The 72,089-nt window shown below is 46.8% G+C and overlaps 2 protein-coding genes across 3 annotated transcripts; both read left to right on the top strand.

Moving 5' to 3' along the window:
- The first annotated feature begins 20,940 nt into the window (after window positions 1-20,940).
- LOC309818299 (alpha-1-antitrypsin-like) lies at window positions 20,941-31,843 on the top strand. Of its 2 annotated transcripts, none has more exons than XM_082647933.1 (5): window positions 20,941-21,068; window positions 28,014-28,672; window positions 29,337-29,607; window positions 30,578-30,725; window positions 31,576-31,843. In XM_082647933.1, the coding sequence occupies exons 2-5, from the start codon at window positions 28,018-28,020 to the stop codon at window positions 31,765-31,767; spliced, it is 1,266 nt and encodes a 421-aa protein (XP_082504059.1). In that variant the 5' UTR covers window positions 20,941-21,068; window positions 28,014-28,017; the 3' UTR covers window positions 31,768-31,843. The 2 variants fall into 2 exon arrangements, with proteins under 2 accessions (XP_082504059.1, XP_082504058.1); XM_082647932.1 differs by lacking the exon at window positions 20,941-21,068 and adding an exon at window positions 22,963-23,063.
- A 9,852-nt stretch (window positions 31,844-41,695) lies between these two features.
- LOC309818526 (alpha-1-antiproteinase-like) lies at window positions 41,696-45,439 on the top strand (the record flags this gene model as incomplete). Its single annotated transcript, XM_082648261.1, is given in 4 exon segments — window positions 41,696-41,839; window positions 41,841-42,228; window positions 43,771-44,041; window positions 45,079-45,439. Coding segments are annotated over 4 exon segments (1,164 nt in total).
- Between the last annotated feature and the right edge of the window lie 26,650 nt (window positions 45,440-72,089).

A 72,089-nucleotide genomic window follows, 5' to 3' on the forward strand; every position in this document is an offset into this window, starting at 1 on the left:
CAGAGTCCATAGAACCAGTCAGAAAAATAGACAGCATGTAAAAGGAAATTGAAGGACTTATGAACTAGACTGGAACTACAGTGAACATTTCAAATGAGAGAGGAGATGCTGTGAATGTCATTTAATGAACATCAAATTAGGGTGATCACAAAATGAGACTAATGGCCGACTTCATTAGTACACAGAAACCCTCCTGGAAGGCTTAGCACTGTGTGATGGTGATAGTTGCTGTGATGGTAATGATAAGGAAGACAAGGATAAAATATGCCCAAATATGTCCTCTATACTGGACACTCATTTTGACAAACTCACAAGGTGTATAACAATAATGCTCAGTATGTAAAAAGTGCTTTATTATCCTTGAAATGCTGCCAGCTGTTCTATCATTATCTGCCTTGATCACCCAGAGCATCATTCTCCCTCAGTTATAGAAAAGGAAACAGGCTCAGAGTGGGGACGTGATATGCTTGAGGCCACTCAGGAAACCCACACTGTGATTCATGTCTTTTCATGTCATTCTATTTCTTTCTGTCACAGAAGGGACTGCATATATCATATCAGAAGACTCATCATTGTTACGATGTCAATTCCACCAAATTGATTTATAGAATCAATGCAATTGCAAAAAAAAAATGCTACCATGCTTTAATGAATAAATTGAAAAGCTTATTCTAAAATTCGTATGGAAAAGCATAGGAACTTGGATAGATAAAACAACTTTGAAAAAAAAAGAACAAAGTTGGAAAGCTTCTATTACCTGATTTCAAGACATTGTACAACTACAATGCGGTGTGAGCACAGAACACAAATATAAACAAATAGATCAAAGGAGCAGAATAGAAAGTATAGAAATAGACCCACAAATATAAACTCAATTGATTTTTGACAAAATTACAAATGGCAAGTCAATGGTCAAAAGGATTTTTTTTTCAAGTAATGGTGCTGAAACAATTTGAAAAAAATAAACCTTTGATCTATATCTACACTTTATAAAAAAATTAACTCAAATGTATTATAGAATTAAATCTAAAACTTTAAACCACTAACTTCCAAGAGAAAACATAGAAGAACTTTGTACCCTTGGATTAGGTAAAAATTTTTTTGATACGACCCCAAAAGCACAGTCCATAAGAGAATAAATGAATTCAATGGAAGTTCATCAAAATTAAGAACTTCTCTCCTTGAACAATACTGTTAACAGAATGAAAGACAAGATGCCATTTGGGGAAAATATTTATAAATCACATATCTATAAAGGACTTTTCTCCTGAACATATAAGAACTCTCAACACCGAAAAATGAGAAAACAAAGCAAAACAAAAATCTCAATTAAAAATATGGGCAAAAGAATTTGAACAGGCATTTCACCAAAGAAGATACACAGATGCTGAATGAAAGAAATCAGGCAAAATAGAGTATGTCATGTACAATTCCATTTATAAAAATCCTAGCAGATGCAAATTAATCTGTAGTGACGGAGAGCAAGTCAGTTACTACCTGGGCATGTAGAAGACAGGGATGGAGGTGGAGTTACACCAGGACCATTGCGGGGGGGGGGGGTTATGTTCATATTTATCGATTGTGGTTATGATTTCATGAGTGTATACATATGTCAAAACTTATCAAATTGTATACTTTCAAGAGGTACAGCTACTATATGTCCATTTTACCTCAATAAAGCTGTTTAAAAAGAAATGGAATATGACCAGAACTCCAGACACTCCCACCCCACCCCGTTGTGCTCCATTCAAATCATTAATTCTCCCTCAAAGCTAACAAGCATCCTGACTTCTAAGCACAGATTACTTAGACCAGCTTTGAACTTTACATAAATGGAATAACACAATACATAACACTTTGTGTCAAGCTTCTTTCACTCAATATTATATATGTGAGATTCACCTGTGGTATCATAGGTCTAACAAAGTTAACTGCCTACTAAAACAAAACCGCAACACTTCTCAGAGAAATATAACAAAATCCAATGTCTTCACACCATAACATTCATGATGTCTGGGATACAATCCAAAATTACTCAAAACACAAAGAGCCAATGACTTTAAAGCAGCTGGTATAATGATGCTCACTGAGCAAAATGACAATTGGAATCAAAAATGGGAAATTTCAGGAAAGAGAGAGGAAGTAAGAAGTAACAAAGTGAAAATTCTTGTACTGAAAAATGCACTATCTAAAATTAAAATTCACCAAATGACCTTAATAGCAGAATGGAAATGACAGAAGAATAATCTATATATAACTTGAAAATAAATACATCAGTAAAAATTATCCAATCTCATGAAGAGAAAGAAAACAGATTTTTAAAATGATCAGAGTCTTAAGAACCTTTGTTACAATATGAAAAGATTTAAGATATCAAAAATTAGAGTACCAGAAGCATGAGAAAGAGAGAGAAGAGAACAGAAAATATACAGTAGCCCAAATTTCCAAAATTTGGTGGAAGTCATGAATGTACAGAGTCAAGAATCTCAATGAAACTCAAATGGGATGAGTAAGAATTAAACTTAAATAAATCATGCCTAGGCACATAACAGTCCAACTGCTGAAGACCAAAATTAGAGAGAAAAGCTTGAAAGTGGCCAGAAACAAAATGATACATCATAACAATATGAATTTTCACAGACATCTCATCAGAACCAGGGAGGCAAGAAGACAGTGGAAAGGATTTTAAGACAACCTTTAAAAGAAAAGGATCGGTGACCCAGAATTGTAGAGAGAAAACATCCTTCAAGAATAAAGGCAAAATGATGAAATGTGCAGATAAAGAAAAACTAAAAGAGCTCATTGCCACCAGAAACGACAGGAAGTTCTTCAGGATGATACCCGAGGGGAACTATCTTCAGGAACAAATCTTCTAAATTTGTAAATAAATGGGTAACAAAAGAACTTACTTTTTCCTCTGAATTTCTTCAAAATAGCTATGCCTATTTAAAGCTAAAATTCTAGCATTTTCTTGTGGGGATTAGTGTAGGTAGACTATAATGGATGACATATAATGACTATATTACAATGACTATAACAGCGTGGCGTGTGTGAGGATGAGGTGGAATGGACCTATTCAAGGGCAAAGTTTCTGCATTTTCCCTTGAATTTGGACAATACTAACTCTGAACCAAAAGTCCCAGCCACCCTGGCAACCCTTAATCCAAATTTCTGTATTGTCCATGGAGTGAAACCATCACTCCTTGGGCTGTTTCCTGCATAATAATTTGGAAAATAGTTTTGGGGAGAAAACTGGAGTGAGTGTGGGCTCGTGTCGTTTGCTTCCCATCTCTTAGGGTTATAAAGATCGTAGTCCTGCAGTGATTAGTTGCTTCTTTTCCTACACAAATGTTTATCGTGCTTTTGTCATGAGGAAAAGGGTAAATGTAATGCCAGCTCTTCCACCACGGTCAGAACCAGAAGTCCTGCCAACAAGGCTGCTGACGCTGAGAATTTTGGACTTGATTCTTTTGACTGAATGAAATCATTGGAGATTTGAAGTGGTGGGGTGACAGTGGTAATGGTAAATGAGCAGTACTCGTTTTCGAAAGATCTCTGATCGCAGGGTGGGGGATGGATGGAAAGGAAGGTTAAGTGGGAGGCAGGGAGACCACAACCACCATAGTTACCATGCGTTAATAGTTGACAATTTGGGCTTCCCTTGTGGCGCAGTGGTCGAGAGTCCGCCTGCCCATGCAGGCGACAGGGGTTCGTGCCCCGGTCCGGGAGGATCCCACATGCCGCGGAGCGGCTGGGCCCGTGAGCCATGGCCGCTGAGCCTGCGTGTCCGGAGTCTGTGCTCCGCAACGGGAGAGGCCACAACAGTGAGAGGCCCGCGTACCGCAAAGGAGTTGACAATTTGCGCCCCGCTAGATTGTTTTACCTGCGTGATCTCCTGGCTAATCCTCACACAACCCTAAGAGGTAAGTATTATTGTCATCTCATTTTCCCAAGGAGAAAAATGAGGTCCAGGGAGGTTTCAAAACTCAACAAGATCTCCGAGTTTGTTAGTGTTTGGAGCTGAGACTTGAACTCAATTCTGCCTCAGAAGACTTCCTGAGTTGATCTCTATTGGAAAGCTTTTGTCACCATCCAAATGAAATGGGTGACCAAGGGTAGGTGCAGGCTGTGTCTCAGGCCCTTTCCTTGTCTTATCCAGATACCTTGGTCCCTGCCCAGCCTGCAAAATTCCTGCAATATTTCCTTCTGTTTCCCTCATCCCTCCAGCAGGGGATGCTCTTCCATGTAGGCAAAGTGGGAGCAAACACTAAAGACTCACCCAATTCTACCCTGAAGTCCAGTCTGGGGATGCACCCTGCTAAGGTTACCCATGGAACTAGTGCCACAGCTCAACTGGGATGCTTGTTTTCTGACTCCAGACCCAGTTCCTCCCCAGTATGGCCCGTGCAGAAGTCAAATGGATGTCGGAGAATGACTCTGGAGTATTGTAAACATAATCACCCTGATTTATAACATTGATGACACCATGCTGACTGCAACCAATGAGCAGGAAATAGCGAGTATTTTAGCTGCCTTAGTAATACATATGCCTACTACAGGCAGTCAGAGGCCTGCCACCACACAGGAGCCTCTGGGCACTCAGTGGTCCGGCCCATGTCAGGATACCCTCTCCAAGGCAAAAGACACGTTGCTGCTCCCTGAACCGCCTACCATGAAAAAGAAGGCCCAGCGCTTGTTAGGTTTTTTTTTGGTGAGTTTAAAGAAATCCATATTGGAGTATGGGGTTCACAATGTGTACTGCTATTCTCTGCCTTTCGTCTCTCCAACAAGTATCTCCCACCATATTCCCACTTGCAATTATGTCCCAGCCACACGAGTTTTCCTGTAAGTCCTGGAATAACCTCTGTCCTGCCTCAGGACCTTTACACTTGCTACTCTGTCCTTTGCTTATTTCACCTTCAGTCTTTAGCCCATAGGTATTGACTCGATTTCACTGCTTCATAAATGATTCCCTGAACACCTGACCGAAAGTGGATTCCCATACACACCCTTACTGTCCATTTTAGTCCCTTGTTAGTTTCCTTCATGACATAACATTTATCTTATCTGTTTATCTTTCTTGCAGATGTTTTAGCTACTGGTTCATTGTCACTCCAACACTGCTTTTTAAATTCTTGACAATTTCAATATCTGCATAATCGGAACTTTCCAGTCCCTGGACCTTCTCCTCCCCTACAATGATGCTTCCCTCCCTTCTGTCTAAGACACACACTCCCATGGCCACGCCCTTCATCTCGTATTTACCAATGACTGTGTGATCTTCATTATAATCCCTCAACTAACATGCTCCTTTCTCTCCTTGTCATTCTAGCAAAATCAAACCCTGATAGAATCCTGCCCTTCATCTACTCCTTGGGTGCAGCTGTACAGCTGAAGGAGATGGAAAAAAACACACATGGCCATAGGGACTGGTCGTTCCTCCACTTTACGCTCTATAAACACAAGGGACCCCTCACCACGCAGAAATTACACTATGTATCTCTAATCCATTCTTCCCGATTTCCTGTGACTATTTCATACTTTCACCTCTCTCCTAAGATTTCCAAAACAATCTCCCCATTGTGGTCCTAGGCTGATGACTTTATTTCTTGCTGCATTGAGAAAATTGAAACAATCAAAAGAGAACTTCTGCAAGGTTCCAGCTCAACATTCTTCTGCTTTCTTACAGATATGTCCTTAAACTCTTCCTTCCCCGTAGTATAACTAAGGATGAAGCATCTGTGCTCCCAGCCAAGGCCAACACCTCTACTTGTGTACAAGACCCACTCCTTCATCAACCCACGGACCACGCTCCAGCAATTCTCTCCTCTCACCCCCGCACCATCAAGGTTTCCCTCTCCACTTGATCATGCCCCTTGGCTAACAATCATGACATCTTCCTGCCAAACTCTGCGGCAGGTACCCTGGGATGCACAAAGGTGAATAAGCAGGTTCCTGCAGTCATCCTTTCCCTTATGTAATGATAATGTGGTTTTTGATATGAGACAAAGGGAATCTCTGTTCTCTCCGTGGGGTAATGGGAGGTGGAGTTGGGAGCTCAACGTGCGGAACGCAACACCGGAACACGCAAGACATACTGGAAAAGTTTCGAGTAATTTCACTCTGGTCTCTCCTGGCCATCATTCCCTCAGGAAACGGAGTCCCCTTGTAGGGAGAGTGAGTCTGCTCAGCTAAATAGGGAACCAATCTCATCCCATGGGGAAGGGGTTGGCATCCAGGGACCCAGGGTGTAAACACACAGAACAGAGACCCGAGGTCCCTGGAAGAGGTGGGGCTAACGTTGGTAATCTGCTAAGGGGTTGGTACCTCGTCTAGTCCCTGAACTCAGGTTACTCATAAAACAACTCAGAATGAAACTACTAAGATTTCAGAGACTGGTGTGATCTCTTCTAGATGAGGAAACACGAAAGAGGTAGCATTAGACCGGGGCATGACAGCATGCCAAAGAGGCATCACCATAAGTTAAAGAAGAGAGGCATTGATTCTCAGTAGGGGATTCATAGCTTCCAGGAGCAATGTGCCAATCACCTAGCTCACTGCCAAGGGAAAGATAGAAGGTCAGCCACTGAGTAGGGATCTTTGGAATTCCAGCCATTCCTCAGGGCAGGACTTGGAGTCAAACACTGTTTGCAGTTACTTCATGACAGTTGTTACCCAGAGTCATTGAGCAAGGTCCCTGGCTGCTGGGATCTAAGCACTGCAGTGCTCTTCAAGCCTCACCTGTGTTTGAGACACAGATTTTGCTGGTCGACCTTCAGAAGTCTGTCTTGGTTATTTATCAACCAGTGCAGCTCAGTTCCAGCCATGATGTGTTTTCTGTGCACATCTATGAACTGAGTTACTTAAACCGCCACAGCTCAGACTGCAACTGGGAGGCTAATACCTTCAGGTAGATTCAGTCAAGGGTCGTCACTGCTAGAAAGCAGTGTCCAGTGTTCACAAGCAGATGTCCAGATGTGGATGTCGGTTTGCAAGGCTCTGACTTGGTACTTGTAAAATAGTTGAGAAAACGGATGGAGAAATAGCAGCTATGTAACTTAGAGTGTTTCTCAAGAGTCAGCCTGGGCCAATGATTAACGTACTATGATGTACACATAAGAACTGTGTAGGGGTGAGCTGATGAATGTCAGTGGCCTTGTTCACAGGAATAGGGAAGGCAGAAAGGAAGAAGAGTTGTCACGGAGGGAGATGGAAGGTCGACAGATTGGAGCATAAATCAGGAATCAATCATTTGACATTTCAGCCGGCCCTCACTTCACTTTTCCAGACATGTCACCTACATTAGCTGTTCCCAAATATTTGTTCATGGTCCAGACATTTGCAATCAGCCTCACTTGGGGAGTTGTTAAAATAGATCCTATACAACTTTTATAGAGGCCATCTAACCCCAAGTGTGATGCGCCTGAGATTCTATAGAAAAAGAATTAATTACCTGAGAAGCCGTCACACAGGAAAATAGAACCAACTCACCTGCAGGTACAATAATTTTGAGAGGTTTTATCTTAAAACGTAAAAGTTGAAATCATACGCCCAGGAATGGATTAATAAGGCTTACCGTCCAGTCTTACATCAAACATAAGAAATCATTATTCCTATTTTTGGTTTGCTGAAATACAAAGTAATAACCCTGACCACTTCCAGGTAAATAAGAGGTTTATTATTTTAATTAAAATGACACTTGTAATAACAGGAATTCTATAGTGACAAGAAGAACCAAGCTGTGGGCTTCCCTGGTGGCGCAGTGGTTGAGAGTCCGCCTGCCGATGCAGGAGACACGGGTTCGTGCCCTGGTCCGCAACGGAAGAGGCTACAGCAGTGAGAGGCCCGCGTACCGCAAAAAAAAAAAAAGAAGAACCAAGCTGTAGCATGAGGTGGCTTCAGAAAATTATCAACGTTATATTGTATTAGTCAGAACAAATTAGGTTATGCTTCAGCAAGAAACAATCTCCGTAACTGCAGTGACTTAATGACAAAATTTCTCTCATGTGAGTTGGTTACAGGTTTATCTACACATTCACATAGATTCCATTTTCTTTATCGTTTACCTGTCCACACTCACTTAGGTTGTTTCCATATCTTGCCTATTGTGCATACTGCTGCAATGGACATGGGAGCACAGATGTCTTTTTGAGATACTGATTTCATTTCCTTGGAAATGCACTCAACAGTGGAATTGCTGGATCATATGGTAGCTTTATTTTTAGTTTTTGGGGGAACCTCCATACTGTTTTTCATAGCGGCCACACCAATTTACATTTCTACCAACAGTGCATGAGCGTTCCCTTTTCTCCACACCGTCACCAACATTTATGTCTTATCTTTTTTTTTTTTTTTTTTTTTTGCGGTACGCGGGCCTCTCACTGTTGTGGCCTCTCCCGTTGCGGAGCACAGTCTCCGGATGCGCAGGCTCAGCGGCCATGGCTCACAGGCCCAGCCGCTCCGCGGCATGTGGGATCTTCCCGGACCGGGGCACGAACCCGCGTCCCCTGCATCGGCAGGCGGACTCTCAACCACTGCGCCACCAGGGAAGCCCTATGTCTTATCTTTTTGACAATAGCCATTTAACAGGTGTGAAGTGACATCTCATTGTGGTGTTGATTAGCGTTCCCTGATGATTAGTCATGTTGAGCATCTTTTCATGCACCTGTTGGCCATCAGTATGTCTTCCTTGGAAAAATGTCTCTTCGGGTCCTTTGCCCATAAAGTGGCCCAGCCTTATAAATGCTGCTCAGTTCAGGTCTGTGATGCATGTGTTCCTCCAGTTGCCAGCATGAAAGGATGTAAAGTCAGCCATTGGCTAGACCTGGGAAGCAGGGGAATTCCGGAATTGGCTCTTACCACTTGCTAAACTTCTTGACATCAAGACCAGACATAGCGCATCTGGGAGGACAATATGTCGCTACTCCTTTTCTTCCATTACACGCTTCCTTGCAGCCCATGTTGAGCAGCCAGCCTTCTCCCCTAGTTACAAATGCAGAGTAGACGTAATTTCCAAGGTGCTTAGAATGCCAGGCACTAAACTCCTGTGCACGTGTGTGTGTACGAATGTGTGTACCCACACACCAAGGATATTAAACTTACCGTAATGACTCACAGCCCATCACAGGATGGCACTAACCCAAAAAACTAAAGGGACACAGAGATTTCAAATGATCATGCGTGCACAGCTAATATGCTAAGGCCCATCAGTACACTTTAAAAGGGAGAAATAATAATAATTTCAAATAAATCATAAGATCAAGGTGGTGCTCCTAGCATCCGTGGGAAGATTCATCTGGAACGATACACTGAGATTTGCTGCTCAGACTGATTGCAGCGTGGTAGACAAAATCAAGGTAATCAGCTGGTTTCTGGCTAGGGCCTTTACTAAAACCAAACTTAAGCAGCAAAGGAAAGAAGTTGGAGCAAAACAGAAAATTGTAGGCTGTGGAATAAAGGTATTTACTCAGCGACTTCCTCAGATTAAAGGCTTTATAGCTCCAGGGCTCTGAGAGATCCAACCCGTTAGGATCCTAATGGCTCCCAGACGTATAGTTCTGTCCTGGTGTGACGGTTTAATATACTGAACTTAAAGTTGCAGGGGAAAGTACCAAGAGCACTTTTTGTTGATTCGTTCATGAGTTCAGGCATGCAGGAACTCACACTACATCTACAGGCGTGACTTAGAAAATCACAGCTGGAGACCTATTTCAGAACTGCCCTGAGCTCAGGAGAATGGCAAACCCTCAAGAATTACCAAAGGGTTGGGTAGAAGACAAGTCACAGTTTCAGAAGAGTTTATGCATGAAAGTTAAAGGTTATAAATACATTCATCAATTATTTCTCCAGTGGCTCTGATAGATGTGCCAGGCACTGGACCAGAGGCTGGATGTGGCCAAGATGTTAACAGTCGCAAGTATCTACAGGCTCCTCTTCATTTCCCAGCTTCCCTTGCAGTAAGGTGAGGGTCCTGTGGCCAATGGGAAGTGAGCAGAGTGAAGTGTGTGGCTTCCAGGCCAATGGAGTTAGGAGCTAGTGTGTCTGCTTTCTCTTTCCCTGCGCCGTGGAGGCCATGTTTCCAGAAGGTGTAACTATGATATGGAGAAGGGTCCCTAACATTCCTGTGCTAAGACCCTGCGATTTGGAAATTATTGCAACAGCTAGTGTTAGTGATCTTGGCTGGGGACTCAGGACAGAACAAGCCAGACCTGGTCTTTGCCTTTATGGACGCTACACTCTAGTGGGAATGGTGCTCTAAGTTTTTGCAACTGCCTTTAGAATTCAGACCTCAGATTGTGCCAAAATTATTAAACTGCGTTTTAAGCGCAGGGTATGGTACTGAAAACAAATTATGCCTGATTACATTGGCATTTAAGAGTTTAATTCCACTAGTACAATCATGCAATAAATATTTTTTGAACTCTTACAATGTACTAGTTATTGTTCTAGGGGATACAGCAACGGGCAAACCAATGTGTCATGTTTATAAAAGACTTATAGCCCAGTGAGAGAGACAGACATAAACAAATTAACAAATATATATATTACAATTAACAAATAAAATACATAATGTAAATATAGATATACAGTATAATGTCAGGTAGTGATTAGTGCCATGAAGACAAACAGAGCAGCTCAAAGACATTGTGTCATAATTAGGAGGGCTGATATTTCAGATGGGGTGGCCAAGGAAAGCATTCTCTGTGGAGGCCCATTTGAGACATGACTTCAATACATTGTAGGGCCATCCATGAGGACACCCAGGGCGAGAATATTCTAGGGAAAGGGGCCAAAAAGGGCGAGTACCAAAGCCATTCTGGCAGGTCAGGCTCTGTGCCCAAACTCTGGGAAATGGCAGATCCACCAATTGCAAGGAAAACTTGTGGTCAGGCTTAAGTGGGCCAACTCACATTTCTGGAAAATACATTAGGCTCCCAAATCTATATTCCCAATGATTTGACCGACCTTATACTTTGGATTTAAGCTGTGTCCATGCATTTTTGAGCAAATAGAACTTATTAAAGTCACATTTTGCATTGTTCATGTTAATATCCATGTGGATTTCCAGTGATGTCACCTACTTTTTGATGCCCCAGCTCCAGATTTCTGCAGCCATAAATTGCTTTCCCTGCCTAATCCCTGGGTACCCAAATAGACCCAATGGATCTGTTAAAGCACAGAAAAAATATCGTAAAATTTTATTAATATTTTTATCTCCTCCTTAAAATGTCTGTTTGTATTTGTTTCATTAAGGCAAATAACGCATCAGGGCAGTCATACATGTATATAATTTATAAATAAATGAAGAAACATGCTTTGGAGGTACTACTTTTTCATTTTACTAATAGAGATGCATCAGCCCATTAGGCTTATTCAAGCCTTTGTCACATATGTTGTTGTGAGTCATGGCTGCCCACAGTTTGGGAGAACAGCTCCAACTTGCCTAGTTGACCAGATGACCAATACAATTAGATATTACGACAAAAAATCTGAACAAGGATCTTGATGGGTGCCGATTTTGCATTTTGAAGCTTTTTTTTTGAGGTACGCGGGCCTCTCACTGTTGTGGCCTCTTCCGTTGCAGAGCACAGGCTCCGGACGCGCAGGCTCAGCGGCCATGGCTCACGGGCCCAGCCGCTCCGCGGCATGTGGGATCTTCCCGGACCGGGGCACGAACCTGCGTCCCCTGCATCGGCAGGCGGACTCTCAACCACTGCGCCACCAGGGAAGCCCTGAAGATGTTCTTTACATGCAAAAATATTGGATTTCCCAGAGTCATTCCTTATCAATGAGGCTATAACAATAATCCGAAGGCGGTCTCCAGTCTCTGATTAGAAGAAACATACGTGGTGCAAACTGCAAGAGGATAAGTGAACGACAAACACAGACCTTACAACCTCTCCAGGCACCAGGGTCAAAGCCAAAATATGACGTGGCCATAGTGTGCATAATATATACCTTGTAACATACAAACAGAGAAGGAGGAACGCTGCTGGTGTTCCAGGGCAGAACTGGGCAAGTCGCTTAAATTATCTGAGTTTCGGTTGCTCATCTGCAGAGCGAGATGATAACAGGCAGTGACTGTTCCACAGGGCTGTTGTGAGGCTGCCAGAGGCAATATCCACGAAGACTGTGACCTGCACATTGTATGGGAGGAAAATTGCCACTGCCTTCATTAAGGCGCTTCTATACGCTTGGGCTGTACACCGGCATCTCATTCAGAGCTCCCCCCAAAAATCTAAAGTAGACACGATCGCTATTTCATTGCTGGGCTCACAGAGATTAAGTAATTTTCATAAGGTCCCGCAGTTAGTAAGCAGTTGACTAGAATTGAGCCCTGTACCATCTGACTCCACATGGAAGTCTTTCCACTCCATCAGGCAGACGTCCAAGAGGTAGGGCATTTGGAAGAAAGCCATAGTGGTAAAAGAGATGTCCTTGGGGCAATCTCGTTTTTCAAAGACCCTGCAAGAAACTGTCACCTATGTGAATACAGCATCCTTCTGTTTGGTTGTTAAGTTATAAAGAACCGACGATGTATTTTTTTTCATAGAAGCCACCCATTCTTGTTGTGAAAACATCAATACACAGGAATACGCAGAAAGAGGAAGTAAAATTCACCCCAGCTGGTAAGCGTGCGTCATTCCAGGGTGATAATCCGGAGTTTGTCTCCTTCCAGAGCCCGCTATGCATATTCTTTAGTTGCTACATATATAGGTTCTTACCCTCTACAGTGTATTGCGAATGGCATTATTCTCTTATTTCCTCATGTTCAAACCAAACCGAAAGACCAAGAGGGCAGAGAAGGGGAATCAATATTTACTGAGTGTCCACGACATACCAGCCCTTTACATATATTCACTGATTTCTACCCTAAAAGTCACCCTACGACCCTGGAACCAAAATCCCCACTTACGGATAAGGACAGTGAAGCCATGAGGGGTTAAGTAACTTGTCCACAGTGAACTGAAGCCAACTCTGACTGTCCCCAAATCCCCCCTTCTTGCCAAAGTCCACACTGACCCAAGCAGTGTCAGGACCACGATTTTTCCAGAGCTCTGCGTACAAGAAAGGGGAGCCCCAAGTCCCATGTGGGGATGGGGATAACACGTCTGCGTGTGTGTGCGCATGTGTGTGCACGTGTGTGCGCGTGCGTGTGTGCGCGTGCGCATGCGCAAAGAGTTTACCTTCGACCCCTTGAACGGTGCCAACCTCCCTGATAGGCCTGAAGCTCCAGCCCACGGGAGGAGGCCACGCGGCCCTGAGTCCCTTCCCCTCAGTTTCCAGCGCCTGAAGCTGAGTCACTTACACAGCCTCCCCCACCTGCTTCCCCTTTACCCCCTGGAGGCCAGAGGTGGAGGACGAGGGCAGAGGAAGGCCTAGAAAACACACATCCTCACTGTTTGCTCTGTGAAGACCCTCTTCCCAGGAGGCAGTGTTGACCTAGCTGTGTTTACCTTTCTTGCCCAACACTCTGTAAGGTGGATGGTTGAATACGAGGCCCCAAAGCCTGTGTAAGTAGAATGGAAATCATTGATTATGCCTAAATTCTGGGGGCAACTGTGTTTTTGTTCCCAGTCATTTCACTGAATTATTTCATTTCTAGTTGCCTGCTGTTAAAATCACCATAGCACAGCTCCAAGGATGAAAAAAAAAAAGGGAAATCATATTTATTGAACCAGACTTTTCATGATTGGTATCGCAGGTAATCAATCCTCCCTGGAACCCCGTGGTGGGGAAATTATCATCCCCATTCCACAGAGTAGATGAAACCAGTAAGTGGATCCAGGTTCTCAGCTCCTAAAGGCAAGTCTGGGATTTGAACTGCTTCTCTGCTCCAAACCTGGAAGCCTTTTTGACATCAGGAAGGGGAAGGTGGAGGGGAGAGAGGGCAGTTCCTTATAAAGTTCCACGTGGAAGATCCTATCACTAGCCGTTCCACCCAAGAGAAATGAAAACATGTTCACACAAAGACGTGCACGTGGACGCACACAGGCGCCTGATTCCTAACAGGCAACATCAGAAGCAACCCTGACGCCTCTCAACAGATACACTGATTGTGGTCCATCCCTACGATGGAATTGTACTCAGCAAGAAACACGAGCAAATTGCTGATAGAAACAATGACTTGGATGAATTTCAAAAACATGCTGCTGAACAAAAGACACAAAAAATGTACAGAACGTAGTCTTCCATTTACATGCCCTTCTAGAAGATGCTAGACTAACCTATGGAGACCAACACCCAAACGGAAGGTACTTTCAGGGGGAGATTGGGAGGTAAATGGAAAGGAACTTCCTGGACTGAGGGATGTGTTCCATAATGTTGATCCGAGTGGTGGTTACACAGAAGTACACAATTGTAAACACGTATTGTGCTGTACGTTCAGGATTTATGGTTTTACTGCATGTAAGTAACACCTTGGTGAAAATAAATACATAAAAAGTAAGGGAAGAGAGCACGGCACGTATCAAGGTGGTAGCAATTGAGAAGAGGTTCAAGAAGGAGGTTTCATCGATTCAGTCTATGTATGCTCTCCAAGCCTCCCCTGCGGAGTGGATATAACAAGATCTTCATTGCAGAGCTGATGGGAAGATGAGAGTCTGTGCACACAGTGCACGGTACCCAGTAGCCAAGCAGTGAATGGGGAGCTTTGCTGGGATTATGCTGTGAGCAGCTGGGGCAGGGAATGGCAGGGTCAGCTCCTGGGCAGGTGGGGCCAAGGAGAGAGGCCCCCGCACATGCCAGGCTGAGCCTCAGGGAAAGCGGAAGGAGGGGACAGCGGGCATGACGCAATCCCCTTCCCTGGGTGGCATTTCACCATTACAGCTCAGCCTCCGCTCTGCTGACCTCCCATGAACGATTCCCCTTTTCTCGTGGGGCAGAGGAGGAAGCAGATGGGGAAGCCGCTCTGGGTGATGGGGGAGGCCAGGCATGACAAGCAGGACAACCAGGCTGTACGTCCAGGCTGTAAGAGACAACCGGCCACCGCTCTCCCCTCGGCCTTCCCATGGCGGGGACACATGGGAGGGTCCTCAGATGATGACTTCCGACTGGCCTCAAATAGACAAAAGAACTGCTTGTTTTTTAATCTAAGAAGTTGCATGCCCCATGCAAATCTTTAGCATCCTGAAGGTTTTCACATTTTCACCCCAACAAGGTACCTTAACCATCTGATGATAAAACAAAAACAAAAACGTTCCATTTCTGTTCTCCTTCATTTATTTTAACTCAGTTCATCAAGCACCCTGGGAGCACCCATTTTGCGCTCAGCCCAGAGTCAGAGAGATGGAAAGACCAGGGCCTTGGCCTCAGTTAACCGCAGTCTGGTGGCAGAGCTGTGCCTTGCCCTGAAGTCACACAGCCTGGTTCGACTCTCCCCTGCACCACTCCCCAGCTCTGTGACCTGGGGCTAGCTGCTTGACATCTATGAACCTCAGTTTCCCCATCTGTAAAAATGGGGGTAACAGAAGTACCCACCTCATTAGGCATATTGTGAGGATAAGAAGAGTTCTTCTCTCTGAAATGCTTGGGATGGCGTCTGGCATGCACGACCTGCCCAGTAAGCATCAGCTATTACGATAAATGTTATAAAGGAGGTGGATGAAGCACTGTGGAAGCAGCAAGAAGGGACACCAGGACATTAAGGTGGGGGATCAGGAAGGCTTATCGATGAGTCTGTCCTGGACCCGGATGAGGAGGGACACACAGTGTCAGCCATGCAAGGAGGCAGAGAAAGGTGCTTCCCTCGCGAGATGGAGAGCAGCCTGGCAAACGCTGGCAGCCTAGGAGGCAGTGCCGGGCCAGTGACAATGTGACAGTGAGATGGAGGTGTGAGCGTGACTGGGGTCTCGGTCAGGGATCAGCACGTTTGTTCTGGGAAAGCCGGACAGTAAATATTTTAGGCTTTGAAGGCCGTACAGTTTTTGTCACAACTACTCAACTCTGCCCCCGGAGCATGAAAGCAGTGTTGGACAATGAACGAACGGGCGTGGCTATGTCCCCGTGAAACATAAAATGTGGATGCTGAGAACTGAATTTCATTTCATTTTTAGTGTGTTACAAAATATGATGCTTCTTTTGATTTTTTTTTCTCAAGCATTGAAACACGTAGAAGCCATTCTTGGCTTGCTGGCCGTAACAAAAGCAAGCAGCAGGCCAGACGGGCCTGTGGGCCATTGTTTGCCGGCCCCTATGGAGGGGAGGCTGGGATGAGCCCAGGGGAATGAGATGGGGTTCAAGCTGTGGTCCACAGTACCAGGGAAGGGGAGGGGGACAGAGGGGGACTAGATGGATGGAGAGTTAGGGTTTGCTGGGTGGGAGCAAAGGAAAAACAAAGGGAGCTGAAGGTTGTATGAGTGTCCTGTTGCTGCTGTAACAAATTACCGCAACTTACTTGCCTAAAACAACACAGATTTATTATGTTACAGTCCTGGAGGTCAGAAATCTAAAATCAAGGTGGAAGCAGGGCTAAATTCCTTCTGGAGGCTCTGGAAGAAAATTCCTTCCCTTGCTTTCTCCAGCTTCTAGAGGCCACCTGCATCTCTGGATCCGAGGCCCCTTCCTCATGTCACCCCGACCTGTCTTTCCATTGTCATGTCTGCTTCTCTGACTCCAACCCTTCTTCCCCTCTTTTATAAGAACCCTTGTGATTATATTAGGCTCACCTGGATAATCCAAGATACTTTCCCATCTCAAGATCCTTAATCTTAGGCACATCTGCAACATCCCTTTTGCCATGTAAGGTGACACATTCACAGGTCCTGGGAATTAGGACATGGGCATCTCCGGGGACACTATTCTATTGATGACAAAGGTATTGACAGAAATGGGCCGACCATGAGGTTTAAGCAGATGACACCACACCATCTCCATGTGTCCACAGTGGCAGTCATTAGGGTCAGGGACAGAGGGAGAGGGGCAACCAGAGGGGGCAGTAGATGAAGAGCTCATAACAGAGGCCTCCGACCTGACATCGAAGGTCAGGGTGGGTCATATGCGGGCGGAGAGGAGTGAAGGAGGTCGTGGGAGATGAGAAGGAGAAGGGAGGGGCCGGGGCTGCGGGTACCGTCCACAAGGATGGTGAGTGATGCAGAGCAGACCAGGCTGGGCCCAGACGTCCTTCTCCTGTGATGTAGGATGGGCCTGTGGGTGTCAGGGGTAAGGCTAGGGCAAGGTGGGACTGTCCAGGGAGGCGGCTACCTAATTCCTGGGGGAGTAAAGGTTTGGAGGCAGTGGTGGGGATCTTCTCATGGCAGGTGTGTTGGAGAATAAACAGCCCCTACTGGAGAGGACTTTCGGGGAAGCAACGTCTCTGGGGAAGCTGGGTCTCAGCTATCTGGTTAGTACACGGAAGGAGGGGAGACTGTGGGGTGACGTGATGGGGCCCTGAGCCCCAGATCTCAGATGGGGTAGAAAAGAGGAAAAAAAGAGAGATGCTGTGAAATGCCCCTGTTTTCCGGGGCCTGCCAGCCGGCTGTGAATCTGTCTTTGGAGTCTTGGCTCCTTCCTTTCATGGGGGTTGGGAGAGACTCTACCTGGGGGATGGGAGGGTTGGCGGAAAGAGAACTGAACAGAAAGTCGGGACATGTGGATTCCAGCAGGGCTTCCAGGGAACCCTGAGGTCCGCCCGTGCATCCCGCCACCTACCCCCAATGTCAACCCTCATCTGTTGCTCCTGCCTCCTGTTTCTCTCTCACACCCATCCCCCATCTCCACCTCTCCCTCACCGGGACATCTGAAAGGGCCTCTGTGGTTCCCAGGGGCTTGGGCCTCCACCAGGCTATGAGTTTCTGAGCAATTGAGACCACATCTTTTCACCTTCACAAACTCTGAGCCAATAGGTGATCAATACGTAATATTTAGTGAGTCACATGAACAAATGAACAGATACAGAGGAGGGAGCAAGGCTGAGGGGTTTCACTGTCAGCATCACGGTAACTGTGCCTCAGTTTCCTCGTCTGTACTAAGGGAATATTAATGGTACCCACCACTCAGGATTAAAACAGAGCCTGGAAGGTAGTAAGCGCTCACAAAGGATCAGCTATGATGCGATGCAGGTAGTGACAGACCACACATTGGAGTTAGTTTGGGGGGTTGTACTGTAACATGAAAGCAGCAAGAGACTCATGAAAACCAAGCAAACAGAAATGTTTAAAGTCAACAGGATAGAAGGCAACAAGGTAAATCGAACCATTGCAACCCAAGGTCTATGTTGGGCAAGTTGGAAGAGCCCTATTGCTCTCTGTTATCTGAGACACCCACTCAGGGTTTATACTTCTGCAAAACAAGTCCCAAAGTCCTTCAAGGTCTCCTGCACATCCGGCCCTCCCTGTGGTGCCCAGAAGGACCTTTGCCACCCCTGCTGTCTTCCTGTCCCAGAGGGGGTCACTGACACCATGTCTTGGGGCAGAAGAAAAAGAAGATGGGTCTGGGACGTGGTGTCACTGCTAGAAAACAAGTGTGTGCTTTCTGAGATATCAACAAGGGCTGCTGAAAAGAGAAAAGAGATAAATTAAGGGACTCCTAGCGGCCAAAATGTGACCACTTGACTGTCCAAAAGGAAATACTAATTATCGTTAAACAGCATGGGTTGAGCCTCCTAAAAGCTGAAAGTCCGTAAAGGCCATAATAGTCCATACATTCAAAAGGGTAAAGTTGAAATAAAGTGTAGAAAAAAATAGTGAGAATAAAAACATTACTTTTGCTAATTTTAACAAGTAGGGGAGGAGGTAATAGCTGGGTGTTTTATTCCTTCTAGTAACCTTATTGTCATTTACAGTGCGTGGAGTTGCCTTCTTTTTCTCCAGGTAAGGATGAAGAGTGAAACAAGAAGCTGTGAGTAAGTCAAATAGTTCCAGAAAAAGCAAGAATTGAACCGTGCACAGGAAGCAGCCCTAGAGGTTGTGCACAGAAGGAAAAAGCATCCACCAGGGTGTTGCAAGTTGGTAGACTTGCAAGATGCTAGGAGGAGACAAACTAATGATGCAAACTCAGTCGATTTCCTGGACTCAAAAACCTGGACCATGCAGCTAACCTTACTAATTTAACCAAGTTATGAGAAGACAGACACAGTGCCAGTTATGCTAACAGAGCAGGCCTGATGTCAAACACCTCACCTAGCATCCCTACATTTAAGCCTCACAACAACTATATGAAAAAAGAGGCTCTTAGTGTGCCCATTTTACAGAGGAGGAAACTGAGGCTGGGAGAGCTGAAACGAGGTCCTCCCCTGAGTCCAAGTCCCCCCACCCCAGCTCCAACCACCCCTCATCCAACACGGCCCGCTGCCCATCACAGGTGCTCAGAAAGACACTAACCACACCTGGCTCTGTGCCCTCAGGAAGCAAAATGAGCCCAGCCCCCAGGAGAGGGGACTGGTAGCCTTTGGGGATAAGCAGAAGCTTGAATCTGAAGAGGTGTCCCTGGACAAATGTGCTGCTGTCCAAGTCTTTCTCCTGCTCAGCCACTGGGACCCATCTGAATCAGGACATCGAAGCTCAGAAGTAGCTGGCATTGACTTAGGGCCCATCTGTGCCTGAGGCCACCCTCAGTCTTATGTACTATCATCTCACTGGCTCTTCACAATCCTGATAGAAGTGACCATTCTTACCGTCCATCTCACAGATGAGGAAACGGAGGCACAGAGAGGTTAAATGGCTAAGATCTCCCAGAGAGAATGGTGGAGTGAAGGGTCAAACCCAGATGCTCAGACCCTGAGCCCATGCCTGAACCACTGAGCCACACTGCCCCCTGAAGAAGGGAGCTGGTGCCTGGAGGGGGGCTCCCATAGTGAGTATGGGGGGATCTGACTGTGGACATACATGTGACATGTCAGTGTGTGTGCCTGGGGCAGTCAGTACAGGCTGGTTTCCGCACTTTCTGGGGAACTCTACCAACAGGTGTAACATCTCTGAAGTTCACTATCGCTCTCTGGACCAGTCAGGGCCTCTGGTCCTTGATCTGCTTTGCCCCGGGCCCCTCGCACACCCTTCCCTTTCATTCCCTTCTTGCTGCAGACCCCACACCTCAGCTCTCGTGCTTCTCTCCATCCCTCTCTCATCTCTCAGCATGCCAATGCGGGGATAGGGTCTTCCCAGACACCCCTTTTTCACAGCCAGCCCACAGCATCTTCCTAGGATATATTTAGTCCCAGGGATCAGTCCAGATGTTACAATGGACAATTCCAGCAGTAACCAAGTGGACAGGACTTCCTCCACCTTGGCTTGTGGTTCGGGTCCTGGAGAATGGCCACTGGGTGCCCCCCACCCTGGGCATTCTGTCCTTGCCCATTTTTCCAGATCATCCCACCCCTCCTTCCCAGGATGCCGGTCTAGAGGAGCTCTCCGCAGCATGAAATACTAGGGGGGGAGGGGAGTGGGAGGATGGGGAGACAAGAAGGACTGAGTGTGGAGCCCTTGCCTCAGAAGGAATAGGTCCCAACCCCGAGCCCCACTTTCTCCCACTCTCCACTCCACTGCTCTTTCTTCACTCCACCTCCAAGTGCCCAGTCCCCCCGACGTCCTGCACCTTTTCGTCCCACAGCCAGGGTCTGTGACGCACACCTCCCCCATACACACGGTCCTGTCTCAATCTCTGCGGGGCTCTTCTTGTGCATTTCAGAGGTGGCTCAGGCCTCGTCCCTCTACAGGTGGCCCTGGAAACCTGCCAGGACCCTGATGCCAGGCTCTGGGCCAAAGGATGACATCTGTCATCTCCGTTAATCTTTTCTGGCAGGTGCTACCAGCCTGCCTACAGAAGCTCAAAGAAACTGGGTGATCCTGGGTCACACAGCCAGACACAGCAGGCACAGCAGGTGACACACAGGACTGCCTGGGCCGTGAAGGGCAGTCTGTCATCTGCCCGGCTCCTGGCAGTTTTGTGCAAGGCAGCTTCCTGCCCCAGGTCCCCGCCCCTCCCGGACCTGCTGCCTGGGCCACCGAGAGCTTTCTTCCTCCTGTGCTGGCAGAGCCCGGGCGCTGCACTCGGGGACACACAGCCTGCACACTGCAGCCAGGAGCCCCAGGGGAAGGAGGAGTTCCTTCCGCTGCAGGAACTGGGAATTGAAGGTAGGGGGGTCGGAGAGGGGGCGGCACCTTCCCACCAGCCCCAAGCCACCGGGCTGAAAGGGTTGTCGCACCTGGCGACAGCCTGGGTGCTTGCCTTCGCCCATTCAGTGCGAGAGCCGGGAGGGGCAGCCAGGCGTGGCAGAAGGTCATTGCACAGATGGGGAAACTGAGGCATGGAGAGGGGAAGAAATGCCCAGAAGGTATGGAGGGCAGGCCTCACCTCACCATACCCTAGGTCTCCAAGCTGTGGGCAGATGTAGTGCCCTGGGGGAGATGGCCTTTCAGCCAGCTCAGGGGAAAGAGTCAGAGTTCTGAAGCCAGACTGTGGAACCGGGGAGTCGGGAGGTATGGGAGCGGGAAGTCCACCCCTTCCTGAGCTAATTTCTGCTTCTATATGAGGGGTGGTACATACTCCCCTCACAGGGGGTACTGACAGTACTGAATGAAGGAGTCCTAGGAGGAAGCTCCTGGATAGCTCCCCCCCAGCCGCCCACCCAGAATGACACCCGCGAGACCCACTGTCATGGGGATGACAACATCACGGGGGGCTCACCGTGCGCCCCCAACACTGGGCCCTGAGCTTACCTGAAACTGCTGCATTTAATCTTTGCAGCAGCCCAGCGAGGTAGGAACTGTCACCATCCCCATTTTACAGATGGGGAAACTGAGGCACGGGGAGGTTAAACAGCTTGCCTGAGATCACACAGCCAATGAATGGGGGCCCTGGGTTCCCTGGTCTGACCCTGTGAGCTAGAGGAGCCTACAGGCTATTCACCTGGCGGAGTCCCACAGCTGGGACCGGGAATGAGAGAAGGACAAAGACGTGCTTGTCCACTGACTCAACAAATAAGTATCCACTGCGTGCCAAGGGGGCGTGGGGTGGTGCACACAGTGTGAGGCCAACCGCCTTGGGTTTTTAAATGGATCAGGGTCAAGTAGGGCCCCACTGGCCTCAACCCTGCATCAACACCTCCAAGCACCCCCAGTGCCCCCAAAAGCCTGCAGTAGCTCCCGCACGGAGCAACAGTCCCAAGGAAAATTCAAACAGCCTGTGGATCGCATTAGTCTGCCGGGAGCCGCATCCAGTGGAAACAGACATGGGCCTGAGGCTGGCCAAGAACTGAGCCTCTTCCTGCCCGGAGAAGCCTGGAGAGAAGGTCTGAACAGAGGGCTGTGCAGACCAAAATCAAGAGCCTAGTGTGTGCCCGGCGCTTTACATAAGTGATCTTGTGTATCACTGACAACTGTGCCAGGAAGTGGGACCTCCAAAGCCCTACGCTGCAAACAAAAATACCTCGTGGCTCAGAGAGGTGAAGCAGCTTGCCTGAGGCTGCACAGCTCTTCGTAGATTGACTCTCTGACTCCTGGCCTCTGCCCACGGCCACCCAGACCAGCCTTAAGCGGCTGTGTCAACAGCGGTTAAGCCCCATTTTCTTTCCAGGGAAGTCGAGAGAGGTTTTGTATCTGGCTTGGTGACTTTGGGTGGATGAGCAGCCTTTCACCCTGGGCCTCAGTTTCCCCATCTGCCAATTGGACTCATCACCTACTTCACCCCCTGCATCTTCAGCAGTGGGCATTTCAAGGTGGCTCTCTAAATGGTAGCTCTTGCTACCAGTGGGGCAGCCACTGAGAACTGCCCAGTGGGAGCACCGGCCAGCAGAGTCATGCCATCCCAAAGGGCGTGAGTCACATGCCACCCCAGCTTGGAGACAGATGCTGTCGTTTATGAGCTGGGCACAAAGACTCCCTTTGGTATATGGAACAGAGGGCCGCACGCCGCCCAGGAGGAGCACAGACAGGCGGCGTGGGCAGGGGCTCAGTGTCGAGTCAGTGAGCTTAGTCCCTGTTTACTCCTCTGATAACTGGGATGACCTTGGTTAATATTCACCAGCAGCCTCCCACATCGTCCCTCTGGATCCACTGCTTAAATACAGGCAAGGACAGGGCTCTGTCTCCCCAGCTGTGGTCACCAGCCCCGACCTGGGACAGTGAATCGTAAGTATGCCTTCCACTGGCAAGAGCCTCCAGAGAGGCCTCCGGGTCCCTGCGCGACCCGGGAAAGGTCCTGGGGCTGCAGGGAGGATGGAGAGGGCTGGGGCTTGGCCTCCTGTTGTCATAGTAACAGCAGCCCTGGGGGTCCTTTCCTGCTCCCCAAGCCTGTCCAGGGCCTCCCCAATACCTCCCGGTGATTAAACTGGCCCTCTGTGGGCAGAAGTGGAAACGGGGGGCTGGCTCTGGCGTCCCGAGACCGAGGAAGGAGTACGTTTCTGCTGCACAGCTTCTGTGTCTTTCCCGTAGGTTGTCTTCTGTAGGTCTCAGCATCTCCCCTACTGCTCGGGTGTGTCTCTTTTTCCGCTTCTACAGATGAGAAAAATAAGGCTCAGAGGGAGACAGTGAGAAGCCCAGGCTCACGCAGGGACCTGGTAGGGGGGCCAAGCCAGACCAGAAGCCCAGAGTTTCAGCTGCTCCCCAGGCCTCCATCCTCTCCCGAAATGTCCAGAACAGGACCGCACCAGGTCTCAGCCTGGAGGTACCAAATTGGGCCCCCCTGTGCACTGTGGGCCTCTGGGCGTCCTCGTACGCAGCAGAAGCTGGGAAGCTGGGGACGGGCACCATCATCGGGGGGCTTTGAGCTGTATTCCTGAGCCCTCGCTCTGGCCAGGCAGCTTCTGCTGAAGCCCCATGGCCATCTTCTGAGGTGCTTACCATGGCGCTCCCCTTTTACAGATGAGGACATCCGGGACAGGGAGGCTCATCCCTTGTTCCCAATCACACACCATGTGAGCTCAAGCTCAGGCCGCCTCGTTCCAGAATCCCCGCTCCGGACCCCAGGTCCACTGCCAACATGGTTCCCTCTGGCCTCAGGCACCAGCTGGGGAATGGGAAGCCTGGGCTGGCCTTGAGCCCCCTCTCATGCTGGGTGACCCTAGAAAGTTGCTCAACCTCTCTGTCCTTTTGGTCAAAGGATAGATAACCCTTGCCCTCCTGACCCCACCCCACTCCCACTAGCCTTGATCCCTGAAGTTTAGGAAGCGATATGATTTTTCCACCATTGGTTTTGGGAGATGGGGCCTACAGAGATGACGAAGGTCAAGGCAATCAGACTCCCCGAGAGCGCTCTGAAAGTTTCACAGTATCAGTAACGACTGATGCCTCCTGAGAGCTGACTGCGTGCCGGGCAGTTCTTGGCACTTTGCACCTATTTCATTTGCATAATAGCTCCATGGGGTAAGTACACCCTTATCATCTCTGGGAAACTGAGGTTCAGAGAGGGTGAGTAACTTGTCCAAGGTCACACAGCTGATAGTGAATTGAACTTGGGCATTCTGGCCTCGTCGCCCCTGATCTTAGCCACAAAGCGATGTTGCCCCTCTTCCTTTAGCCAGCCCACCTCTGAGTTTTCTGTTCCGAGGCCTCTGCCTTCAGCTGTATACACAGAGAAGGGTTAAATGCCGGACTCAGAAATCGAAATACCTAGGATTAAATTCAGTTCTGTAGGGACTTCCCTGGCGGTCCAGTGGTTAAGACTCCGTGCTTCCACTGCAGGGGGGCGCAGGAACTAAGATCCCGCAGGCCGTGCGGTGTGGCCAAAAAAAAAAAAAAAATTCAGTTCTGTAAGCAACCAGCTCTGTGATTTTCAGTAATTCACTTAACTTCTGTAGTCCTCAATTTCTCCATCTATAAAATGAAGAAATCAAATGAAGAAATAATAAGGAAGGCCTGCTGTTTACTCAGTGTGGTGATAAGGAGGCGGCTGATGGTAAATACCATTTGCTTGGAGGATTGAATTGAACATACCCCAAACTCAGAGGCCCTTCTTTGCTCATCAGCATTCCCCTTTCTGGTCCTGGGTAGCGTGCCAACCGGCCAGGAAGAGATCTGCCAGTTCTCAAGCCTGAATCCTACCTGTGCGCAGGTACGGGGAGGCTTTCCACACCCGCTCGGCGCCCGCCCACCCATCACCTTGTTCGTTCCTCACGTCTGCCCTTCAAGAGATTCTTTTCTCCACTTTACAGGAAGCCGAGGCTCAAAGAAGTGAAGTCACTTGCCCAAGGCCACTTGCCCGTAAGTGGCGGGGCTGGGTCACACCTGGGCTTATTTAGTGCCAGGTGTCAACAGATTGTGACCTTAGGCCACAGTCGCTTCCCTGGACCCCACTAGGTTGCTCTTGGTCACTCATTTTATGTCCTGGGGGAAACGGCATGAGATTAGGCAAAGGGACAGCTCACTTTACTCTCCCTGACCTGCCCCTGATTCCAGAAGTGTCACTGTGACATCTTCATTCTATTGGTTTAAAATGTGGTCCCTACACCTCTGGGCACGTCACCATTTACGTTCTCATCTCCATTTGGTTCCCGCACTAGAATTTGGGGGGTGTGGGGTGCTGCTTTTGATAGAAGGGTGAGGAGAGAGAAGTCTTAGGCCCCCGAAGTTGTAAGGAAGAGACTGAGAGGTAAAATGAAGCCAACCGGGGCTCAAGGTTAACGGCAGAGTCCTCAGGACCTAACTCTGACACTTACAGGGTCTGAGACCTGGTGACATACTGTCCCATCTGTAGTTCGAGTGGTGGGAAAACCAAGGCTGGCTCAAGCCAGCTTTATCGCTGACTCACTGTGTGGCCTGGGCAAGGCCCTGACCCTTTCCTGGTCTCAGGCCGTTTACTGTGAAAGGAGGAAGCCAGAGTAGGTGATGTAACCCCCTGGCAGATGGACTGGGTGGGAGCCAGGGATGTGCTCACCCCAGCTGCAGCTCCACACCAGCCTTGTTACCTTCTTAAGGCCAGCAGCCCTCTCAGCGGAAGGGCACCGCATCCCATCCCCCATGGAAAGTCTCAGTCCATGTTGTTTCACCAAAGCCAGATACCCCTCTAATTAAAAATCCAGCGTTGGTACACAGGGACCTCATTTAGATCCCCCCCGCCTCGATCTATACAGCTGGTGAGAATGAGGCCCCAGGACACGAAGATGCTTGCCCAAGGCCAAGTGGACAGAAGTAGCCCTGTCAGGACTAGAAGCCACGGCCTCTGGCCCTGAGACCCCTCAGCGTATTTGGTGTCCCCACCCTGCAGAAGCCCAAATCCCTCATGATCCCTGCGCCCTGCAAAGATGGGGAGTTTCCACGAACCATGAAGGACCACAGCAAAATCCAGTGGGGTTGTGGAGAGAAATCCAAGGGCGATGGAAATATACAGAACTAATCTTAGCACGATCATAAGCTCTAAAACCACTGGCTAGTTTAAGAAAAATATAAACAAGTATTACGTAATGTGTGGTCTGCTCTATTTGGATAAGTTAGAGGTTTGAAGGCCAGAAAGAAAGGTGGTGGAGAGAAGCCAGTTTTGTGCTTCTTCTTGTTGTTTCATTGGAAGGAAACTTTTAAAAGTCCAAGGGATAGATGAAACCCAGCATTCCTTACTTCCTGCTTTTCCCCCTCAGGTTCTCATGTGCCAAGTTCAAGGGCTCCTTTGTCTTTGTATTTTATTAAAATGACGGTTTTAGTTGTATGACTGATAGCTAGCAGCAGACGCACCCTTCTCCTCTGCTTGGACCTCAGTTTCTCCATCTGGGAAGAGAGCAGGTTGTACTTAGGAGGTCGCAGCCTAGTGGCCCAAGGCTGGGATCTATATGCAGTAGAGGGAGCTCCGTGGGGCAGAACTGGCCCCGCGTTGCTGCGGGTGACAGTGACTTTGACTGTCACTAGATAGAGCCTGACCTTGCTGGGTCAGCCACAAGCTTTGCCATTCCCTATTGTCTCCCCCCAGCCATGGAGCTCATCTCCCTCCCAGCCACCCTCGGAAGCCTTCTAGTTTTCACCCCTACCAGCCTCCCCTCAATGTAATCTCTCTCAGATGCCTTCAGTGTAAGGCTCGGTGTCTAGACTTATTTCACTAAGTTCTCCCAACAATCTCACTTTCTGCATGTGACACAATGAGGGCCAGAGAGACTAAATGACTCGGCCAAAGTCACACAGCTGGTAGTGACAGAGACCCGGATTAGAACCCAGGTCTGTCTGAACAGAAGAGGGATGCTTTTTCGAATCTTACCCACCCCACCTCAGCCCTGCCCCGCCAAACAAACCCCACTTGACTGGAGGAACCAGACCTCTAACACCCACGTCCACGCTGAGCGCAGAGCTGGGACACAGGTGGCGAGCGAGGTAAGCAGCTAAGCTGACTGCAGCCCATTCCCGCGTCTGAGGCCATGGACTCACTCTGAGGGCCGCCCTCTAGCTCAGGAAAATCTACTAGGGGCTGAGGTTCACTGTGAGTATTAAGGGGGTACGGCCTCCCATCTGGGTTCCCTCACAGCTCTCCTGTGTTCTGACTGCGTGTCACTGGGCAAGATCCTTCCCACTCTGGGCAGCAGCCTCTCTGTCCATTAAAAACCAGGGTTCAGCGGAATCCCTCCTAGGGCTGTTCCAGGTCCAATCACCCCTGAGCCCGATCTGGCCCGCTTCCTGGGCGATCATCTACTTCCTGTGCCTCAGTTTCCTCTTTTGCAAAGTAGGGGCTGTGGCACTTATACCTCGGGGTCATTGCAGATGTTAGTGGAACCATCGAGAGCGTGGACTCCAGACCCAGACTACCTGGGGCTGTGATTCTGGTCCTGCTACTTTGCTGCTCTGGAACCTTGGACAAGTGACTTAACCTCTAGGAGCTTGGTCTCCTCATCTGTAAGCCCAGGATAGTCGCCTGACCTGCCTCACAGGACTGTTACCAGAACGCAGTGAGATAAGACAGTAAAGTGCTTAGAATGGAACTTGGTGTATGGTAATCGCTATAAAGTCTTTGCTGTTGTTCTGAGTCTTTCAATGGTGCTGATGTAGGAAAGTGCTCGGCACATAGATTCTCGATAAGCTGTGTTTGCTTTGACATGGCGTCAGTCGGTGGCCGAGGGGCTCGTCGTGTGGCCTGACCCGGGTGTGGTACCCTTCTCTCTGTTGCAGGACAATGGCATCCTCCATCACGTGGGGCCTCCTCCTGCTGTCAGGCCTGTGCTGCCTGGTCCCCGTCTCATTGGCTGAGGGTCTCCAGGGACACGCTGTCCAGGAGACAGACGCATCCCAGCAGGATCGTGAGCACCGCCAGGAAGCAGCCTGCCACAAGATCGTCCCCAACCTGGTCGACTTCGCCTTCAGCGTGTACCGCCAAGTGGCCCATGAGTCCAATGCCACCAACATCTTCTTCTCCCCAGTGAGCATCGCTACAGCCTTTGCGATGCTCTCCCTGGGGACCAAGGGTGACACTCACACCGAGATCCTGGAGGGCCTAGATTTCAACCTCACTACAAGAATAGAGGCTGAGATCCACGAAGGTTTCCAGCATCTTCTCCACACCCTCAACCAGCCAGACAACAAGCTGCAGCTGACCACTGGCAACGGCCTGTTCATCAACGAGAGCGCGAAGCTAGTGAGTAAGTTTCTGGAGGATGTCAAGAACCTGTACCACTCTGAAGCCTTCTCCATCAACTTCAGGGATGCTGACGAGGCCAAGAAAAAGATCAACGATTACGTAAAGAAGGGAAGCCAAGGAAAAATTGTGGATCTGGTAGATGATCTTGACCAAGACACAGTTTTTGCTCTGGTGAATTACATATTCTTTAAAGGTAAGGCTGCACAACCAGCCTGAAACAGAAACACCCCCAAAATATTCTCAAACACTCAGTTCTTAACTTTCCTGGCAGTGCGGAATAGGATATAGCCATGCATCTCTGCACGTGTTATTCAATTTTCCACACATGACCGCTAAAACTTCCCGTGATCATATAGGGTTAGAGAACTATGGATTAAACAGTCAAAGTATCATCATCTCTGCAGGACTTTTCAGAACCTTAAATGTCCTAATATGCATTGTAAATCCCTATCTGGGAGGGGTGTATGATACGCAATGTCTCCCAAAATAGAGAGCCAGAAAAACAAATTTCGGCAGAGTGTACAGAGGAAATAGGATTTCCTGGAACACGCTTCTGACAACTCAATTGTAGAGGAAACAGTGACACCTTTGGAGTCAGAAGGACCAAGGTTCAAATCCTTCCTCTACCACTTATGAGCCTCTACAAAATTGAAATTTTGGACCCTACTCCAGTCTTGCATTATCCTCCCAGAATACCTTTCTGTACACTGATTGCTCATTTTAGCCCCATTTTATAGATGGTGAAGCTGAGGCCCCGAGAGAAGTAGCTCACCAGGAGGCTCAGGGCTCCTTTATTCTACCACTGCTATTAAACCTTCTCCCAGCCCTGGCTGATGTCCGCTGTCCCTTCTCTCCAGGAAAATGGGAGAAGCCCTTTGAGGAAGAGCACACCACAGAGAGGGACTTCCACGTGGATGAGGAAACCACCGTGAAGGTGCCCATGATGAACCGCCTGGGCATGTTTGACCTCCACTACTGCGACAGGCTCACCAGCTGGGTACTGCTGATGGACTACGTGGGGAACGCCACCGCCGTCTTCATCCTGCCCGACCAGGGGAAACTGCAGCATCTGGAGGACCAGCTCAGCAAGGAGCTTCTCGCCAAGGTCCTGGAAAAGAGATACGCAAGGTGACTTCCCAAACCAGAGGCCAGCCCAGGAGCTGCCACAAGAGGTCCAGCCTGAAGGGGGAGGCGGGGGTAGACCCACGTCCCATGGCCGTGACACTGTGCGTGAACTTGTGCCTCCAGCAGAGGCCAGCATCCGTGCAGGTAGTACCAGCCGGGCTCCATGGGAGGGACGGTGCCCGGGGGTGAGGAGTGAAAGTCCTGTCCCTCAGGACTTCCTCCCCAGCCTGGACACTGCCCCTTCCCAGTGGCCAGTGCCCCATGGAGGGAGAGCAGCGCCAACCCATGTTGTGGGCAAACCCAGAAGGAAGAGGTGGGCTTCCCGGCAAAGATGGCAGTTAAGTGTGGAGTTTCAGAACAGAAAGTCCACGGCAAGACAGGGGGGAAACCTGCTCGGAGAGGCCTGAGAAGCAAAGGCCCAGAGCGGGAAACTCCAGGACACATTTGACACTGGTTCTGGATCCTCTGTCACTAGATGAGCGTGGTCGGTCACCGTCATGAGCCCCAAATTAGTGCATGTCTCTATTTGTAAATATGCCTTTGCCCGGATGAGCTGTTTTCTCATGTACAATATAAAACAAAAATACAGAGAAGTACTCATCATCCACTGAACAGACGTCACTCAGGACCTGCCACCACGCCCCACGGTCCTCTGGGATCCTGGTCCCGGAGGAGTCTCAGTCTGAAGGGTGACCAAACCCTGCAGGGAAGCAGTGTGCACAGTCCTTCCGGAGGACACCCTGGATCCTCCTCATCAGAGGAGGTGGCATTTGAGAGGCTTTGCAGGACAAGAGGACCCCTGGGATTCTAGCATTCTCTGACCCCACGTGTCGAGGAACTACGGTAGAATAGACCAAGGCTGACCTCACATCCTCGCATGGGCGGGGGACAGGGCGCCAGGTGGGAGGAGCGACCAGGAAAGGAAACGCTTTCAATTCTGTGAAACTTTTTTATTTTCTAACCGTCGTGACAGTTCTGCCAATTTACACTTGCCCAAACTGTCCATTTCTGGAACCTACGATCTGAAAACTCTCCTGGGTAAACTGGGCATCACCAAGGTCTTCAGCAACGGGGCTGACCTCTCAGGGATCACCGAGGAAGTGCCTCTGAAGCTGTCCAAGGTGAGCGTGTCCTTGACCTCTGTAGGTCAGAATGTGCAGGGGGGCTGCAGCTCAAGGGTGAGGCTGAGGAAGGGACAGAGGGACACAGGCACACCTGCAGACTGAGGTCCCTGAGGAATGCCATCGCTCCACCAAGACTGCAATGTGGTCGGATGATGGAGGGGGACAGGTGGCCTCACATGCTTGGTGCATTTTCTTTAAGGACCTCCTCTAAGGTTGTGTCACTCACCCTGTCTCATCCTTGGCCGGGGACTTCCCTTCTTTGGGTCCCGATAAACCCCTATTTACAGAGAGAGGCTTAGGCTCAGGGATTGCAAAGGACCTTTGGCCCTGCGCCTGTGACACCAGGAGCTACCGCTGAATCACTGAGTGAGTTACAGAGTGATTTCGACCAAAGATGCCATTTATGCAGGAGAATTGCAGGTGCCCAGAGAAACAACTGCAGTTCAGTGACTGACTGTGAGCTGAGTGCCTGGGTGGGGATGAGGCGTGTGAAGGTCCCCATCGAAGCCCTGGTCCCCAAGGAGTTTAGAATCTGGTCTACAAACAAGTGCGGAGCCAAGGAGACAAAGTACAAGAAAATCCGCCTCCCGAGGTGGTGGGTTCCTTCCCAGGGCCGTTGAGGAGGCTGGTCAGGAAGGGGTGCGGGTCCCCTCGTGCGTCAGACACAAGCCTTGAGAGCCATGCTTGTGTGTCTCCTGCAGCGAGGGGAGGACAGGCCAGGCGATGAGAGAGGCCAGAGTGGGCCCTTCCCTTGGCAAGGCTCTCCTCACGCCTTGAGCCCGGGCGTGGCTGGGGACCGGCAGCCTGTCTCTGTTCAGATGGGACCTCTGTGCTCTCCCCTTTGCAGGCGGTGCACAAGGCTGTGCTGACCATCGATGAGAAAGGGACAGAAGCTACGGGGGCCACGTTTCTGGAAGCCATCCCCATGTCAATTCCCCCGGAAGTCGAATACAACAGACCCTTCTTCTTCATCATCTACGATAAAAGCACCAAGACTCCCCTCTTCATGGGAAAGGTGGTGAATCCCACCCAAAAATAACTGCCTCTCTGGGTTCAGCTGTCCCCTCCAGGCCAGGTCCCCTTCCTCCATGGCATTAAAGAATGACTGACCCGGCCCAGGCTTGTGTGTGGCGTGTAAATCCCTCAGCCTCTTGCGTCTGAGTCTCTCTTTACGTCCCCAGGATGTGTGTGAAATCCAGGCCATGGTGATCTTTCAAGGGTCCACTGCGTTACGGTTTACTAGCATTTGCACCATCCGGCCCTGTGCTAGGCCAGGATGAAATGGAGGCTAAAACCCACAGCTTACTGACCCTTCCCCGGTCACTGTGGAAAACCTCCAGGCTTTCCAGTCTCCTCTGGGATCCCCAGGGGGAAATCGCACGGGCTCAGAATCCAGCCCGTGGTCCCCACCTCCACCCAGTGTCCACCAGGTCCTTTGCTCAGCGTCCCAACCCCGCTGGTGCTCACTGCGACCCCCGGTGAGAGCCCCTCACCCTGCAGGGCTGCCTCTGCTCCCAGAGCCCTCAGCTCACACGGGGACACTGGGCTGCCGCGTCACAAGCAGCAGGAGAAGATCAGGTCCTCTTCTTGTCCCACACTGTCACCTGAGCCAGGCTTGAGCCCTGACCACTCACAGGTCTTTCCTGCAAAAGGCTCTGGTTGGTTTTTCCAGGGACCCTTTCCCATGGGGCTGGACTGGGGACACATACTTCTGCCTTTGTCACTCCATCTCTGCTCCAAGACCCTCAAACGTAGCACTCCTAGAAACAGGTCTCATCTCCCCAGTGAAGCGAAGGTCTTGGTCTGTATCACTTGCTCAGACTCACCCAGGATGTCAGGCCCCCAAGACCACTTAGCCTACGCCCTCTTGTCTTCCCTAATCACACAGCCAAGGTGCCGCAGAGGGCTCTGCAAAGTCCCGCAATGATTCCTTGGCCATAGGAGAGAAAGTAGAGCAGACACCCTGTGCCCCAGCTGCCCTCCCTTAGCTAAGCTGTATCAGGGGCCACATTTCCACTTGCCTTATTCCTACCCCGGGGCCCTCCCTGTGGTCTTTGGAGAAAAACCACAGCTCCCTGGGCCACAGTCAGAGGCTGTCCTGGGAACAGACCTTTTCACTAAGGGCCACATGACTCCTTCTGGCCCTCCAAGCCCCTGCTGGAGGGCTGCTGCAGTCAGGAGGCCTGGCTGGAGCCCAGCCTGAAGGAGCCAGCTCCCTGAACTCTTGCGGAAATACGCTGGTCCCGTGGAAGGACGGCCCCGTCCTACACAAATCCAGTAATCACCATCTAGCCTCTCACTGGGATGAATGCATACCGAAAGAACAGGCTTGAGTCATGTCAGATTTACACCATTTAAGTCAAAATGGCCACATCTGTGCAATTTCACATAACATAATGGATACAGCTGGACTGTTTCCCAAATAAGTCTCTATCCTCTTGAGTTTTCTCTGCCTAGAGACTTCCAACTTCTACAAATTCCATTAATGATACAAACATCTTCCAGCACTTAGAATGATGCCAGACCTGAGGGTCTGAAGACCTGGATCAAATTCAGAATCTGCCACTTCCCAGCTGTGTGACTTTAGTGAAGTTGCCAAACCTCTCTGATCCTCAATAGCCTCATCACGGTTACAAAACCTAAGTTGAGCTGCTGTGAGGTTCACATCAGAGTGTTAAAATGGATTTTAAAGGACAGCAGAGGAGGGCACTGGTGGCAGGGACGATGTTTGCTGCCTTTATGAGCTCCTTCTCTAAGCCTGGCTCCCTGGGAGGGACCGTTCAAGCGTTTTCTCATTGAATCCTCATGGCTGCACTGTGATGTTGGGAGTGGAGCTGCTCTGCTCTTATATGCAGCACATTCTACAGATGAAGAAACTGAGGCTCAGAGAGGCTCACTGTCTTGTTCAAGGTCATGGTAAGTGGCAGAGCTGGCCTCCGAGGCTCTCCTTGTTCCCCCAGACCTCACCACATCACACCAGATGGGCCACGTGGGACTTAGGCAGAGATAAATCCCTCCTCGAAGTATGAGGAGTGCTGGATGCCTCCGCAAGGAAAACAGTCCCCGGATCTTCTGGAGCTCTTCCCACCTGAGTTTAAAGAGCTCACCGCCTTGAGCAAGAACACGGCATACTCCCCGACACTGGCTTCTGGAGAAGTAAAGGGTCAGATGCAAAGGCCACTGGGAATTCCTGAGAGTCCAGGGAATTCACCTAAGATACCATCATTTCACATCAAAGAATGGCCTGTTATTACATTAGTCTGGACTCGGGCTGGCAAAGCCCCAATTCAAACTTAAAGCCCCAGAGGGGATTTCATTGGTTCAAATGGGAACCAACAGCGTCCATTCATTGGGGTGGGGCAGGGGGCAAAGCGTCAGGGCAACCTTGTCATAAGGAGAACAAGAGTGTGCCGCAAACCAGGCAGGACAGCCATAAACCTCAGCTTTACCTGTTCTTTAGAGTTTCAAAATGTGTTCACTGCCAAGTCTGACCCTCAACATCGGTCCTTGAAGGACCCAGCTGGGAATCGTTATCCCCAAGGTACAGATGGGGAGATGGCCGGTTGGGAGACCTGCCCAGCACAGTCCTGGAAGGCAAGTCTCTCACATTTCAGCCCGGGCTGCCCTAATGCCATACATTCCCCAATCCATCTCAGACTTTAGGAAGAATGCCAACCTCCCGGTCCACATGGGGTCCACCTCTCTGCCCTAGCACCAGCTGAAGCACAGATGCTAGGGGTTCTGGGCTGGTCCAGGTCAGTTTGCCCCTCCAGGCAGGGACCCAGCTCTGCTCTGAGACAGATGAGAGGGAAACACACAAGCAGGCTCCAGGCTCGGACAGGGACAACGTGGAAGGGACATTTACACCCCCCTATCAGTCTGCAGGAAAAAGACATACCAATTCGATTTTAAGCATAAATAAATGAACCTTTGTGGTTACGTGCAGGCTCTGCCTTGACTGGTGGGATCATCTGAGATTCATTCATAAAATGAAAACAAAGGTCAGGGATACTGCTGGCATCTCACACATTCACACTAATTCAGAAATGAGAGATACTGATTACATGTTGATTTTCATCCCAGGAGCTCACTTGATCCTTTCCACAGGCCCGTGGGGTGGGCATTAGTTCAACAAGGAAAAGAAAACCTTTACTGGGTGTCTGCAATGTCCCAGGGATGGGGAGGAGACCCACCCTCAAAAAACACTTGTCTATATGGCTGTGGATAATGGGGAATGCATGAGGCTGTGATATCGTGATCAATAAGAAGAAATATATAGAGATGGTCTTCATCCCAGTTCTGGCACAGAGATCCTAAAACCCTTGGATTTTCCTAAGTGATGAGCACCAGAAAGGTGGTTTTTGTTATGTTAATGAGGTGATTTTGGAAAGCCCCTAGGTCCCCTAAGGATGGGGGTTGGTTGCCATGGGAAACCAACCTCTAACCTCCAGGAGGGGAAGAGGGATTGGAGATTGAGTTCAATCACCAATGGTCAGTGAGTTAATCCATCATGCCTATGTAATAAAGGCTCCAAAAAAGCCAAAAGGATGGGGTTCAGAGAGCCTCCGGCTTGGTGAACACGTGGAGACTGGGGAGAGAGATGAGCTTGGAGGGGACGCGGACGCTCCACTCAGAGGAGCTCCACACGCCCTGCGCATGTCTTCCATCTGGCTGTTCCTGAGTTAATCTTTTTTAATCAACCGGTAATCTAGTAAACAGAAGGTTCCTCTGCGCTCTGTGAGCAGCTGCAGCAAATCAGTTGAACCCAAGGAAGGAGATCATGGGAACCTCCAATCTATAACCTGTGGGTCAGAAGCACAGGTGACATCCTGGACTTGAGTTTGGTGTCTGAAGACAGGGTGGGGCAGTCTTGCAGGACTGAGCCCTTAACCTGTGGTAGCTGATGCCGGACCCAGGTACACAGTGTCAGAATTGAATTGTAGGACAACCAGCTGGGGTTGGAGAATTGCTTGGTGTGGAGAAAGCCCCACACACGCCGTAAGTAGGTGCAGGATCATTAGAGGCCCGGCTGCGTGGTGACTGTGCACCTCCAGATCCCTTCCAGAGCTGTGATCCACAAACAACGTGGACAGCTTGAGAGCTCCTTCAGCGGCTGGGGACTTTCTGCTGCTGTCCTTTGTGGGGTAATCACGCTCAGTGACGCAGGCGGAGCACGCGGCCTCCCTCACGGCCAGGCCCCGCCAGGACAGCTCTGAATGAAGTCTGATCCTAGTGTGGGAGACCAAATGGAGTGCTCCTAGGTGGAGAAGTCAGAGAAAGGTACCCTCGCCAAGATGGTTCCCTCCCCAGCGAGGACACAGCCAGAAGCCCACGGTGGTATGAGACTCACTCTGGCATAACATGAGAGATAGTAGGAGACAGAGCCTGTGTGCCTTTGGGAGAGATCCTCAACCTCTCTGTGCCTCGGTTTCCTCATATGTAAAAAGTGAAAAAGAGTATCTACCTTGCAGCGTTTCCATCTGGACTCTATGAAATGGCTCATTTCTATCAATATAACGGCTCTTGTTTTGGGCCTGGGCAGCCCAGAAGTTGTCCGTGGGCTGGGTGTCAGGCCATGGGGAGACCTGGCCTCAGTCTCACAGTTCTGGGTGGTGTGAGCTGTCTAACTCAGGCGCAGGTTTCTGGAAGCCCACTGTCCCACAGAAATAAGCCCCATGTTCCAAGATCAGCTTTATCAGAAACAAAGGTGCTATATGTCCACATAGGCCTTACTTTTGTTCTTTCACTCAACTGGTTTGGCACCTTGGTGGGAAAGATGAGGCTGTTCAATGAAGCTTGAACGATGCCAATAGCAGGCACTCTGATGGTTGCAGTAGTCTTGTGACGGGTGCTGTTGGTGTCCTCCTTGCTGTAGCAAAGGTTACATAAGGAACGAGCAAAGGAACCAGAGTCGGAAGAACTGAAGCAGGAACTTGGAGCCTCCTGCAGCCTGGTCCCTGTTTTGCCGTGATGGGCAGAGCCCCTGCATACATCCCACAGGAGACACATACAGTGAATGAGATATCACCTTGGCCGTGTTAAGCCCTGGAGGTTCTGAGCTTGTTTGTTACTGCAGAGTAACCCAGCCCATCCTAACTAATACAGCTAGAATTCGAGAAATTGCACTCAAAGAAGTCTTCACCTAAGAAGCAAGCCTGAAGTGATGACTAAGACTGAAAAGGAAGGCTGAGGAGCAACCCTCATGAGGGAACCACATTAGAAGGCGCCAGAAAGGGGTGCTAAGTAAATGCCAGGGAAAGACAGCCCAGGTGCGGTGGTGAGCACATGTCAGGAAATTTGGGGGATGTGGGGCTGAGTCATGTAAGACAGGGTACCAGCAGGTCAGTCCCACAGGGGAGGGCCTGACCCAGGTGGAGCTGTCAGGTAATTACCAGGACGTTTGCTCGCAGAAGGCAAAGCTGCCTTTCCACGGTCAGGTGCTTCCTTGTTACTAGGTATCACTTTGGTTATCTAAGAACAACGTGAACATCACATAATGAGAAATCAGAGCCATCAGAATTTTTTTTAATGTCACGGTATGACTTTCACAAAGATCACAGTGGACAGAGCAAGTTAGAAATACATATTAAGTTTTAAAAAAATGATTTTTTTCTTTAGTCAATAGCCTTGAAATATGGTCTGAGTATTATCAATATTATCGTTGCAATTTCCTTTAGTTCTGAGGTGACTTTCAGCAACGTTAGGACGAAAGTGCTAACGGCAGTATAAACAAAGTAGAGAGAGTCCAGGAATCCCAAATCAGCCTTCTAATGAACGTGAAACCCTGAGCAGGGCGTTTGATCTCTGTGTGCCTCAGTTTCCGTTCCTGCAAAATGGGGATAACGAGACCTAACTCACTCGTTTCCTTCTTTGGATGATTGCACAAAGTGTCTTTTTTTCGTGCTGGTTCTTACCAAATATTAAACATTAATCAAGACTGCAGATTCCAAAAGTAATATTTTGGGTACTAGCTTCCCCTCTCCCTTGATTTCGTCTCTCAGCTCTACCACTCACGTGCCCCAGGAGCTAGAGAGATCACCCCCCCTCTGCGAGCCTCTGTTTTATCACCAGCAAAAATGTGAGCATTAAGGTCGCTTGAGGTCCTGATATTCTTCAGTATTCTAACTCCATCAGGATGGTCCCTTGTCATTCTCTCATGTGATTCCTCTGAGCCTTGGCATCTGTTATCTTGGCCTGTTATCTCCCTTCTGTGCCTGGAAAAATGGGCTCTGGAGCCCAAAGAACACAGATTCCAGCTCCCAGTGTGAGGTTTCCTAGGGCTGGGACCTTGGCAGTGACAAACCCGGTGACTTCAGGCAGCTGACGTTTACTGAAGTTTAACCATGGGGGACTTCCCTGGTGGTCCAGTGGTTAGGACTCCGTGCTTCTACTGCAGGGGGCGCGCGTTCGATCCGTGGTCAGGGAACTAAGGTCCCACATGCCGCATGGCATGGCCAAAAATAAATAAATAAATAAGAATTTTTTTTTTACAAAAAGGGGCACCCCGTGCCCCATTCTCTAAAATGCTTCTCTGCCTCAGGATCCTTCCCTCTTTTTTTTTTTTTTTTCCGCTTGTTTGTTTTTGTTGGAAGGTCAACCATCCATCAGGCACAGTTCTAGGCTCTGGACAGATTTTAATCGCTCCTCTCAATAGCTCTGGGAGACGAGTCTCAAGGAGAGATGAATCCTTGGTCTTGCAGGGCCACAAGGCTCCCATCACCCCATCCTCCCAGGTGGCCTTGTACCTGCCAGTTCCGCTGGACTAGACCACTTCAGGGAAGAACAGCCAGGCCCTCAGATGATATCAGGCACGCGCTGGCTGAGCTCTGGAGGCTCCCCAGGCTTATTTCCTTCAGGGTGTGGGGGGTAGGGCCCCGTAGGACTGAGCATCCCAACGCCCTGAGACTGCCCTATAAGTAGGTGAAGGCATGTGCCGGTGTGGTACAGCCTGTGGGGCGAGTCCAGCCCAGTGAGCCTCCCGGAGGAAGAAGAGATTTCCATGCACTGAGTGAGTAGCTCTCCATCAGCCCTGTCCTGAGCTGACACGGGTGCGTGAGGCCGGGCCACCTTGACAGAGGAGGAAACTGAGGCACAGGCAGGTTTGGCTCCGATTTGCAGGGTCAGGATTTGAAGGCAGGCAGTCGAGCCTTTGCTGTTCTGCCCAGCACAGTCGGTGGGGAGGATGGAACGACCTCATTCAAACCCCCCCATTCTTTTTCAGCTGCTTTTCCCATATAGGTTATTACGGAATACTGAGTAGAGTTCCCTGTGCTATACTGGAGGTCTGGTTGACTATCTATTTTATATATAGTAGTGTGTATATGTTAATCCCAAATATCATTGTACACCTTAAACTTGCATAATGATATAAATCAATTAAATCTCAATAAAGTTGGGGGGGAAGGAAGTAAATGTTATAAAATAGTTAAAGGCGAAAAATGTAGCTACAAACAACCTGAAGAAAATATGGCTGAATATTTAACTGGAAAAAAAAAAAAGGTCCCAGCACACAGGAGGCCCCTATAATAATACAGGCTGGTGGGCGGGGCTGCTTCGGGGTTACCTTTCTCCTTCTCCCACCCTCCCCAGGCTTGGACATAACCCCATGGCCTTGGTGGTCTTCACCTGTGTGTCTCCCCCCCTGTAGAAGGCAGGGACGAGGCCCCCTGGAGGGACCGCACGCCGTGCCCCATTCTCTAAAATGTTTCTCTGCCTCAGGATCCTTCCCTCTTTTTTTTTTTTTTCCGCTTGTTTGTTTTTGTTTTGAGGTGATACTATTATTTCCTTTTTCTTTATTGTTTATTTCTCTTTTTTTTATTAAGAAGATTCTCCTTTCTTACCCTGTTCTTTTCACTTCTAGTCAGAGCCAGAGTCTTTGGCCTGGCCTGGTAGTTTCCATGCCCCAGCACTTAACTATCTTGCTGGAGAAAGCTGACCCCCCGTGATGGCCTGTCCCCCACATTTTCAGAGGCCAGCCCGAGGTCTCCCCCTCTGCTCCCCAGTGGACCCCTGGCCTTGACCTCACTGCTGGAACTGCTCCTCTGAAAGGTTGAGGTGTATTCATTAACTCCTCAGATAACCCTGCTAGCTTTTCTGTCACCTCCTCCCCTTTCTTATCTGGGTTCACGGCCCTGTCTTCTATCTGCTGGCCCCTCACTGATCCTAAAAGCTTTAGCTGGAAAAACCCACCGTCCCCTTCCCCCAGAGAGCTCAAGAAAGCCTTTTCGGGGCTGTGGCCGCACGTGAGTGTCTAGCTGGGACAGCCCTGATACTCAGGGGCTGTTGTCATTAAGCCTCTTAAATGTGCCGGTCATCAAGCTACTGGTAGCCAAAGGACCACAGAGGCATCTGAGTTCCCAAGCTGACAGCCAAAGAGAGTTTTCTGTGGTCTCCCGAAGGCCTCACACAACTCACCACAGCAGAACCCTGGGGTCCCTTGACAAGGTCCCCACCCAAGAAGAATGAACACCCCAAACTGACTGAGTCCATTAAACTCTTTGGCCCCAGTGAGCAAACTCAAATGGGAATCACTTGACCCAAACCCATTCCGAAATGAGAAAAGTCTGGTCAACCAGGAAGAAGGAGTCCTCCCAAGTGGGTCTCGTGCTCTGAGCCCTTCCTCCTTCAACGTGGGAGCTCCACAGGGGTGCTTTGGCCCTGGGGGACCCTGGGCAATGCCTGGACAATTTCTTATTGTCACACCTGGGGGTGGGGAGGGGCTAGTGGGATTTAGTTTTATCCAGGATGCTGCTAAACACCTAACAATGCACAGGACAGCCTCCCCACAGCATAGAATTTTCCAGCCCAGAAATAGTAGTGAGCTTGAGACCCCCGACTCCCTCTGTGCCCAGCCCTTAGAAGCAGCCAAGCTCCCACTTCAGGAGGTAGTTACTGGATGAACAGCCCCCTGAACACAGAACACCGGGTCAGACGCAAAGACACCTGTCTGTCTTGGCTCTGCTTGGCCCGCTGTGTGGCCTCGAGCAAGTTAATGACCCTCTCTGAGCTTCACGTCTCACATCCTGTAAAATGAAGATAACAAAACACTCCACAAGACAAATGTCTGTGAGGGCCGCGAGGTTGAGGGCTCTCATGTGCCCTAATTCAACAGCCTTCTCCAGGCCTAGAACATTATAGAATCAGATGATAATGAACTCCAGGCTCAAGTGGCCTGTAAAGTGAGAGCTGTAGCAGTTTCAAGCAAAAGGAGATGGAGGAAGTGTGTGGAGTTAGGGAGAATCTGGGCCTGAATCGGGCAAGCCCTTCTGTGTTCTGACTGGGTGTCACTGGGCAAGATCCTTCCCACTCTGGGCAGCAGCCTCTCTGTCCATTAAAAACCAGGATTCAGCGGAATCCCTCCTAGGGCTGTTCCAGGTCCAATCACCCCTGAGCCCGATCTGGCCCGCTTCCTGGGCGATCATCTACTTCCTGTGCCTCAGTTTCCTCTTTTGCAAAGTAGGGGCTGTGGCACTTATACCTCGGGGTCATTGCAGATGTTAGTGGAACCATCGAGAGCGTGGACCAGACCCAGACTACCTGGGGCTGTGATTCTGGTCCTGCTACCTTACCGCTCTGGAACCTTGGACAAGTGACTTAACCTCTAGGAGCTTGGTCTCCTCATCTGTAAGCCCAGGATAGTCGCCTGACCTGCCTCACAGGACTGTTACCAGAACACAGTGAGATAAGACAGTAAAGTGCTTAGAATGGAACTTGGTGTATGGTAATCGCCATAAAGCCTTTGCTGTTGTTCTGAGTCTTTCAATGGTGCTGATGTAGGAAAGTGCTCGGCACATAGATGCTCGATAAGCTGTGTTTGCTTTGACATGGCGTCAGTCGGTGGCCGAGGGGCTCGTCGTGTGGCCTGACCCGGGTGCGTTACCCTTCTCTCTCTGTTGCAGGACAGTGGCATCCTCCATCACGTGGGGCCTCCTCCTGCTGGCAGACCTGTTAGTCAAGTCCCTGGCGCCATGCGTCAGTCCAGCCCTGATATTTATCAATACGATCTCCCACACTTCTCCAGCTTCGCCTTCAGCCTGTACCATGAACCGGCCCGTCAGTCCAACGACAAAATCATCTTCTCCCCAGTGAGCATCGCTATAGCCTTTGCGATGCTCTCTCTCCCTGGGAACCAAAGATGATACTTACATCCAGATCCTGAAGGGCATAGGCTTCAAGTTTAAGAAGGCGCCTAAGGCTGATATCCACAAAGGCTTAGGGAGTCTCCCTGAAACCCTTAAGCAGCCAAACAGTCAGTTCCAGCTGACCGCCAGCACTATGCTAATCATTGATGAGAATCCGAAGCAAAAGTCTGAGTTTTTGTACAATGTCAAGAAGCTGTACCACTCAAAAGCCCTGTCCATCAACTTCAGGAACATCAAAGAGGCCAAGAAAGAGATCAACCATCAGATAAAGGTAAGAACTCAGGGAATAATTGTGGATTTGGTCAAAGAGCTTGACGAAGACACGGCTCTTGCTCTGGTGAACTACATAATTTTTGAAGGTTAAGCTTGTACAAGTAGCCTGAACTGGTTCTTTAGATTTTCCTTGGCAGTGGAAGGAATGTAGCTATGGATCTCAGTTATTGAATTTTTTACACACAACCATTAAAAGACTTTGCATGAGGAATTCCCTGATGGTCCAGTGGTTAGGACTCCGCACTTCCACTGCAGGGGGTACGGGTTCTATCCCTGGTCAGGGAACTAAGATCTTGCATGCCATGCAGCATGGACAAAAAAAAAAGACTTTGCATGATCAAATAAGGTTAGGAAATAGTGAGTCAAATAGTCAAATCAACGTCTTCTCTGCAAGACTTTTCAGAGCCTTGAATGTCCTAATGTGCTTTGTAAATCCCTACCAGGGAGAGAGGCCAAATATGGAGTATCACATAATAGAGAGCCATAAAAACAAATTTTGGCGGAGCATATGAAGGGAATAGGATTTCACAGAAGACACTTGCGACAGCTCTCGTGTAGCGGAAATAGTGACAGCTTTGGAGACTGAAAGACGAGCGCTCACATCCTGCCTCTATGACCTATTAGCTGTTGTTTGACTAGGGGCAAGTCATTTTACCTCTTGGAGGTTCTAGTTTCCTACCTGTAATATAGACATAATAATGCCCTTCTTGTCAGAATTTTAGAAGGAAAAAATAAGTTACAAAGAACATGGGACTATACGCTCACATAGTAGGTGTTCAATTAAACTTGAATCCCAGCCTCCCTTCCTCCCTCTGAGTGATGAGAACGTCAGGACCTGTGGGCCCCAGAAGGTATTCTAAGGCAGTTTAAACAGTCCATGGAGATAGCCTAGGGTAGGGGAGGTGAGAGTCAAGGCCAGGAGTTGCCTCCTTCACACCATTGGCCCCTTGCTCTAGAGAGAGGAAAGTGTGATGGAGAGCGCAGAGGCTGGAGTGAGCACATCCCAGGTCCCAGCTCTGCTGTGGGACTTCACGTGGGTCTCGTCCCCTCCCCAGCCTCACTCTCCTCCTCCCAACAAATGGGAGAATTGGGCCCTGGGGTCCCCGAGGCAACCTGCCTTAGCAGGATGGTGACGTTCTCTTGGTAGAGCAGAGGGGGCACTTCCAAGGCATCTGCATTTCACATGTTGGTCCAGGGAGAGGCCATTAGAGTAGGAACAAGAGTGATTTCCCTGAATAATAAGAAGCACCAATTACCAAGGGGCAGGGAGACTCAGATGGGAGGTGCCCAGTATGACCTGGGGAGCTTCCGACCACTCCCAATAATTCTCAGCCTCAGACCACGCATTAACTAAACATCAAATCCAAGTAAAAATGTTTGTTCCACCCACCCAGGTTGATGCCATTTAGTCTCTGCAATACAGAAACTCTGGATCCTCCTCTAGCCTCAAATTATCTTCACAAAGCCCTTCAGGAGCCTGACGATTTCATTTTTGCCCCAATTTACAGAGGGCAAAGCTGAGGCTCAGAGACCAGCATCTCACCAGGGGGCCTCAGGGCTCCTTTTTCTAGCACACTTTTCTAAACCTTCTCCTGCCCCTAGCTGCTGTGCACCTTCATCCTCTACAGGCAAATGGAAGGACAAATTCGAGGCTCAGCGCTTCCTAAAAGGAGACTTCCATGTGAACGAGAAGATCACGGTCAAGGTGCCCGTGACCAACCGCCTGGGCATGTTCCACCTGTACCGAGACAATGAGTTCTCCTGCTGGGTGTTGGTGCAGCACTACCAGGGCAGAATGGCCGCCTTCCTGCTTCTGCCCAACCTGGGGAAGATGCAGCTGCTGGAGGATGGGCTCTCTGAGAAGAACCTCGCCAAAATCCTCAAATACCTTGAGATACGGTGATTCCCAGGCCAGGGCTGACCCAGGAGCAGCCCTACTGGGCCTGGCCCAAGGCGGGGAGGGTGCATAATCTTACGCTCCCAGACAGAGCATCCTTTCGGGAAGCAGTGACCGGGCTTTGTTAGACGGACAGTGCCCAGGGGTGAGGAGTGAAAGTCCTGTCCCTGAGGACTTCCTCCCCAGCCTGGACACTGCCCCTTCCCAGTGGCCAGTGCCCCATGCAGGGAGAGCAGCGCCAACCCATGTTGTGGGCAAACCCAGAAGGAAGAGGTGGGCTTCCCGGCAAAGGTGGCAGTTGAGTGTAGAGTTTCAGGACAGAAAGTCCACGGCAAGACAGGGGGGAAACCTGCTCGGAGAGGCCTGAAAAGCCAAGGCCCAGAGCGGGAAACTCCAGGACACGTTTGACACTGGTTCAGGATCCTCTGTCACTAGATGAGTGTGGTTTGACCAGGTCCCCATCATGCACCCCAAATTAGTGCATGTCTCTGTATTGTAAATATGCCTTTGCCCGGATAAGCTATTTTATTGCATACAATATAAAACAAAAATGAAAATACAGAGAGGTATTAGGTTAAAAAGCAAATAGAAGTTTTAATACCTCTTCCCCGCTCCACCCACACCCAGGTTCCCTGCACCAGAGGCTGAGAGCAGAGAACAGGAGGATCTGGTCTAGAACAGGTCAAACAGAGCCTGAGGTTCAGTCAGACCCTCTCGGGGCCACACCTTGTCCCCATCGAAAACTAGAGCTGAGCTCCGGTCCTGTGCAGTCACTCATTCATGGAACAGATGTCACTCAGGACCTGCCACCACGCCCCACGGTCCTCTGGGATCCTGGCCCCGGAGGAGTCCCAGTCTGAAGGGTGACCAAACCCTGCAGGGAAGCAGTGTGCACAGTCCTTCCGGAGGACACCCTGGATCCTCCTCATCAGAGGAGGTGGCATTTGAGAGGCTTTGCAGGACAAGAGGACCCCTGGGATTCTAGCATTCTCTGACCCCACGTGTCGAGGAACTACAGTAGAATAGACCAAGGCTGACCTCACATCCTCGCATGGGCGGGGGACAGGGCGCCAGGTGGGAGGAGCGACCAGGAAAGGAAACGCTTTCAATTCTGTGAAACTTTTTTATTTTCTAACCGTCGTGACAGTTCTGCCAATTTACACTTGCCCAAACTGTCCATTTCTGGAACCTACGATCTGAAAACTCTCCTGGGTAAACTGGGCATCACCAAGGTCTTCAGCAACGGGGCTGACCTCTCAGGGATCACCGAGGAAGTGCCTCTGAAGCTGTCCAAGGTGAGCGTGTCCTTGACCTCTGTAGGTCAGAATGTGCAGGGGGGCTGCAGCTCAAGGGTGAGGCTGAGGAAGGGACAGAGGGACACAGGCACATCTGCAGACTGAGGTCCCTGAGGAATGCCATCGCTCCACCAAGACTGCAATGTGGTCGGATGATGGAGGGGGACAGGTGGCCTCACATGCTTGGTGCATTTTCTTTAAGGACCTCCTCTGAGGTTGTGTCACTCACCCTGTCTCATCCTTGGCCAGGGACTTCCCTTCTTTGGGTCCCGATAAACCCTATTTACAGAGAGAGGCTTAGGCTCAGGGATTGCAAAGGACCTTTGGCCCTGCGCTTGTGACATCAGGAGCTACTGCTGAATCACTGAGTCTGAGTTACAGAGTGATTTCGACCAAAGATGCCATTTACGCAGGAGAATTGCAGGTGCCCAGAGAAACAACTGCAATTCAGTGATTGACTGTGAGCTGAGTGCCTGGGTGGGGATGAGGCGTGTGAAGGTCCCCATCGAAGCCCTGGTCCCCAAGGAGTTTAGAATCTGGTCTACAAACAAGTGCGGAGCCAAGGAGACAAAGTACAAGAAAATCCGCCTCCTGAAGTGGTGGGTTCCTTCCCAGGGCCGTTGAGGAGGCTGGTCAGGAAGGGGTGAGGGTCCCCTCGTGGGTCAGACACAAGCCTTGAGAGCCATGCTTGTATGTCTCCTGCAAGGAGGGGAGGACAGGCCAGGCGATGAGAGAGGCATGAGTGTGGTGTTGAAGCACAGAGAAGGGACCAGTTCCCCAGAGAGGGAAGGGTTAAGAATAAGAGTGTGGGATGGGGTTGGGTAAGTAGGTGTGACCAGTTGATGGAGGCTTACAATTACCAGATAAAGCTCTTCTTCTTGTTGTCCTTATTCAAACACTCACCCACAAATGTGAACCTGTCACACATGCACACACTTGTGCACACACACACACATTTATTGAGCACCTACACTGAGTGAAGTTCCTCACATGCAGCACCGTAGTGGCCCTGGGCCATCCTATCCCACAGGTCTGATTTTCCTATTTAGGAAACTGAGGTTTCAAGAAGAATAGTCTTGGAGGAGATATGGGGATATATGTTTATGTATAGCTGATTCACTTTGTTATAGAGCAGAAACTAACACACCATTGTAAAGCAATTATATTCCAGGGCTTCCCTGGTGGCACAGTGGTTGAGAGTCCGCCTGCCAATGCATGGGGCACAGGTTCGTGCCCCAGTCTGGGAAGATCCCACATGATGCGGAGCGGCTGGGCCCGTGAGCCATGGCCGCTGGGCCTGCGCATCCGGAGCCTGTGCTCGGCAACGGGAGAGGCCACGACAGTGAGAGGCCCACTTATCCAAAAAAAAAAACAAAAACAAAAATTATACTCCAATAATAATGTTAATTTTTAAAAAAAGGGAGAATAGTATTCTCCTTAGTGACACAGTGAGTTAGTGGGGAAAATTGGATTTGGACCCAGATCCTTGTCATGGAAAGTCATGTTCATTCCACTACACCATGTTGATTCAGTTGTGAATCTTGTGGTTCTTTATTTAAAATCCTCTGGAGAGAGCTCTTCCTTGAGCCCCAGGACAGCTCTCACCACATTGGGCCTTACCTCCAGGTCTGGGTTGGGGAAGGGTGCAGCCTGTCTCTGCCTCAAACGGGTCTCTGTCCTCTCTCCCCTCTGGGCCATTCATGAGGCTGTGATGAGCATCAATGAGAATGGGACAGAACACGCTGGGGCCACCCTCTCAGAAGAGAGTGCCTGGTCTGAGCATCTGACCATCAACTTCAACATGCCCTTCTTAATCATCGTCAAGGATGAAAACACCAACATTCCACTCTTCATGGGAAAGGTGGTGAATCCCATGCAAAAATAACTTCCTCTCTGGGTTCAGCCTTCCATTCCCAGGCCAGGTCCCCTCCTTAGATGACATTAAAGAATGACTGACCTGGCGCAAGCTTGTGTGTGACATGTAAATCTCTCATCTTCTTGTCTCTGAGTCTCTCTTTACATTCACAGGATATGTGTGGAATCCGGGTCACAGCAATCTTTCATGTATCCACTTAATATTTATTAGGTATTTACACTGTCCAGGCACTGCTCCAGGCAAGGATGAAATGTGGGCTGAAGTCCACAATTTATTTTACAGATATGGAAAGCTAACAATGACAGAGATGGACCACTCTGGAGGCAGGTGGAAAAACTTAATTGATCAGATTTTGGTAGGAGAGTGGTAGGCAGAGGGCAAGAGTAAGGCAAGGCTAAGCCAGGCAGACCACAAAACAGGGAGAGAGCTAAGGGGTCTGCACTTTTGTGAGGGATCATAGTCAGTTCAGAGTGTTAAAGGCTCAAGTCCACATTAAATAATAGTATTTGGACCTCTGGGTAGCTCAAACACTAAAACACACACACAAAAACATAAATGTTCTAGAAGAAAGTATTGGTTAATTCATTTATGGATATTGAAGTGGATAAGGCCCCTCTAAACATGACTGAAAACTAAGAAGTCATAAATATAAGGACTTATATATTTGACTTTATAAAATCGAGCTGTACGGCAAAAAAAAAAAGAATAATTCAATTCACCAAGATGACATAACAATTATAGATGTATGTGTACCAAACATCAGAACTCCTAAATATATGAAGCAAACATTGACAGAATTAAAGGAAGAAATAGACAGCAACACAATAATAGTAGGAGAATGAATATCCCACTTTCAATAATTGATAGAGAAACCAGACAGAAGATCAATAAGGAAACAGAAGATTTGAACAACACTATAGACCACTTGGACTAACAGACATATACAGAACACTCCACCCAACAAGAGCAGAACACACAATTTTCTCAAGTGCACATGAAACATTCTCCAGGGTAGACCTATGTTAGGCCACAAAATAAGTTTTAATAAAGTTTTAAAGACTGGAACCATACTAAGTCTCTTTTCTAATCACAGTGGAATGAAACTAGAAATCAGCAGAAAGAAAACTGGAAAATCCAGAAATATATGGAAATTAAACAGCTCAAACAACCAATAGGTCAAAAAAGATATCACAAGAGAAATTAGACTATATCTTGAGACAAGTGAAAATAAAAATACAACATACCAAAACTTTTGAGATGCAGTAAAAATAGTACTAAGAGGGAAATTTGTAGCTATTAGTGTTTACATTACAAAGAAGAAAGATCTCAAATCAACAACCTAACTTTACACCTTAATAAACTAGAAAAAAGAACAAACTAAACTCAAAGCTAGCAGAGGGAAGGAAATAATAAATATTAGAGCAGAGTTCAACAAAATAGTTTTTAAAATGGGGAAAATCAATAAAACCAAGCGTTGGTTCTTTGAAAAGATCAATAAAATTGACAAACCTTTAGCTAGATTGACAGAAGCTAAGGGAGAACACTCAAATAAATAAAATCAAAAATTAAAGAGGGGACATTATGAGTGACTTTACAAAAGGGGATTATAAGAGAATACAATGAAAAAACTGTAAACCAACAAATTGGATAACCAAGATAAAATAAATAAATTCCTAGAAGCACACAACCAAGCAAGAATAAAGCATGAAGAAATAGAAAATTTATACATGATACTAGTTATACATGAACAGACGTATAACTAATAAGGTGATTGAATCAATAATCAAAAACCTCCCAACAAAGAAAAGCCCAGGACTGCATGCATTCACTGTTGAAATTCTATCAAACATTTAGAAAGAATTCACACAAATCCTTCTCAAATTCTTCCAGAAAATTGAAAAGAAGGGAATATTTCCTAACTCATTTCATGAGGTCAGCATTACTTAGATTCCAAAGCCAGACAAAGACACTATAAGAAAAGAAAACTACAGACCAACATCGCTGATGAATATTGATGCAAATACCCTCAATGGAATACTAGTAAATACAATTTGACAGCACATTACAAGGATTATACACCATGACTAAGTGGGACTTATTTCTGGAATGTAAGGATGGTTCAACATATGAAAAATCAATCAAAACACCACATTAGCAGAATGAAGGGGAAAACACATGATTATATCAGTTGATGGAGAAAAATATTTGACAAAATTCAACACCCTTTCATGATAAAAAAAAAAAAAAAAAACACTCAAAAAACTAGGAATAGAAGGAAACTACCTCAACATAACAAAGCCCATATAAGAAAAGCCCACAGCTAGCATCATACTCAATGGTGAAAGAATGAGAGTTTTCTTCTAAGATCAGGAACATGACAAAAATGCCTGCTTTCCATCTTCTATTTAACATAGTATTGGAAGTTCCAACCAGAGCAACTAGGCAAGAAAAAGAAATAAAATGCATCCAAATTGGAAAAGAAGTAAAACTACCTCTGTTCAAAGACAACGCAATCTTATACATAGAAAGTTCTAAAGATTACACACACGCTCACACACACAAACTGTTAGAACTAATAAATGTATTCATTTATTAGTTGTAGGATTCAAAATCAACAGACAAAAGCCAGTTGTATTTCATACATTAAATTTCCAAAGGAAATTTCAAGAACAATTCCGTTTACAATAGCCTCAGAAAGAATAAAATACCTAGGAATAAACTTTCATCAAGGAGGTAAAAGACTTGTACACTGAAAACTACAAAGCATTGCGGAAAAAAATTAAAGAAGAGGCAAATAAATTGAAAGACATTTCATGTTCATGGATTGGAAAACTTAATATTTTTACAATGTCAGTACTACCCAAACCAATCTAAAGACTTAATGCAATCCCTAACAAAATCTCGCTGGCATCTTTTGTAGAAATAGAAAAGTCCATCCTAAAATTCACACGGAACCTCCAAACATCCAAAACAATCTTGAAAGAGAAGAACAAAGTTGGAGATTTCACATTTCCTAATCTCATAGCTACGGTAATCAAAAGAGCGTGACGCTGGCTTAAAAACAGTCGTATGGACCAATGAAATAGAATAGAGAGGCCAGAAATAAACCCTCACATATATGGCCAAATGATATTAGACAAACATCCTAAGACTATTCAATGGAGGAAGGATAGTCTTTTCAACAAATGGTATTGGGAAAACCAGATATCCGCATGTAAAACAACAAAGTTGGACTCTTACATTATACCATATACAAAAAAATTAACTCTAAATGGATCAAAAACCTAAATGAAAGAGCTAAACTATAAAACTCTTAGAAGAAAGCACAGGGGAAAACTTCAAACATTGATTTAGCAATGATTTCTTGGATGTGACACCAAAAGCACAGGTAACAAAAGTTAAAATAGATTAATTGTACTATGTCAAAATTAAAAACATCTATTCATCGAAAGACACAATCAACAAAATGAAAAGGCAACCTAAGGAATGGGGGAGAATATTTGCAAATCATGTATCTGACAAGGGGTTAATATCCAGAAATATAAAGAACTCTTACAACTCAATAACAATAAAAAACATACAACCCAATTAAAAATGGGCCAAGAACTTGAACAGACATTTTTCCAGGAATATATAAACGGCCAGCAATCACATGAAAAGACACTCAGCATCATTAATCATTAGGGGACTGCCAGTCAAAACTACAGTGAGATACCACCTCACACCATTAGGATGGCTATTTTTTTAAAAAGAAGAAGAAAGGAAAAGAAAAAATGTTGGCCAGGATGTGGAGAAATTGGAACCTGTGTGCATCGTTGGTAAGAATGTAAAATGATGCAGCCACTAAGGAAACAGTATGGCAGTTCCTCAAAAAACTAAAACTTGAATAACCATATGATCCAAGAATTTTGCTTCTGGATAGAGATCCAAAAGAATTGAAAGCAGGGTCTCAAGGAGATATTTGTGTATTAGTGTCCACAGCAGCATTATTCACAGCGGACAAAAGAGGGAAGCAATGCAAATGTCCATCAACAGCTGAATAAATAAACAAAATGTGGTCTATGCTTACGATGGAGTATTATCCAGCCTTTAAAAGGAGAGAGATCCATGCTACAACATGGATGAACTCTGAAGACATTACACTAAATGAAATAAGCCAGTGACTAAAGAGAAAATACTGTATGATTCCACTTATATGAGGTACCCAGAGTAGTCAAATTCATAGAGAGGGAGAGTAGAACGGTGGGTGCCAGGGGCTGCAGGCGAAGGAATGGGAGTTGATGTTTAATGAGTATGGAGTTGCAGTTTTGCAAGATGAAAAGAGTTCTGGAGATTGGTTGCACAACAACGTGAATGTTCTTAATTCTATTAAACTGAACACTTAAAAAGTTGGGATTAACATATACACACTACTATATTGAAAATAGATAATCAACAAGGACCTACTGTATAGCACAGGGAACTCTACTCAATACTTTGTAATAACCTATATGGGAAATAGAATCTCCAAAATGTATAGGTATATGTGTATGTATAACTAAATCACTTTGCTGTACATCTGAAACTAACACAACATTGTAAATCAACTATACTCCAGTATAAAATAAAATTTTTCTGAATTTTTTTCATGGCAAAATAAAATAAAATAAATGTTATTCTATAGTAAGTGGGCATAAATAGCACTAATAAAAAGTAATACATTTTCTTTTGAATTGCATGAAAAAAACTGGTAAGACAGTAAATTTCATGTTATATGTATTTTGCCACAATTAAAAACAAAATAATACAAATTATCTTTAAATGTAATAATAATAATAATTGTATAACCAATATTTTCTAAACAAGCCAGTGAAATTTCCAACACTTTGAGTTAAAACTCACAATCCTATGGCTTTAATGGTAATTTCACATCAATTGGTTTAAAAATATAGATTCAACGCCATATCAAAAAAATGCCACAAGCAAAGCCAAAGAACAAACTGAGAAACTGTATACCAGATATGACAAAGAGAATCATTTTAATTTTAAAGAACTCCTTTAAATCTATAAGGAGACAGTAAGTAATCCAGTAGAATAATGGGCAAAGGATTTAAGCAGACAGACTACCAAAAAATAAATATAAAGAGCCAACGGAGGGCTTCCTTGGTGGCGCAGTGGTTAAGAATCCGCCTGCCAATGCAGGGAACACAGGTTCGAGCCCTGATCCAGGAAGATCCCACATGCCGCGGAGCAACTAAGCCCGTGCACCACAGCTACTGAGCCTGCGCTCCAGAGCCCGCGAGCCACAACTACTGAGCCCATGTGCCTAGAGCCCATGCTTTGCAACAAGAGGAGCCACCGCAATGAGAAGCCTGCGCACCACAACGAAGTGTAGCCCCCGCTCGCCGCAACTAGAGAAAGCCTGCGCGTAGCAACCAAGACCCAATGCAGCCAAAAATAAATAAATAAAATAAATAAATTTATTTAAAAAAATGGCCAATGGAAATATGAAAGAATTCTCAACCCACTCATTATTTTAAAAACACAAGTCAGAGTGCCACTTTTCACCTCTGATTGGCATAAACATACGAGGCTGACAATTCTCATTGCTGATTTACACGTGAGGAAACAGGCATTCATACAATAGACTGGGGGAGTGTAAGTTTGTGCAAGATCTTTGGAAGATAATTTGGTAACATCTATTAAAGTTTAAAAAAAAAAAAAACTAATTTTGACTCAGGAAGTCCACTACTGGGAATATACCCCATGGAAATATTTACAAACAGCAAATGTTAAAAAAAAAAAGTCTTCTTTTTAACTTCAGCATTGTTTGAAGAGCAAAAAGTCTTAAATGTCCACAATAATAGGAAATTAATTATATAAAATTGGATAGAGTGTCACGCAACCTTTTTAAAGTATTGAATATAAGGCCAGTTCTGCATAGGTTGATAAGGGAAAGCCTCTAAAAGCAAAAAATACAGAAGAGTATACATAGTACGATTTCTTCTGTAAACACATACATTCATTTATCTCACAATTATTTACCGAGCACCTACTATGTTCCAGGCATGGCTGCGCAGCTATGAACAAAACAGACAAAATCCCTGTCCACAGGAACTCAGTGGGGGATGCAGGGATGATCTGGGTAAATCAATGCCATGTATAGAATAGGAGAAGGTGATGAGTCCAACAGCAAAACAATAATGCAGGGACAGGGCATGGCGAGTGCTAGGGTGTGAGACACACTTGGACAGAGTGGTCAGGGAAGGCCTCACTGAGAAGGTGGCATCTGAAACCCAAGGCAGGTGCAAGAGTAAGCCATGCGGGCATCTAATAGAAGAGCAGCCAGGCAGAGGGACTAGGAGGTGCAAAGGCCCTGGGGCAGGAATGTGTCTGGCATGTTCAAGGGAAGCAAGGAGAAAGCAGTGTGCCTAGAGCAGTGGAGAGCAGGAGAGAAAGAGAGAAGCAGAAGAGGGCAGAGATGTGACTACAGCACCTGGTTTGGGGAGGGGGTGGGGTACGGGTTTGTACATCATACACATGCATGGACTGGCTTTCGTTCTGAGTGACCTGGAGCCCACAAAGGGTATCCCACCGAGGCTCGAAGTGATTTCTATTTTGACAGAATCACATAAAGATTCAGGAGGCAGATCACCCACCGTTTTGTCTGCTTCTTTATAGTTTTCTACGTATCTAAAAAGTATTGAATATTAATTTAAGAATCAAATGGAAGGGGATGGTGGCAAGTGGACGGTCAGAGAGGCACTTCTGTCCTAGACAGAGAAGCAGGGCATGGGGCCTGAAGAAGGATGTTACCCTTAAGGCATTTTGTTGGGGTCTTCATTTCTATTACCTGGGAGCGGGGAAGCTTCCTTGGTGAAATGGGTTTGGAAAACTCTGGGTAAGTCTTTACTGAGGGACTTCTCAGCTCCTTTCAAATATGACCATCCAAGTGAGAGAGAGAGTATGCAGTGTTTCCCAAAATTATTTGACCATGGAACCCTTTTTTTTTTTACAAATCATCTCTAGGGTTCCACGGAATCCGCTTTGTAAAATGCTGCTGTGGGTGAGAAGGCTGTTGAGGGTGGGTAGTGGCCAAGGCACGTTTGCCTTTATACAGCTCACCCAGGCAGTGGCAGGGGAATTGGTTGGCAGGCAGGATGAGGTATAAGGAGGTCTGAGAGCTTACACTCTCGTCACACAGATCTGTTGCCCCTTCTGGGCAAAAATGTCCTTGTGCCCAGAGACAGCGATTCAAATACCGGATGCCCCTGCGCTCTGAGACGCTGGCATTCACTGAGGCAGCAGAGTGGCATTTGACATGCTTGGTTCAGAGGGACAGCACCTCATGCTGCTGCCCAGAGACCCAGTACACCAGCCTCCTCCCTGGGCGTTAACTAGAGGGCAGCTGAAGTGCAATGAACAGAGAGGACAAACAGGATGGTTGGCTGGGGAGGAGGTGGTCAGGCCCTGATTACACAAGCTCACATCACCTTGGGCCTGTTAATATTAACTCAATCCCCAGCCTAGGGGAGCATCAGAAATCCCCAGAGTCACTGCTCTGATAAACTTTGTTCTGTTCAAGTTGTTGGCTAGATCTTCAATGATATTCACTTGGCCTTAGATTGTAATCTTTTTTTTTTTTTTTTTTTTTTTTTTTTTTGCGATACGCGGGCCTCTCACCGTCGTGGCCTCTCCTGTTGCGGAGCACAGGCTCCGGACACGCAGGCTCAGCGGCCATGGCTCACGGGCCCAGCCACTCCGCGGCATGTGGGATCCTCCCAGACCGGGGCACGAACCCACGTCCCCTGCATCGGCAGGCGGACTCTCAGCCACTGCGCCACCAGGGAAGCCCTAGATTGTAATCTTGCTGAGTTCCCCACAAATATGCCGCTTTCATCCCCTGTGGCTACATGCTGGGGACCATGCCTCCCATGGGGCAGGGCAATACCAGGTGGAGGACCGAACGTGAGCAGAAACCCAGCAGAAGAAACATGAACAGCCAACCAACGGCCTTCAGGACAATTGTCACCTTGAGCCATTTCAGTAATCAAGCCATCAGAGCTGCTTCTAAGAAGAATGTATTTCTTCCTGGCGGGCATTCCCTGTCACTGGAGTCTGGATATATTTTTGATTCCTGTCATTGCTCAATAAGCTAAGCTTATGAAGAAGTAGATTCAGTCAACCAATCAGTCTTTCATTCAACTGTCTTGTACTAAGTGCCAACCACATGCCAGTCCTGGGCTATACATTGTGCTAGGTGTGAGTTCCATGTAAGTTCAGTGAATAATTTCGAATTACAAACTTATTTGTAAAAAGAAGCGAGGGCTTTGTAGATACTCTATTGCCGTGCTGCTTCTTTCAGAGGATTGTCTTCGGGGTCAATAAGGACAATGGTACAGGCTGTGCACTGCACACGGGTGCTGACAGAGAGAGCATGGGGCCTGAAATCCATCCCAGCTACACTCACCAACTGGTACACCGTGGCATGTGGTGACATCCATCTGGTTAAAAGATGTTCTTTTTAATTTGCACAAAGATGCTGTTACTCCAGATAGCATGTGATAAAATGAGCATATTAAAATGTTAATGGAAGAATCTAGATGGTAGCTTTAAAGTGTCCACGTAAAAATCTTTCCACTTTGCTCTATGTCTTAAAACTGTCATAATAAAATGGTGGAGGGGGTCAGAATACCATTCCTCATGAGTTACGTATGACCCAAAGAGATGCTGTTATGGGTTGAATTGTGTCCCTCCAAGATTTATACATTGAAGTTCTAACCCTCAGTACCTCATTTGGAGATAGGGTCTTTACAGAGGTAATCAACTTAAAATGAGGTCATTAGCCTGGGCTTTAAACCAATATGACTGGTGTCCTTATAAGAAGGGGAAATGTGGACACAGAGACACGAGCTGAGAGGGAAGATGATATGAAGATATAGCAAGAACACCGGGTGAAACTGAAGATCGTTCATCTATACACCAAAGAGAAAGGCCTGGAACAGACCCTCCCCTCACAGCCCTCAGAAAGAACCAACCTTGCCAACAGCTTGATTTCAGAGTCCTAGGCTCCGGAACTGTGAGACAATAAATTTCAGTTTTTTAAGGCACCCAGTGTGTGGTACTTAGTTATGGCAGCCCTAATGCAGATGCATTTTCCTAGTCTGCACAGAGGGAGGCACCCTGAAGGCTGGCAGTATCCTGATCGCCTCCTTGAACTCCCAGAGTGAACGCAACTGTAAGGAGGGCTTTGGGCAGTGTTTTAGTAGATAGACTTCCTACTGAACGTTTTGAGGAGCTGGGAACTGACCACAGGCTAATGCTTACCTTAGGAAGAAATGAGTGACAATGAAGAGAAATCACTGCCCGCTGGGATTTAAAGGCCAGCTCATGCCCAATAATGGAACTAAAAGCAAAGAGCTTTTGCCACTGTTGACTTTTGACACAATAACATTCCACAAATAAAGACATAAGACAAGGTTGTTTAAAAATCCACAGGAACCCAAGTAACCAGTGGTTACTTGGGTTCCACAGGAACCCAAGTAACCAGTAACAGTGGTTGGAGTCTGGGCTCCGTTCCTGGCACTGACCACTCACAAGCTATGTCATCGTGGCCAAGCCACCTGAACTCTACCTTCTCGTTCACAAAGACACCGGTTGTTGGGAGGCTTAAGTAAAGCATGACATGTAAAGCTCTAAGCACATAGCATGTGCTTAAGAAATGGGAGAAAAAATCCAGAGACAGGAGGAGCTAAGTCTCCTGAGGACTAATAAACAGGCTCAAAGGCTTGTTTGCTCAATAAACAAACGGCTGCAGGTGAAGGTCAGCAGGACTGTGATGTCAAAATCACTACTCGGCTGACATCAGGGGTTTATTCCCATTAGACGCTGTGAAAGTTGGCTATGATTTCTTGGTAATCCTGAGAAAATGTACAGTGACGTAGGAAGAATACACGCTCATGAGGCAAGAGAGGGGATTCTAATTCTCACTTTTTCTCAGGATGTGTAACCCTTGGTAAGTCCCTGTTATCTCTCCCAACCTCTACTTCCTCATCTATAAAATGAGAATGTTGGACTAGACTAAAAATGGCAAACATGGGGCCATATGCAACTGCTGCCAATCTCACATCCACAGCAGACATCACCAATCGACCATGGCCCGATTGTCATCTTCATTCAGGCACAGCCTCAGAATCCACTATGATGGATCCAAGATGGCAGCTCAGATGGAAACCATTTACTGTCCTATCCTAGGTCATCTCTAAAATGCCTTACAGTTCTTATGTTTTCTGGGCCTGATTCCTCTCTTGACTAGACATGACTTCACTCTGCATGCTCCAAAACTTTCATGGGGAAATTATTTGGGATATTTCACGTTTGGGGTCTTACATCTTAAATTGTCCTATCGCTCCACATCTCCTTCTCCCAGACTGGATGCCCAACATCTTCACCAGCATCCTAGGTTTTGGTAACTCCATTATTTTAATAACCTGGTTCCCTCTGCTCACGCCCGCGACAGTCATGGTTAATGGATTAAGGCACTCTCACACAGAAAGATGGAGTCTCAAATGCCTTTTTGTTTTGGCCACGCCATGCGTGGCTGGTGGAATCTTAATTCCCTGACCAGGGTCCACAGCAGTGAAAGCACCGAGTCCTAACCACTGGACAGCCAGGGAAGTCCCTCAATTGCCTCTTCAACTCAGTCTCCCAGGCAGCCCTTACCAATTACTTGACATTGACATATAGATAAAAACCGTTGGCCATTTTGTCCCAAGAAAGTATGTCCAAAGAAACTCGAGAACAAATTATTAAACCAAGAAGAAACTAGCTCTATGTGTGTTTGCTAGCTCTATGTGTGTCTGTATGTGTATGTATAGAGATCAGTTTCAAACCAGTGCCAGATGAATAGCTTTCTTTCAACACTCAAGACTGAGTCTCCAAACTACTCTTCCACTTCTCTTACCTCTGCAGCAACCTCAGAATGTGCCCATTCCCAAGAAGTCACCTATCATAGTAGAATACACGTCTGGGTGTCACATAGCTTTGTGTGCCAAGCCTGCCTCAATCTCTACAAACTGTTTGCTTTTGAACAAGTTACTCAATCTTTCCTGGGCTCATCTGCAAAATAGGACTAATGCCTTCTCATAGGGTCATTTTAGCAGATAGCACATATCCTACCACCTGCAAGACAGTCAACAAATAAATAAGGGTAGCTGCTACTCTTGCATGTATCACTATCATGATTGATACTACTTCTATATTGATCTGTGTGTCCTTGAGATTTGGCACAGAGAAATATGTCTGAAGAAGTACCAAAGGGGATTAAAGATGGGTAACAAACTCGAGGAGTACTGGGTGACCACAGTGGACTGACTCTGCTTGAGGCACTGCTCAAAGTTTGCTTGGCCCAAATCCTGCCCATCCTTCAGAACTCAGCTCAAGTCCATGTCCTTACAGGAGCCTGCACTGAATGGGGAGCCTCTACTCTGCCTGGTGGAGGAAGCTTAATCTTATTAACTCTAGTTGAGTTCTGTTCATTCAACATAAACTCTGTTGACTCAGAATTCTTTCAGTCAAGTCAGGGTTTCCCCAGTCCAGAGTTTTAGACACTCCACTCCCCTTCCCTGAGGTGTTTAAGTGTGGGGACAGTACGTATCCACGGCCTCATGTGAGATGAGCTTCATGAAGGCAGTAATACGATTACTCTACATCTCCCTTCAATGCCCATCCAGGGTTAAGCATAGAGCAAGTGCTTCAGAAGTGGGTGAATGGATGGGAGGATGGATGGATGGATGGATGGAATGGATGGGAGATGGATGGATGGATGGGAGGATGGGAAAATACTTTCCCCACAGACCTCTGTCCTTTCTCCTCAGCTTCTCTGACAGTGTAGTGAGGCCAACCTCCTTGGTCAGGTCAGGTCAGCAGTTCCTCTTCCTCTAGTTCCTCGTGCACCAGTAAGCACTGCACACTATGCACCCAAATGATGTAGGCACAGTGGGCTGAGAACTGGAACATTTGCCTGGGGAGGGTACAACCTGACCTTCCCATGTGTTTCTGCATCCCTGACCAGAATCATCCTTTGATGTTGGCTACCCGCTCTGATCCTCATGACAGTTGTCCATGGGGGCCAGCCTAGAGGGTGCTGTGGGTGCATCCGATGCCTTGTACCTGACTTGTAAGTAAAAATTACCTTCCCCTAACCTCATATCTGGTCCCCACAGCTCCCAGTTACTACCTGAGGAGATAGTTCTCCTTGTAAGCTGGGGGCTGGGGGGTTGCCATTAAGGGGAGGGGCCGGAGCAGCGGCACAGGACTTGCAGGGCTCACATGCAGGTGGGTCTTATTGTAGGGAGTCACCTTATTCTGAAATAGAGAGACGTGAAGGATAAAATCAAGTCTTTGGAGGCAACAGGCCTAGAGTCGAATCCTGGCTCGGTCACTGGCTCACTGTGGACCTTGAATAAGTCACTTCACCCCCCAGGAACTCAAATATTTGCAGGAGTTTGGTTGTGAGGATTAAATGGAGTCTTACTCAGAGTCCCCACAATGGTTCAAAGGATGAGACTTTTGCAAAGAGACTATGTAGACAGATGTGGAAAATGTTAAGGGAAAAGCAGGAGGGTGTCTGGTGAGACACCCAGAGGTTGGCAAAACCAGGAAGCTCTTACCTGCCCAGAGTTGAAGGGGCAAAGGAAAGAAACAGTGAGAGGAGGAGCCACGGAAGGAGGGGCTGCCTGGAAGGGTCTGAGGTGGCGGAGGGATGCAGCCACTCCAGAGGCACCGAGCTGAAGCAGGGAGGAGTGGGAAGAAAGAGAGATAGCAGTACAGGACATACGAGTCAGCGTCTCAGAGCACAGAGCGTGGCAGAAGAGGGCAGATGATGGATGCGGGCAGGGGGCTGGCAAAGAGCCTGCAGAAAAGATATTGCTCACAGTAAAGGCAAGAGGCAGGTCTTGCTGAGCACTACACGCTATTGCATTTCATTTCGACTCATAGAGTTTAGCCCCGAGTGCATAAGCGCAACGCTACTTGTGTTGTTCGTTTAATGGACTTTCTCACTGATCCAGAAGGTGAATTCAGATTCTGAACATGTTTAAGAAATGGGGGATCGATGACCCCCATTCCCACCCCTACCCCCAAGTTTTCTGTTGTGATTTGTTTAGAATAAAGGTGTGTGTTTCACCAAATCTTAAAGCGCTGTGAGCAGTAGCTCCAGAGATGGAGAGACCAGTGACCAGAGGAGAGTGGAGGGATGGCCCGGTGCCCACCCTGCCTGGCACAGGACCCGGAGTGCTGTGGGAAACCCAGGAGTCCTCTCTCTCCATCTCCCATGGACCCTGCCCAACCCATCTCCACCCCTCTCCCTCTGGACCAGCTGCCAGCTTCCATCCAAATGATGACAGATACCCCCATTCCCCCTGCTCATAGGACAAAGGAGGCAGCCACGAGACAGGGGCAGTCTCTCTCAGTCCCAGGACAAATTCTGAAGGAAGAGTCTGTTTGTCCTGGATCGGTTGTCTGCTCCAGACCATCAGAGTGACTGGAGGTGGGGAACACATCTATAAAAACTAATTTACAATTGCAACCAAAAAGTGGGTGCAAATATACGATACAGTATGGAATGTTAGTGTAACAGGAAAAACAAGAACTGTATGAAAAACGTCACTTTTAAAAGGCCTAAATTATTAGAGAGCTATACCACATCCCTGGCTTAAAAGATTCACGTTTAGAAAGAGAGACATATGCCTTCAAATTAATAGTTCTTATTGAAATCCCATCTAGATTTTTTGAATTTGGCACATCGATTCTAAAATTCACCTGATGGAAAAAATCCACCAAAAAAAGCTGATGATTTTTGAAAAAGAAAAACAAATGACTTGCCTTGCAAAATATACAAAATATACATTTATACACCATATAAAATGTCTAGAAGAATCTGTGATAAATGGAATTTTATAGAAGACCATGATAGCTTTTCAAATCCATGGGGAAATATTAGTTTAATCCATGCATGCTATCAGTTCAATCCATTGTCTATTCTATTTGGGGAATGGGATACTTGTATTCTTACTTCACACCAAATGCAAACTAAATTCAAAATAGATTAAAGAGCTAAACATAAAATTATGAAATTAAAAATATCAGAAGAAGAAATGGTGCATGTGGTTTTTTATAATCTTGGGATGGGGAAGGATTTCATCAGTGTGACAATACTGGCAGATCAGAGTAGATAAAATGTTAAAACTTCTTTATGATGAAAGACAAGATGACCAAAGTGAAAAGACAGATGACAGAGTGAGAAGAAAAAATATTTGCAATATTTATGACAAAGGTTTAATATCCCTTATGCATATAAGAATTTCCTACAACCCAATCAAGAGAAAAAAAGACAACAGAACTACAAAAATAAAGGACAGTGAAAGGCTATTTCCATCAGTTAGACAGTCAAAAATAAAACGATGCCAATATTCAACATCAGAAAGAGCATGGACGAATACACACCTCTACCCCGTGTTTGTAGGAGCATAACTGATACAGATTTTTTGAATGGCAAATTAATAGCATCTAGGAAAATTCAAAATATGCATACCAATTTCATAAATAAACTCTAGAGAATCCCTCAATTTTTGATATATGTACAAAGATGTTCATGGCAGTATTCTTGGAAGAGCAGGAAAAAAATCAACACCCGTCTATGAAAGATGATTCAATGATTTATAGTAAGTAAATCCTTACTACCCAATATACATAACCATCAATATAATGAAGTAATTTGTACCTACTGACAAATTAGTGAAATACATCTGCCTTATATTGTTAAATTAAAAAGTTTGGAACAATATGTAGCATATAATTCCACTTCATTTTGAAGTATGTATGTAAAATTACCCATACATATAAGTATGTTCTCTGTGTAGATAGTACATATTCAATTCACATATAGATCCAAATTTTAAAAATTCTAAACCAACCTTTGACAAATTCTTAAAACTGATAACCTCTGGGGAACAGGAGTGGAGTGAGCAGGTAAGGAGCTGAATTTTTACATTTTATTGTAAACATTATATTTTATTTTATTTTTTTATATCTTTATTGGAGTATAATTGCTTTACAATGGTGTTAGTTTCTGCTTTATAACAAAGTGAATCAGTTATACATATACATAAGTTCCCATATCTCCTCCCTCTTGCTTATTATAACGAAAATCTAAGGACACCTGCGGGGTATAGTTAGGACTTTTTTTCTACACCTATAGGGCTATTGAATACCTATTGCATTTTGTCCACCGTGTTCTCACATCAAGCCTCACACAGGTCCAGAGTCAGGATTCAAACCCGAGTCTGCCTGACTCCAAAGCCGGAGCCTTACCCAGGCACCCACTGTTCCCTTTGAATTTCCCATTAAAGCTGCCCCGGGGCAGTCGATGGAGGGGGAGAGAAGAGCAGTGGGAAGCATTCTGGAGCCTTGCTGGGCTGCACTAGGTCGCTCTGTGTCTCTGTTGGTCCAGGATGGCGCACCCCACTCTCTTCTTTTGTCTGCTGGTAGCCAGGCTGGGTCCCCGTGCCTGTGACCAAGGGGCTCCTGACCAGGAAAATCGTCCAACCTCAGTGACCCTGTTGGCCTCCTCCACTTCCCTGAACAATCCCCACTTTGCCTTCAACCTATACAGGCAGATGGTGGCCACAACCCCAGGCAGGAACATCATCATCCCCCCCACCCCGCGAGCATCTCCACCCCCTCAGCCTGCCACTCTCCAGGCCAGGCCCGCAGTGTGCACCCAGGGCCTGGAGGGACTGGGGTTCAGCCTGTCCCGAGTCCCAGACAAAGGGCTCCATGGGCACTATAGTCAATTCCTCCGTGCCCTCCTTCCTCCCCCTGGGGCATGCCAGCCAGACGTGGCAGCATGCTGTTTGGGGACCAGAAGCAGTACCTGTACAGAAGTTTGTTGATGATGCCCAGAATCTGTACCACGCAGAGGTACATTCCCCTTCGGGAATGACCGGGTAGCCAGGGGGCAGATGGATCCTTTCACTTCAAGACTGGGAAGCTCAGGGGGCTTCCCTGGTGGCGCAGTGGTTGAGAATCTGCCTGCCAATGCAGGGGACACGGGTTCGATCTCTGGTCTGGGAAGATCCCACGTGCCGCGGAGCAACTGGGCCTGTGAGCCACAATTACTGAGCCTGCGCGTCTGGAGCCTGTGCTCCACAACAAGAGAGGCCGCGATAGTGAGAGGCCTGCGCACCGCAATGAAGAGTGGCCCCCGCTTGCCACAACTAGAGAAAACCCTCGCACAGAAATGAAGACCCAACACAGCCACAAATAAATTAAAAATTTTTTTAAAAAAGACTGGGAAGCTCGCCCTGGAGTTACAGACACTGTCTTGATTCTGACCAGTTATATCTTCTGTAAAGGTAAGTAATCCTCTAAGGATTATTTAGACCCCTTTGCAATTTATTACAAAGTTAACCCATCTCTTGTCCAAGATGGGTTTCCTCTCTCCCTCCTGCCTCACCAAGACTTCATCTGTGGATTAACTCCTCTCGCTCCCATACCTCCAACCTCTCTTCTAGAACCTTCACCTGAACTTTCCAACTCCAGTTCCCTCTCCAGCTACAGCCCCAGCTCTCTCCTTCTCATCACAACCAAACTTTTAGGAAGTAGTGCCTGCCACAGACCTGCTACATAATTTGTGCAATGAGTACTTGGTGCCCTTGTTCAAAAATCACATTTCAACGTGGTGACAGCAGAGTATTTAAACCACATTCCGGCCCTTGTGGCATCCCAGGTGGCACCTCCTCAAAGCCGGTCCTGCCCACATGAGCTGTCCCAATTTGCCACTCATTCCACCAAACATAAGCCTTGCTTCTAGGTCCATCACCCGAATTGTTTTATCAAGCTACCTCCCACCCATCCCCCCAAAAGGAGCTCCTTGTTGAGCGGGGGAACCTCGTCCTTCTGTGTCCACCTAGATTTGTGACATTTACCTGTTTTGTTAGCCTCCCCCTCCTCGACACCCTCCTCTCGTGGGCTCAGCGTGGCTTTCCTGATTCTCCTACCTCACCTCCCTAGCACACTCAGAGCCCGTTAAATATTGGCATTCCACAGAGTTCCTGCTCAGCCATCCGTCTCCTTTTCTTATTCTTTACTCTCCCTCGGGTGAGCAGTGGGAAGCCCTCCAGTGGCCTCCAACCCTCCTGTACACTGAAGACTCCCACCTCCCTATGCCCAGACCCCAGCTCCCATGAGCTCCAGACCCATATCCTCCCCGGCTATCTGGTCACCTCCGTCCAAATGTCCACGAAGTGCCTCAAATTTAGCATGTTCCAAAAAAAGAAGCATTTTTCCCTCCTCCACCCCCCAAAGAAAACCCCCTCTCCCTGCTCCTTTCCTCTAAGTCTCAATAAATTGTCCTGATTCCATGCACCTGCCCAAACCAGAAACCCTGAGGTCGCCTTGGTCCCATGCAGGCAGCGCACAGAGCATGGCTGACCGTGGATGAGAAAGGAGCAGAAAAGGAGGATCCCACGAGCCTGGGGTCCCTTCCCAGGTCCCACCTCCACACGTTTCATTTCAGCAGGCCTTTCCTGCTATTATTTATTTTGAGGAAGGCAGCCATGGCCTTCTCTTCATGGGGAAAACGATGGATCCTTGTAGCAAGTCACAGTCGGGTGAAAAGAGGGTGTACCTCTCTGTACCCCCACCAGCCTACCCATACTGTCAGGTGCTCTGGGCTCTTGAAGAAGAAGGGAAATTATGACTGAAGATCTGGGCAAAAGTAGAGTGTCTTTGCACAAAATCCGTCTGAGTTGTTATCCCCATTTCACAGATTAGCAAACCAAGATCCAGAACAGTTGCACAATTATAAGCCAAACTCATTGCCCAGGGCCAACCTTCCTGGGAGGACCTGCAGACTCAACTCACTCTCATGACCTTCCACCAGCTCCATATCCTCTGCTGGTTTCTGTATGTTTCCCTCTCCTTCCAGTTTCCTTGCCACCTGAATTATAGTCTGTTCAGCTCAATAAACCTTGTGTGAGGGTGTCTGGGTGCCACTGGGCAGGCAGTCCCCCTGGAAGGACTTGGGAAATCCATTGAATGCAGCCTGGGAGACTGTTTGTGTGACATAAAAGAGGGTAGGACCATCCTGTCATCACTACCTGCTGGCATCCCGTAGGCCCAGAAGTTTACAAGGTTGCAGCCGGGTCTCGGGTCCCCCCGCAAAGCGGCTGAGAAGGAAAGCAGAGACTTCTCAGGGTCCCTTTGATAAAAAGGTTATGCAATATTATTTTGTGTTTGGAAGCATTTGCGTGCCTCAGTCGTGCTCCTACAAAGGATTATCCAGCACAAACATTCCTTAACTCCTGTCCATGAAACTCCCCCACGATGGAATCCTCCTGTGAATAGACTTGCAGAGTAGGGACTGAGCTCTTCAGAAGTCTCCACCCAACATTCAGTCCTGCGTATTATCTGAGAAAGCATCCACTGAGCACCAGATGTGTGCACAGCACGATCCCAAGGAGGGAAGGATGCAGAGATAGAGGAGACGGTCCCATCCTCAAAGAGCTATTGGTGGAGGCAGGCACAGCACCTGCCATACTGCAGTCACTCCTGGTGTAGGAGTAAATTTCACTGCAAACAAGATACACGTTCTTACTGGGAGTGTATCAGATGGAATTTTAAGCTGAATGGGCAAGGAGCCCAGACAGAGTCTGAATCACTGTGAAGGAGAAGCGTGTAGCCTAACATCAAACTGCAAGTTGATAAGCTAGCTGCACGTTGACAAGAATCCATGGGGACTTTGTTCTCACAGTCATCCGATAGGTACCATCATTAGAGTCACCTCTCCACAATCTCAAGTGTTCCACCCTCTGACCGCCGCTTCTCTTCTTTCCAGCTCATTCCTCTTGGCACCCAATTCTAACAATCCTTCAACCCTCAGGGATGCGCCCTCCATTGATCCTACTAGTTTTCACCTCCTTCTTTTCCCGCAGGTCCTTGCTCCCTCCTTGTCCAGCTTAAGTTCCATGGTCAATCACACCCTCAGCTCCTTCGCCCTTTTCTGCGTTTACCATAGCTTCGTGGCAAAACCCTCCACATCTCCCCCTATGCCATGTCTGCACTCAAATTTCTGCATGTAGCTAGAGAAAAACACCGCAGCACTGACTGGCCTCACTTTAAATTCATGATCACTGAACCTCAAGAGAACCTTTGATCCTGGGCAGCAATCACTCTGTATTCCAGCCCTTTCTTGTTTCCTATCTTAAGTAAATACTTCCTACCTTCACCTTTCAGCAAACCTCTGACACCTCCTGCCCCGAATCACCCTGGGCTGGGGACCTTACTTCCTTTCATTGGCAAAATATAGGCAATCATCTTCCCACCCACTTGCAGCTCTGCTCATGTGTCTGCCTTCCCTTCTGTTACAATAGAGCACCTGGCCTAGCTGAGGCCATCCCTCTACCTACACCACTGGTTGTATCTGTATTTTATCTCAGGCCCTCAAGGACATCACACCAGCAACCCTGCCCTTTATCATCTCCTCAATCACAAATCTTCCCTATCTACTAGATTTTTCTACCAGGATACAATTTCTTCCATCTTAACATAGATGGATGGATGGGTGGATGGATGATAGATAGATAGATAGATAGATGAAAGAGATAGAGATAAAGATAGATCATTTCCTCTTCTAGCTGACACACCATTGCTTAAAAACTTATTTATTCTCCTGTCTCCAAATTAGGGTGACCAGCCATCCAGTTTGCCTGGGGATGAAAAATAAATTGGACTTCACTAAAGTAAAATGTTTACACTTCAAAAGATTTTGTTAAAGAATGAAAAGATAAGCCGTACGTTTCTCACAAAGCTAAACACGGTCTTATCATATGCTCCAGCGATCACGCTCCTACCTATTTCCCCAGCTAATATGAAAATTTTGTCCACACGAAAACCTATATCAAAATGTTTATAGCAGCTTTACTCATAGTTGCCCCAAACGGGAGGCAACCAAGATGTCCTTCAATAGGTGAACGGATAAACGAACTGTGGTACATCCATACAATGAAATACTCTTCACTAATAAAAAGGTGAAGTGATAAAAATAAACGAGCTGTGAAATCACAAGAGACATGGAGAAACCTTAAGTGCATAGTTATAAGTGATAGAACCCAGTCTTAAAAGACTACATACTAACATGATTGCAATTACATGGCACTCTGGAAAAGGCAAAACTATAGCAACAGAAATGAGATCAGTGGTTGTCCAGAGTTCAGGGAGAGGAGGGAAGCATGAATAGGTTATTTTTTTAGGACAAGAAAGTAGTGTGTATGATATTGTAATTGTGGGTACAGAACACTATGCACTTATCAAAACTTGAAGAAATTTACAGCACAGAATATTAAACCCAAAATATGCAAATTAAAAGAAAAATTCATTTAGGAAATTGGAGAATCCCAGAATGGAAAGTAGAAGTGACTAAACAATCTAAATGGGTAACAAATGCATGAAATAACTTCACTGAAGGGAGCAGGGGTGAGTGAGTAGGGGCAGGGGGAAAGCTGACCTAAGTAACTTTAGAAGTGAGTGAAGTATGTAAGACTAAAGGCAAAAGAAACTGTACATAAGCTCTGTATTATAGTTAGTAAAGTTGTTTTCCAGAAGAGTACAGGTTAACAATTCTGAAACCGTCCTACATGTATGCAGGAACTCAACAATTAGCTACATGAAGTAAATGGATGGTGGATATTGGGGTATCCAATAGATATAGATAAGCAGGAGGGAACGAAAATGATCTATGCACTGGAGAGGGAAACATCAGTCTGAACTCATGTTTAGCTTAATATAGACACAGATGGTTACATATAGAAATGTTTATAGATATGTATATATACAGAGGTTAATGTACATATGTATATTTCCTGCTCTGTCAGCTGAGAGGCTCTAGTGCCCAAATCTTGGTTTCTAATACCATTCTCCAATGAAAGGAACCAGGACTCCTTGAAGAAATGGCTGATTCTAAGACTAGGGCGGGATATATACCAGATGAGCCCAGAGCATCCTGTGTTGCCAGAAAGTGAGCAAGTGCTTTAAAAAAAAAATCCACAGTCATGGGTGGGGGGTATGTCAAAGCAACACAGGAGCCAATGGAAGACGCTCCCCATGGCCAAAATTGGACTAATTTGAACAAAAAGAAATAAAGTATCATCATAGATTTTAATAGTATAGGTATATATGGTAGATTATAACCCAAAGTATAAAATAAATATCCATAAATCCATACAGGTATAAATAAATGATTATATAAATATATAGGGAGAAGAGACAAATCTTCCATGCAGAAGAATTCCAAATTATTTATGTAGCTACCCTGCCCTCAAGGAGGTGGAGCATATCTCTTCACTCCTCAAATGTGGATTGTGCAGTGACTTTCTTCCAAAGAGGACAGTCTGGAAAGGCAGGGGAAGAGTAACTTAACAGTGGAGAAATCTGACAGCGTTAGTTCAGCCAGGTGATCAAGGTCAATATCAACAGTGATAAATGATAAAACATGCTAATAGTACACACCTTCGATACGATGTAATGAAAATCATAACTCTTTGGTCTTCCTCTCAAAAACCTACAACCCCAGTATAATCATGAGAAAAACATCAGACAAATTCCATAAGAGGGGCATCCTATAAATTGCTTGGACATTATACTTCCAAAAGGCAAGGTCATGAAAAACAAGGAAAGTGTGAGGAACTGTCACAGCCAAGAGCAGCCTAAGGACACATGATGACCAAACGTAATGTAGTATCCTGGATGGGATCCTGGAACATAAAAAGGGTAAAAGTAGAAAAGACTCATATTGAAATCTGAGAAAAGCATGGACTTTAGTTAAAAATAATGTATCAAATTGTTTTATTAATTGTAACAAATGTATTATACTAATAAAAACTGTTAATAGCATAGGAAACTGGATGTAGGGTTTATGGGACTTCTCAGCAATACCTTTGCAATTTTTCTGTCAATCTCAAACTGTTCTAAAATTTAAAATGTATTGGAAAAAAGGCAAGGTACAGATAGGAAAAAAAATAATTGCAAATCATATATCTGGCAAAGGATTTGTATCCAGAATAGAAAGAACACTTATAACAACTTAACTCTTCAAACAAGTTACCCCAATTTAGAAATGACAGAAGACTTTAATAGACATTCACCTAGAAGACGTATGGATGGTTAATAAGCATATGAAAATGTGCCCTTTTTAGTCATTAGCAAAATGCAAATTAAAGCCACAATGAGATATAACTATAGCTCACTAATATAGAAAAGATGCCTGTAATCAAAAAAGCAGACAATACCAAGTGTTGACAAAGATTTGGAGAACCTGGAATTCTCACACGATGTTGATGGGGTAGCACAGTGGTGCTGCCACTTTGTAAAACACTTTGGCACTTTCTTAGAAAGTCAAATATAAACTTACCATATGACCCACCAATTATACTCCTGGGAATCTACCAAAGAGAAATGAAAACATATGTCATACAAAAACAGACTTGTACATGAATGCTTCTATAATTAATAGCCCCAAACTGGAAATAATCCAAATGTCCATCAACTGGTGAGTGGATAACAAAATGTGGCTTATCCATACAGTAAAATACTATCCAAAAAAAAAAAAGGAATGATTTGTTGATACATACTATGACATGGATAAACCTCAAAAATAATACGTTAAGTGAAAGAAGCAGACCAAAAAGGCTGCATATTATATGATTCCACTGCTTATATGAATTATCCATAAAAGGCACATGAATAGAGCCATAATGCAGGTCAATGGTTGCCTAGGGCTAATGATAAAAGTAGGAATTGACTGCAAAAGGTACATGGTATTTTTTTTTTTGCAATAATAAATATGTTCCAAGATTGAATTGTGGTGATGTTGGTACAACTCTGTAAATTTACTGAAAATTATTGAATCATACACTGAACGCATGAGTTGTATGGTATATAAATTATATCTCAATAAAACTTAAAAAAAAAAAACTTTGGGGGCTTCCCTGGTGGCACAGTGGTTAAGAATCCGCCTGCCAATGCAGGGGACACAGGTTCAAGCCCTGGTCCAGGAAGATCCCACATGCCACGGAGCAACTAAGCCCGTGTGCCACAACTACTGAGCCTGCACGCCTAGAGCCCATGCTCCACAACAAGAGAAGCCACTGCAACAAAGAGTAGCCCCCGTTTGTTGCAACTAGAGAAAGCCCATGTGCAGCAACGAAGATCCAATGAAGATCCAATGCAGCCAAAAATAAAAATATAAATAAATAAATTTATTTTTAAAAAAAGAAAGAAAAATGGGACCCTAAATTGCCAAAGTAATCTTGAGAAAAAACCAAAAAGCTGGAGGTATCACACTCCCTGGCTTCAGACTATACTACAAAGCTACAGTAATCAAAACAGTATGGTACTGGCCCAAAAGCAGACACATAGATCAATGAAACAAAACAGAGAGCCTAGAAATAAATCCACCCACCTATAGTCAATTAATCTATGACAAAAGAGACAAAAACATACAATGGAGTAAAGACTATCTCTTCAGTAAGTGGTGCTGGGAAAACTGGACAGCTACATGTAAAAGAATGAAATTAGAACATTTTCTCATACCATATACAAAAATAAACTCAAAGTGGATTAAAGACCTAAATGTAAGACCAGAAACCATAATAATCTTAGAGGAAAACAAAGGCAGAACACTCTGTGACACAAAATGTAACAATTTTTTTTTTGGACCTAAGGCAAAGAAAACAAAAGCAAAAACAAACAAATTAAACTTAAAAGCTTTTGCACAGCAAAGGAAACCATCGACAAAATGAAAAGACAAGCTACTGACCAGGAGAAAATATTTGCAAATGATATGACCAATAAGGGGTTAATATCCAAGCTATTAATATATAAACAGCTCATACAAATCAATATCAAAAAAGCAAACAACCTGATTTTAAAATGGGCTGAAGACCTGAATAGACATTTTTCCAAAGAAGATTTACAGATGGTCAACAGGCACATGAAAAGATGTTCAGCATCACTAACAACAGAAAAATGCAGAACAAAACCACAATGAGATATCACCTCACACCTGTCGGAATGGCTATCATCAAAAAGTCTACAAACAACAAATTTTGGCACAGATGTGGAGAAAAGGGAACCCTAGTATACTGTTGGTGGGAATGTAAATAGATGCAGCCAATATGGAAAACAGCATGGAGTTTCCTCAAAAAACTAAACGTAGAACTACCATATGATCTAACAATTCCACTGCTGGGTATATAGTTGAGGAAAACAAAAGCACTATTTTGAAAAGTTACATCCACCCCAATGTTCATAGCAGCATTATTTATAATTGCCAAGATATGGAAGCAACCTAAGTGTCCATCAACAGTTGAATGGATGAAGAAGATGTGATATATATATATATATATATATAGATAGAGAGAGAGAGAGAGAGAGAGAGAAATATATATATAAATATTACTCAGCAATAAAAAAGAATGGAATTCTGCCATTTGCAGCAACATGGATGGACTTGGAAGGTATTATGGTTAGTGAAATAAGTCAGACAGAGAAAGACAAATACCGTACACTATCACTAAAATAATAAATAAATAAATACAAGGAAACAGAAACAGACTCACAGATATAGAAATCAAACTAGTGGTTACCAGTGGCAAGAGGGAAGGGGGGAGAGTGGCAAGATAGGGGTAGGGGATTAAGAGGTACAAACTACTATGTATAAAATCAATAAGCTACAAGGATATATTGTACAGCATAGGGAATATAGCCAATGTTTTATAGTAATCTTAAATGGAGTAAATCTATAAAAATTTTGAATCACTATGTTGTATACCTGAAACTAAT

This window comes from Grampus griseus, assembly GCF_964374135.1.
Source record: "Grampus griseus genome assembly, chromosome: 2".
NCBI lineage: Eukaryota > Metazoa > Chordata > Mammalia > Artiodactyla > Delphinidae > Grampus > Grampus griseus.

What these genes read in the sequence shown, in the direction of transcription:
- LOC309818299 (XM_082647933.1), top strand. Translation starts at nt 28,018, where the DNA reads ATGGCATCCTCCATCACGTGGGGCCTCCTCCTGCTGTCAGGCCTGTGC. An exon ending in GAATTACATATTCTTTAAAG is followed by an intron (nt 28,673 to 29,336) that starts GTAAGGCTGCAC and finishes CCTTCTCTCCAG; the next exon opens with GAAAATGGGAGAAGCCCTTT. An exon ending in CTGGAAAAGAGATACGCAAG is followed by an intron (nt 29,608 to 30,577) that starts GTGACTTCCCAA and finishes CCGTCGTGACAG; the next exon opens with TTCTGCCAATTTACACTTGC.